The sequence below is a fragment of the Gordionus sp. m RMFG-2023 genome, chromosome 5 (assembly GCF_954871325.1).
Source record: "Gordionus sp. m RMFG-2023 chromosome 5, tfGorSpeb1-WG-v2, whole genome shotgun sequence".
Taxonomy (NCBI): Eukaryota; Metazoa; Nematomorpha; class Gordioida; order Chordodea; family Parachordodidae; genus Gordionus; species Gordionus sp. m RMFG-2023.
Window position 1 is genome coordinate 24,099,029 of NC_088779.1, and position 72,089 is coordinate 24,171,117.

The 72,089-nt window shown below is 26.0% G+C and overlaps 3 protein-coding genes and 2 non-coding genes across 6 annotated transcripts; 2 read left to right on the forward strand and 3 right to left on the reverse strand.

The window, feature by feature from the left end:
• Window positions 1-18,683: 18,683 nt before the first annotated feature.
• Window positions 18,684-19,498, reverse strand: LOC135929835 (large ribosomal subunit protein eL21-like). Its single transcript, XM_065466563.1, has 5 exons — window positions 19,451-19,498; window positions 19,278-19,408; window positions 19,124-19,236; window positions 18,929-19,079; window positions 18,684-18,885 (listed from the first exon to the last, which is right to left on the reverse strand). Exons 2-5 carry the CDS (start codon window positions 19,404-19,406, stop codon window positions 18,796-18,798), a joined length of 483 nt encoding a protein of 160 aa, XP_065322635.1. The 5' UTR covers window positions 19,407-19,408; window positions 19,451-19,498; the 3' UTR covers window positions 18,684-18,795.
• A 3,013-nt stretch (window positions 19,499-22,511) lies between these two features.
• On the forward strand, window positions 22,512-25,436 carry LOC135929665 (splicing factor 3B subunit 6-like). The gene is made up of 4 exons (XM_065466351.1): window positions 22,512-22,562; window positions 22,603-22,721; window positions 24,956-25,094; window positions 25,147-25,436. The coding sequence occupies exons 1-4, from the start codon at window positions 22,539-22,541 to the stop codon at window positions 25,231-25,233; spliced, it is 369 nt and encodes a 122-aa protein (XP_065322423.1). The 5' UTR covers window positions 22,512-22,538; the 3' UTR covers window positions 25,234-25,436.
• Window positions 25,437-40,764: 15,328 nt separating this feature from the next.
• LOC135930592 (U1 spliceosomal RNA) lies at window positions 40,765-40,930 on the reverse strand. Its single transcript, XR_010572815.1, has one exon. It is a non-coding gene; the product is annotated as a U1 spliceosomal RNA (small nuclear RNA).
• Window positions 40,931-45,537: 4,607 nt separating this feature from the next.
• LOC135930603 (U1 spliceosomal RNA) lies at window positions 45,538-45,702 on the reverse strand. The gene has a single exon (XR_010572825.1). It is a non-coding gene; the product is annotated as a U1 spliceosomal RNA (small nuclear RNA).
• Window positions 45,703-65,508: 19,806 nt separating this feature from the next.
• Window positions 65,509-68,789, forward strand: LOC135930478 (serine/arginine-rich splicing factor 6-like). 2 transcript variants are annotated; one of them, XM_065467279.1, is made up of 7 exons: window positions 65,509-65,644; window positions 65,702-65,713; window positions 65,757-65,797; window positions 66,131-66,241; window positions 66,279-66,451; window positions 66,623-66,837; window positions 68,141-68,789. In XM_065467279.1, the coding sequence occupies exons 1-7, from the start codon at window positions 65,530-65,532 to the stop codon at window positions 68,527-68,529; spliced, it is 1,056 nt and encodes a 351-aa protein (XP_065323351.1). In that variant the 5' UTR covers window positions 65,509-65,529; the 3' UTR covers window positions 68,530-68,789. The 2 variants fall into 2 exon arrangements, with proteins under 2 accessions (XP_065323351.1, XP_065323352.1); XM_065467280.1 differs by having other exon boundaries at window positions 66,131-66,235.
• The last annotated feature ends 3,300 nt before the right edge of the window (window positions 68,790-72,089 follow it).

Sequence of the window (72,089 nt, forward strand, 5' to 3'; positions counted from 1 at the left end):
ATTATAATCTTTATTAATAAAATACAGTCAAAATCATTCAAAAAAGAAACCTATGAAATATGCTTCAAATTCAAAATTAAAATATAATTGAAAAATTTCAAACAAATAGCTGCTAAGGTGATGACTAGGCTAAAACATATGAACAAGAATGAGGACATGATATGAGATGTGTCATATAAAAAAGACCAAAACAGCATAAAAAATACAAGAAATATAAAAATGGAGCTCTTTAGATAACCAAAAAAATGAAAATAGTACGTCTATTCTAGAATTGGATCAAATAGTAAATTATCAGTTTTGTTTGAGTACGAATAAAGAATTATCCGAGAATCGAATTGTTAGAAAAATCTTAAATATTTTTAATAAAATTTAATAGTCTTTATTTAATCTGGCAGGTGATATTATTAACTTTTTAAAGTGGAATACAAATTTTATAAGAATTAATCATTCTTCGGGTTTGTCTTTTTTTTGGTCCAGGAAAGGAGATAATGAATAGATGGAAAGAATACTTACAGAAGATATTCATTAACACATATTACATCTAGATGATAATTTTTCGTGCCAAAACGTCATCCATCTCTTCACCAATCCAGACATCAGTGACTGGTTTCAAGGCACTAAAAAAGCAAGAATAGAATTACCGATATTAAATAAAGAAGAGTCCCAATTAAAAAAATAAAATGGAAAAGTCAGAAAAGGAAAGATTTAATCAAAAAAGGAAAATCGTTATTATATTCATCTTTAATTGAGAAATGTCATTATATTGCATTTTCTTTAATTTTTGGTTTTTAATTTTGCTTATAATTTTTTTAATTTTTAAATTCTGTCTTTGTCAACGTTTCTCAATTTCTTAATTTTTTGTATACTAAACGATAAGTTATATTTGATCAAAACACCTGTAGGTCAATATGACCGGACGGAACTGGCCGAAAGTTTTTTTCTATAAGATAAACTTGAAAAAAATTAGAAAATCTGTCTCAAAACAAATTTAATACCCACAATTGTAATAAGATAAATTATGAAAAAATAAGTGAACGCAGTAAATATTTAGGATACAATTGAGAAATAATGGCTGAGAGATAGAAATCATATAGTATTATTTGAGCGCGGGGGGGGGGGGGGGGGGGGGTAATTCTAAATTGCTAAAACAAAAACCATGGCAATATTTTTTTTTAAACTTTATTTAGAATATTTAAGAAATCTCCTCTTAATATCCTTTCCCTATTTGATTTATAGTTTTGTAATAACTTATTTTTGAAATACAAACTTAGTATTTTTCGTTTTAGACAGGGCTCATAAAATAATTTTGTAAATTTTTTCTTACCTCGGCACAATAAAATTTTTTATAAAGGTAAAATACAAAAATTTGGAAAATATTTTACACAAGTTATCCACATGCGCGCGAAATTTTTTCCATCCCACATTTGGAATGATACTTCAGTGAAATGATCATAAATTTACCTATGAAAACTTTGGCTCAATAGAACTTATAATCTACCCATAAAGCTGATTATTTATAATGCAAAATTGAGTTTAAAAAATATTTTTAGTAATGTTCCTATAAATAGTTGTAACTGCGGCGCATTGTTTATAGGAAATTTTGTGAATTAAGTTGCTGAAAATATCATTAATATCAATATCAGTAAATTCAATTTAAGGTTAAGGGAAATTATATCAATTACGCAAGTCATAATCAAACCGTGATAAATGTCGAAATAAACATATTTAATTTATTATATTATTCCTATCAAAATAGTCGGAGTAAAAATAATTATATATAGGTAAAGGATACCAAAATAAATCAATCTTTTAGAATAACTGAAAAGATCAATAACTATAATCTATGTATCACCAAGAAAAACATTAAAATCATGACAAAGAAATTTTAAGTCTTCTTTGTTAACTATCATAAAATGATTGACATTATATTGATGTTTGACATCTATAACATATAATATTGTTATAAGATATTATATAACTATATATATTATCTACGAATGTACTTTCATACATTAGTTAATTTATATTATATAAATTTAAATAATTATATATAATGTAAAAATACCAAATTACAACATAAAACCAACTTTTATATTAGAAACTGTTAACTTCTTTTTTTTAAAAAAATAATATTTCAATTTTAAGGTTTATTTTATAAATCATACGCTGCAAATGACAGATAAAAATATATGGAAAAAACAAATTTATTTTTTAGTTCGGTATATATTTATTAAAAATTCTTATAAAATAAAGATCATCTGGTGTGAACTTGTTAAAGATTTTCAAAATTACTCTTAATGCGGTATAGGCGTAGCCAAGATTTTGCTAAAGGGGGGGGGGGGGGGAATTAAAAATTTCCTGGGCCGTATATTTATATTAGTTTATATAAAATATAATAAATTACGTATATATATTAATACAAAAATTTGGTAAAAATTTAATCCCAATAAGTATAAGAAATATCTTTATAAAAAGCAATTAGACATATAGTTGATATTTCTCTATTATATAGAATTGGTTACAAAATGTTAGGTAAAATGTCACTTTTACAGACATATTTGACAGTTATAGAATATATTATATTTAATATTTTAATAAATTTTACTAATAAATGCTTTTGATAATAAATATAAATAACAATTTGCATTCAATTCTTTAACTCAATCTATTTATTTAAAAATATTATAAAAAATTGAACATCTTATTATTCATCCCACAATGGATGTACCTTATTAGATATTAATGCTACTGAAATATAGAATTATTTTTTCATTTACATACTTAAAAAGATATTTTCTGATGTCCTTATCAATATACTATAGTTTTCTGTAAATATATATTTCCCTATTGGTAAAGATTATTTGTTTGTCATACGATAGTAGATAAAATTAGATATACTGTAAATCTACGATTAATATTCCACAGTTTGTATTGTGCGTTAATTTTCACTAAATTTATAATTTTATTCTATTTTATTAAGAAAAATAAGTTATAGTTGCTCACTTTATAAAAATTATATTTGAGATATTATATTTAGTAATTTATGGATCTATTAATATTATAACTAGTGTTGTTAAAGTTACTTTTGAAACATAACTAGTTACATTGGTAAAAATAGAACTAGTTATTACTAGTAACATTTTTATTAATGTAACTAGTTATTAGTTACAGTTACATTATAAGTTACTTTTTGGTTCTTATAAATTTTAAAATGGTCTATTAATTCTAAAAATGGGTTTCAGGTTATGTATTAAGAATAAATGATTTTTTCTCAAATATTTGCAAATATGATATTTATATATACAGTTGCTGCAAATTATTTTAAACTTATTGCAAATATATATATTTTAATGTTAATTCAAATGGAACTGTATAATATTGGAGTTTTTTTTGTCAAGAAAATGTGATAATAAGAATAATAAGGGGAAGGTATTAGATAATTTTTTTTTAAATTATATATGCATGCATCCTATTGTATAATTTGGAAAACACTTTAGATCATAGAATTTATCTATTTTTTTGGAAGGCAAAAAAATCCTGAACAAGAGGACCATGACAAAAATACCCTAGATAATTCCCCAATTTTCAAAAAAATTAAATCAACCTATAGAATGAAGGTTATTTGATTAATCCTTTGTTGAAGGGAATAATATTTGATATGTGAATTATAATATTTTGCTTTTCTTTCATAGTCTTTGTCTTTTTAATAAGGTAATGATAACTAATTTAGCATTTTATACAAAAATTATGAAATTCCAAAATAATCTAAATCCCTTATACTAAGTTTTATGCTATAATTTAGTAAAATTTAAAAAAAATACATTTATAACTTATGAAATTCCAGAGTATAAATATTGCCAGCAACTTGAGAATATGGAAAATATTGTGCTAAATTTGTAAGGAAATATAATATTAAATATAGGTTTATTACTTGAATTTAGTTACAAAATTATAAAACACAGCAATGTAACAATTTAAGAAAAGAAAATCTATTTCGACATATCCTTTGCGAACACAATCAGACATTTAAACAAAATTTTAAATTTAATTTAGCACAAAGCTAGTCCCTTGCAACAAAGGTTTACCCCTCGCTTGGGATTATACATGTGTAGATCGTTTTGCCAGATCTTTTACTGTTGACTCCATCACTAAACTGAAAATACAAAAAATAAATATAGCCACCTTAATAATCTTTTGTTTGTTCGGGTGTCTCAGACACCTGTGAATCATTTGGACCCCAAGCCCTAAAATTATTCAAAATAATAAGGTTACGTTTAATCACATGTGATGCTTCTACCTAAGATAAAGAATATTAATAAATTTGTCGATCCAACTGTATATCTATACATGGATCATTAAGCCCCGCTTACCAAACCTAAATATATTATTTTATTTCTTTTATTTCTCTTCTTTTAATTATATATTTTAAGTTATAGTATATTAATCATAATTTTAATATTCTTTTAAAATGATCAATTCACATAATTAAAAATAAAATTAATTATTTTAATATATTATTTAGATTTATACATACATATTTTTAGAAGCAATTAGTTACTTTTGGCAGTTACATTTAAAAAAATATAACTAGTTACAGTTACTAGTTACAACTTTTAAATTATAATTAGTTACAGTTATTTTTTAGCAATAATGTAACTAGTTACATACTTTAACAACACTAATTATAACATATTTCACTTTTGTCCTAAGACTTATCTTTGGCTTATATTTCATTTCCTAAAAAACATTTTTGGTTTCACTTTTTTTATATATAATTTGCTTTTTCCAAAAAAGTATGAATTATAAATCAATAGTTTAAGGTATATGCCCGCATATTTAGGGGGCAGGGAATGGGGAGATGACTAAGGAGGATATTTTTATTAGAGTAAAATGATATTCACAAGAAGTGATAAATTTCTGAAGGGGGAAGGAAATTTCTCTTGTCACTCCTCCCCCCTCCTCACCGGCTACGTCTATGCAATTCGGCATACACCCATGTGAAAAGTGAACTCAGAAGCGATCGCAGACTATCAACCCTTTGAGTGTGTTTCTCATGGGTGTCTATGTAGCTTTGCTCTTGTGAGGCAATTAGCCCGACCAAAAAACGTACATGGTTTTTATCTTAATTATTATCTGTAAATTTTCTATTATATGATAAGTAATGGATAAATTTTACTTTAATATTACTTTATTTAATAATTTTATAAAAAATAATAATGGTAATTTTTATAAATTTCTTCTCCCTTTATACATACAGAAAATTAGAATATATAAAATATAACTAAAACAGACTCTCGTCGAATATAAACATTTTTTATCAATATTCAAAACAATCTTTTTTTCCTTTAAAAATTTTTTTCTTTTACTTTATTCAAATTTACTACACCTCCCTTCTTGGCTCTCTTCTCCTAAGGCAACATTCTCGATAAATTTCCTACTCCTCTATTAGTTTCTTCTGGCATGGTTAAAGCTTCGTTATTGATAGTCAAGATCTGATTACTGCAATATCGCATCAAGTGATCACCTTAGCCAACACTGTCGGGTTATTGGTCTATTGTAAGGATGATTTCTATTTCTTATTTCGGCTCTTGCACTTGGATGTTCCCTTACGTCATTGATCATCTCCCCATACAATCTGTTAGCTTCTTCTCTCGCCAGTCTTAGCCAATTCCTTGATATTATTGATCCGTCTATCATCCTAATCTCTATTCTTAGGATATAATTTCATACTCTAATATATGTTGACATCTACAAATAAAATTACTATGCATCAAATATTATTCTTTCTATTCTTCTTTTCCGAAATTTATCTTTTATGACTAAAATCTGTTTCTTCCAACAATTTTTATTCCATCTTCTTTTTAACCATCAATTTTGTTTACTTCTCAAAATTTTCTTTTCTACATACAATTTTGTTTTCTCCACAAAATTTTCCTTTCTATTTACATTATAATCTCGGCCGTATTTGTTTTATATGTCTAGGCAATACACCTACTTGTCCTCAATTACTTAATCTCTATTTGTTCTCTACTTATCTCTTTTACCTTGAAGAAATCTAATTCCGATCTTATTTTTCTTCCTAAAAATATTTCTGCTGGTGACTTTCCTTTTGCCGTATCTGAATTGTTGTATGCTAACAACGATAACCACCATTTTCCTTCTTCATATTTTCCTTTAACCAACTATTTACTATCACTACCATTCTTTCAGCTTGTCCATTACTCCTTGGATAATATGGTGGTGAAAATATATGTTTAATTTTCCACCTCTCACACATCAAATGCTTTACCTTTAAACGCGGCCTCCATCTGATACTAACGTTTTCATTAATCCATACTTCCCTAAAAAATCTTCTATCTTCGCTAAAGCTACTTTTGTTGATAAACCCGTAACATGCTGACACTCTATCCACTTTAACCCTGCGTCTAAATAATAAAATATTTTTTCTTCTCGTATTCTAAAAAATCTACGTGTACTCTTTCACACAGAATGTCTGTTACTGGCCATTTATCTTCTTTGTTTCTTTTTGGTACATTAGCCCACATGTTACATGTATCACAACTTCTAGCCACTTCTTCTATTTCACTATTCGTCTTGAGCCCCCTAATATATTCTCGTGCTTTATTTTTCATTCTCTCTATATATTGATGTCCTGCTACTGCTGCTAAAATATCTTTTCTTAATATCAACGGAATCATTAAACGATATCCCCTCATAAGACAATTGTCTTCAATGTTTAATTCATTCTTAACCTTTTTGAATGCATTGTCCTCACCTTTCCATTCTATGTCTCCTTTCAAACATCCTTTAACTCTCATTAATTCTTCTTGGTCTGGGGGGGGATAATAAATTTTTTTAAGAAATAATATTTTTAATTAAAAATACTAAGCATAAATTTACTAGGATTAATAACTTTTCTAATACACAATTTTAAACTAATGTGAATTAAAAAAATTATATATATAAACCGGCATTTAAATGTGAATCATAAAATATAAAGTGAATATAACCCACGATATGAATCACTTAAATGACCCAAAATTGAAATTTGAATTTTTTGAGCTTTTAAAATATATAAAGTATAAAAAATTTAAATGTTGTAAATATAAATTAATACACAAAAAGTTTCTTAGGAATAATTGTATTTTGTATGTTTTGAGCTAATTTTTCAATTATCAATCCTTGCTTGGCGTTAAATGTCTATGAATATTCAAAAGATCCAAATCATTCAATCTACTTTCAGATGTTGTATTTCATAGGTATGTTTTTCACAGACTTGCAGGCCCGGCCCCCGAATTTTAATTTTTTTAAATATACCCGGGCCGGGCTCGTAATTTTTTTTTAAAAAACACCCGGGCTGGGCCTGAAAATTTTTTAAGAAAAAATATCCGAGCCGAGTTGTATATTTTAAAACCAAATATTTGAAATCGCCATTATTAGCTATAAATATCAAAAATAAATATAATTTATTTTAAAAAATTCGGGCTGAACTAGCCGGGCCGGGCCTGAAAATTTTTTTAAAAAAAACCCGGGCCGGAAAAAATTTTTAAAAAAAATCTGGGCCTGGTCCTGCAAATGGTACCTCTGCAAGGCTCTGTTATTCTTCTTAAAAAAGTGAATGTTCTCTCATTAGTTTACTAAAGAGCTGCTAATATATATATAACCATTTTAATAATTGGGAGTATAATCTAAAATGTGTTTGAAATAAAAAGCATCCATAGCATTTTTTGGGACTGTATCAACCATAGTTAATATTGTTAATCTTTTAAACATAGTTATTCAGCTAATAAGGCATCATAAGATATTTTAACATCTTCATGATAAAAATATAACAAATATTTATATTTTTTTTCTATCACCATATGAAAAAGGTTGGGAGAGGGGACATTTGTTTTATAATACTCTTCTACTGATCCTATATTAATGTTTTGATGATGAGCTTGCTTGCTGCAAGTCGAGGGGGACAAATATTTAACACGTATAGCTCTGCTTTTGACTCAACAATAACATATAAAATATGAAATTCTTCAACAACACTAGCTCTATTTCCTTGAGTTCTAATAAAATGCTCTCCGCTATTCTCATCTTCTTAATCAAGTCAATGTTATGTTTTTAAAAGTATTACATAAAATAGTTGTATAATTAAATAATACATTCTAATGAGAAAAAAAATTTGGAATAAGTATTGAATCCAATAATTTTCTTGCTTCTGAGGAAATATTTCTTTCAAGCCATTGTGATATTTCAGTAATGGCATTAATAATCAGCTCTTCTAACTCCAAAATAGCTGTTACTGTGGCGGAGACTCGATCTCGTTGGACAAGCTTGCAATTTTTTTCTCCCTGTTGAACAAGGAGTTTCAGAGATAATTATTATTTTATTAGAAATTTAGATAAATATTACGCCACTAAAATTTGAAAATAATAGGTAAATTACGCCAAGGAAAACTTGAAATCGAAATTGATTGATAAAATAACTTAGTAGATGAATGTGATAAATAAAATATATTTATATATGTATATATGAGATAAGAATAAATATTAACAAATATAAATTAATATTAACAATAATATTTTTGAAAAATATAATCCGGCATCTGCATTTTTTAGCTTTGGGGGGGGGGGGATTTGTCCCCCTGCCCCCCCCCGCTGCGTACGCGCCTGTCTCCTTTACTATTTCAAAAGTTATAGGTTTTTCTCATGTATCTATTTTCAAAGCTCTTATAACATTACTATTTAATTCTTCTTCTTCTATATTTTTTAAACTATTGATTGCTGTATCTTTGTCTACAATGTCTTTATTAAACAATCTCGATAATATATCTGGAAAGCAATTTTGTTTACCAGCTCTGAATTTTATCTCAAAATCGAAATTACCAACTAAAATTAAACATTTTTGCAGACTTGGTGAAATCATAAGCTCTTTATTTTCCTTCTTGAATAAATCTACCAACGGCTTATGAACTGCATATAATACAAACCTTCTTCCAATCAGATATTCTTTGCACTTCTCTAGCCCGAATTTCACAGCCAGTGCCTCCTTCTCTATCGTGGAGTAATTTTTCTCAGTGCTATTAAACCGTCACGATAAAAATAAAATCGGTTTCTCAACATTATCGGCCATCTGTAATAAAACTCCTCCTATACCTTCATTAGATGCATCAGCCGCTAATATAATATCTAAATTCTCATTAAAACAATTTAAAATCGGTTTCTCTACCATCTTTATTTTCAACTTTTCAAAACTTTCCTCCTGTGCTTTTCCCCATTCAATTTTATTTTTCTGCAAAATTTTGAACAAAACGATGATAATAATTCGTTGCTCCTAAAAACGCTTGTACTTCTATTTTATTATTTGGTGCTCTCATGTTCATTATCTTATCTATATTCTTTGCAATTGGAGTAATTTCATTTCCCTTTATAATATGTCCTAAATACTTTATTTCTATTACTCCAAAAACACTCATCTTATTCATATTAGCTTTTAAACCATTTTCTAATATAATATCTAACACTTTAACTAATCAGTATTGTGTTCTTCTTCTGTTCTACTAGATATCAAAATATCGTCTAAATAATACATTATTCCCTTTATTCCTTGAAATAACGCTGACATAGTTCTCTGAAATATTAAAGCCGATACTTTCAAACCAAATGGTAAATGACAAAAAGGAAATAATCCTCTATGCGTTGTAATCTTAATATCTTACTTGTCTTCTCATTTACCATAATTTGCAAGTAAGCATTAGATAAATCTATTTTCATAAAAATTGTTGCTCCTTTTAAATTAGCCAATAATTGTTATATTATACGTAACGGATATTTTTCCTCTATCAACCACGGGTTAACCGATACTCTATAGTCTATACATAGTCTTAACTGTTATCCTATTTTCTTATGGAAACTAAAGGTGTTGCCCATACACTATGTACTATTGGTTTTATTATTCCTTCTTTAAGCCATTTGTCTAATTCTTTATCTATCTCTTCTATAAAAGAAAATGGTAATCTTCTTATGCCGCAAAATTTAGGTCGATAATTTTCTTCTAATCGTATATCTACTTCAAAATCTTTAAGAGCACTTAATTCTTCTTTAAAGACTTCCTTACCTATTCAATATTTTCTTTATTTCTTTGTTGAAATTATCCTCAACACCAAGTTCTACCAAATTCTTAATTCCTTGTTGTTTGATTTCGACGGAATCTACCTCTATTGTCCTTATATCTCCTGTTTCCTTATTTTCTTCTATGTTGCTTCTATATCTACTTAAAAATTCTGTTGTTCGATTTCTCAGTTTATCGAGAACTACTTCACGTTTAACTCCTAAACAAGGTAACTCAGTCTTCTCCTCATCCTCACTTCTTATTATCTCTTTAGTTCTTTTGTTATTCTCACGAACATCTTCAAACAAAGACCACCAATTATAATCAGGACCAATATTCTTAATTTCATTCCAACTTAAGAGTGCTATTTCCAGGGCCGTAGCCACGGGGGGCCCGCCCCCCCCCCAAAAAAAATTTTTGGCCCCCAAACCTGGCCCCCAGAAAAAATCTTTGGCCTCAAAAAGTGGCCCCCAAAAATTTTTCTGCCCCCCCCCCCCAAATTTGAAATTTTTTTTTAGAATTGATTATTTTTATATTTTTAATATAAATTTTGAATATTTATTCAAAAATATTCGAAAAACATGTCTATTTAGAATTAATTATTTTTATATTTTTAAAATAAATTTTGAATATTTATTCTACAAACATGTCTAGTTTGTAAATTTTTTTCTATCCTGTTTTATTTTTATTTTTTTACCCAATATTAAATTATCATTCATTCATTTTTTTTGTTGTGTATAACATTCTCTATAGGTATCACATTTATATTATAATATATAACCAGTTATTTTATTTTACAACGTTTATTTTAAAATTATGAAGAAACAATCAGTTGTTAACTCTTATTTTAAGTTAAAGTTAAACAAATGTCAAGCAACATCACCTCTACAAACATCTAGTAATACTACATCAGAAATTTCAGAAACTGATTCTTCTCATGGTTAGTATAAATTTATATTATTATTTCATGACTTATATGATATTGATATAGGGTATTACCTATATATTATTATTTCATATATATTTATTTTATATAAGATAAGAGACAGACATTTATTATTAATATTATCATTTTTGTATAATAATTTTAATTATTAAAATAAATATAATCACTCATATTTTAAGATATGAATGAAGCTAATAATCTAGAAAATGATCCTCACTACACTCAGGAGGAGGAAGATGGTAAATAGTTTAAAATTTAACCCAAATTTTTCTATTATATTTTTGACAATATCAATAGTAGTAGGAGATTATGGTGTTTCATTATTACATTTTGATTTTAAAACAAATAAAGACGAAGAAGAGACTCAATCATCTTCATCTAGCAGCTCAGTCTCTCATTGTCAAGAGGCAACTAGTAATTGATTTATAAATATAAAAATATTATATTTTTTTGTTAATCTTTAAAGATATAACGTTTATGACCTTTTTCTAGTTTTTAATACTGAATATCTATAATTTTACTGATCAACTTTACTGATAATCTTCATCAGGGTTGGACACTACAGTATAGCAAATACTTGTATCTTAAATACAAGATAAATTTTGTGTTTGTTCATTTTCAGCAGGCCCTTCCTTCGCCCATCCTGATGACCATTATTATTTATGACCCTTTCCCTTATTACAATTTATTAATTATAATATTTTTAGTGTTAAAAAAGTCCTCTAATGGTTCAATTCAAATCCCAGGTGATTTTGGCCAGAATAAACCAAATCAAATTAAACAATTACGTGAAAAAAGATATCCATGGAAGGTAAAGATCATTTCAAAAATCATGGTATAGAGGCCGAGACTGGTTGGAGTATAATGTAGAAGCTGACGCTGCCTTTCGTTTTCCATGTAGGTAATACTTGTGTAATCCAAGTGATAAATTTGGACAAACGGGATTCAGAAATTGGAAAAATGCGTTGCCAAGAAGGGACTGCTAAAACACGAGAGCTCAAAAGCTCATTTAAATTCAATTACAATATTGTATGATAAAAATCAAAATATAAACAAAGGTACAGAAATAACTAAAATGTTGGGAGGTGATCAAATTAATCGTAATCAATATTATATTAAATCAATATTTGATTTGATGCTATTTCTTAGCATACAAGAGCTACCTTTCCGTGGGACTGGTTCAACAAATATTACGGATGCTGCAAAAGATGAGAACATAATTTATTCTTCTGGGCTATTTATAGCAATATTTTCCTACACCATCCAAAAAGACCCTGAATTAAATAAAATTATGAAATTTATACCCCAAAATGCCCAGTATACATCACCACAGATTCAAAACGAAGTAATATTCATTATGGCAAATATGGTGCTTGAACATATTTCAGACAAATATAATAAAAGCGAGATGCCCTTTTTTTGTCTTAAGGCTGATGAGACAAAAGATGCTTCAGGTTGTGAAAACCTGAGCATAATAATTCGTTATATTTTTTCTGGAGAAATCCAAGAAAATATAATAGGAATCATTAATTTAGAGTGTCTTTCTGCTGAAAGCATTACAGATTGCATTTTAAAGCAACTTAATGATCTAAATATTAATTCAGCTAATATAATAAGCCAGGCATATGATGGTGCAAACGTTATGTCTGGCCAAAATGGAGGAGTGCAAACACTTCTTCAAAAAAAAATTAATAAAAATGTTCCTTTTATACATTGCTACAACCACAAGTTGCATCTTGTGGTTCAAAATTGGTATAATAATCTTGTTATTATTTTTAATTTTTTTAATTTATCAAATGCATTGTATAATTTTTTCAGGCGTTTTAACGTATCCTGTAAATATACAGGCCACACCCTTAAGAGACTTTTAGACCAGAGGTGGCCTGGTCATTTGGAAACATCTCGCATTATTTATGAGAATTTTGAGGCTATTGGTGAAGTATTATTTTACTTTTCTAATAGAACTCTTAATTCAGAGGTTTCAATTCATGATTCAGTCGAAGCCTCTGGTCTTTTATCTCAATGTATTAATATAAATTACATTATATTAGCCATCATAATTTATGAGATATTAATTACAATAGATCCACTAAATAAGTATCTACAATCAGTAGGTACTAATCTAGTGGATGCTAAAAATTGTATTGATTCTACTATCAATATATTAAAAAATAAAAGAAGTGATAATTCTTTTGCTTTGATTATGATTAAGGCTGAAAAACTTCTATCAAAATTTAATCTTTCTCCCCAAAAATCATCACGGGTACGTAAAACGCCTATAAATTTCCAAGATTTTTTAGTTGATAGCAAACTAGAATTCGATTGTGAAAAAGACTCCAATTGGAGTTCTTTAAAAAGGATATATTATAAAATTATAGATAACTTTGTGGATCGTTTTTTAGACCGATTTACAGAAGATGATTTTAATCTTTTTTCATCTTTTAATACATTGTCCCCCCTTGACCCTGATTATTTTTAATCAGATAAAATGGCCCCATTAAAATCCCTGTTAAACTTAAATATGGAAACACTGCATCATGAAATGAAGATAGCAAAAGGATTGCTAGCTTTTGCTATCTTCGGAAGCTAAAGAAAATCATAATTTTGAAAATATCTTGCATTTTCTGTATAAAACAAAATATAATCATGCATTTAAAGAATTATATAAATGCTACTCAGCAGCGATAATCATTGGGATATCAACGGCTTCTTGTGAGGCTTCGTTCTCTACATTAAAGTATTAATGGCGTATGAAAAAAGAATAACGCAGAATTTATCTTTTAGTTCATTTATATTAAAATTTAAAAATAAAAATCGCCGTATTCTATTATAGTAATATTTTGTTTTGTATATGCATTATAGTATTATTTTGTTTTGTATATTCATATTATAGTATTATTTTGTTACTAAATTTTTAATAAAAATAGGAAAAAATTTATATGAATGCGTAATTATTTGTTTGATTTTAAAAAAATAGTGGCCCCCCCAAGTAAGCACTTGGCCCCCCTAAGTGAAAATTCCTGGCTACGGCCCTGGCTCTATCTTTAACGTAGTAATCCATATCGTTATCTCTTTATTTATTTCTACCAATTTAATTGTATAAAAGCCTAAAATCTTAACTGTATTACCATCTAATTGTTTCGCTATTATTCTTCTAGCTGTGAATCTTTTTTTTGGAAACCATTTATTAAAATCTTTTATACTCATCAAACAAATCTCAGCTCCTGTATATAATAAAAAACATGCTTCACTTTCACATATTCTTATTTTATTCCTCGGACATTTATTTCTCTTTATCATCTTTTCTAATTCTATTCTATATATATCTTCTGTTTCAATTTCTCTTTCATTAAAATTAATTATACTGGTTTCATTTATACTTAAATTATAATTAAAAAAAATCAGACGAACTATTAAATATTATCCTTAATTATATCCCTCTTGTGAATAACCTTCTAAACCATACTTGGAACATTTCAAATTTCTGTTAAAAAATCCTCTACAATTCGTATCTATGTGTCCGTTACGCCCACATTTTGTACATTTAAGGTGCCTAGTTAACTCACATTGTCGTGATGTGTCCTTGCTGACCACAAGAAAAACAAATAATTGGTTTATAATTATTTACTTGTTTAATCCTATCCTCATTTCTTATCATATCTTTCTTTTCCACTTCTTTATTCTCAATCCTTATATACGATGTATATCTATGATTAAGCCTAATACAAAACTAACAATTATCAATGAAATTAAAATCCTCACGTTATCCATTAACAAATTCCACAAATTAATCTGCATAATTGTATATTACACCGTTTTATATAGAATCCATAGAGCTAGGAGCTTATTATCGCGTAAGGATGATAAAGATTTTTATTGCTCTTATCTATTTAACACTAATGGCTAGTGTTACCTGTTAATGTGAACAGATATTAAATATATAAACCATAATTTTTTGAGTTTGGATAAAATATAACAAAGCTCTTTTGAACTAATTCAGAGAAGGAAAAGTTTAAAGAATTTGAAGGTAGTGTGAAAATGATACCGCTAAATCTATCCACAAATGGGAATTTGGCGACTTCTATTAATAATTTAAGTATATTATAATCTAAATTTCAAAAAAAAACAAAATAAAACTATACAAGTACCTTCCTATTGAGATCTTTCTTTTAAAATGTTCAGAAATGATGGATATCTAAATTTGCTTTACAATTCTTTCCACAAATATATAAATAGAATGAGGATAAAAATAATTTTGAATTTGTTAGCTGGATGTTACAAATGGTGCTTAATTATTTATTATTAGCATAGATTAAAACAATATCAATTCCTGGAAGAATTACAGAAAGCAATAAATTTCTTGGTTATGGAGTTTGGACAGCACTTATATGTAACATTCTGTCATATGTGTGGATTCCTACCAACCTTAATACATATTAAAAAGTGGTTTTCATTTCAATATTTCAGCAGAAAATCAAATAAATATTATTTTTTTTAAATGCTAAACATGGATATCCCCAGTTAGATGAAATCAAACAGATACTTAAAGCTGCTCAGCAGTAATAACAAGTTTAATTTCAAAGTGGTAAGGTAAGACCACATATAAGATAGGTTTCATTGCAAAAGAATTTACATATAAAATGTGGTGAGCATTAGAGATCTGCAAAGCTTGGTCCAAGCCCAATTGGACTTCTGCAAGCCCTATTTATAAAAATAATTTCAGTTCTGCCTAGGTCAAGCTTAATATTTTCAAATATTATTCAATTAGGTTAAATAAATTGATATACAATATTTTTCACAATATAAAAAATTTCTTCAGGATCAGGTGGGACTGATTTATTTTTTAATATTGGGCCAGGAATTAAAAATTAGACCTGACGTGGAACAACAATGAGCATTGGACTTAAGTATTAGGTTTGCTTGCACAGCTGCTGGGCTGATGTGTCAAAACAACCCATGGTAGGATCATTAAAAATATAAAACACTCATGGTCCTGAAAATATGAATGTTATATTATCTTCCTTTCTTGTATGACTGAATATGAACGATCTTCATAGGCATCAGGTAAGGTCCACATTAAAATATTTTTTATGCCTAGGTCCAGTCCATATCTATTAAAAAAAATCCCAAGTGCAGACCAAACTTTAAATAAATTTAATATATTTTATTTAATAAAAATAAACAATATAAGTGTATTTAGACAATCATTTTGTTTATAATACTGAAATTTATTATTAAAAGAAAAAAATGAAACTATTTCTTTAAGTTAGCAACTGTTTTAGGCTGTGTCCAAAGTATCAAAAAAATTTAATCGCACAATTTGCGCAAATCTAGCGAGAAAAAAAATATAAGCCATTTTTAATGGAAAATTAAAATTTTGGCCTAAATCATTTTTTGGCATAGAAATTTGAAAAAATCATTTAGGTCAACATTTTAATTTTCCATTAAAAATGGCTTATATTTTTTTTCGCTAGATTTGCGCAAATTGCACTATTAAATTTTTTTGATACTTTGGACACAGCCTTAAATAAGCTAAATTTAAATTTTAGGCCCAAGCTCAGCCTATTAAAAAAAGCCAGGTCAAATAAAAAATAAGAAATTAACATGGGCCAGCCCTAGAAAGTCTGCTGAATATCACAATTAGTGCTGAAAATCGACTATCTAATAGTTAGTTGAAAAATTTGACTAAAAACTTTAAATTAGTAGACTAACAGTAAAATTATTAATTTTTATTAGTTTTAAAAAATCTATCTAATTTTCTATTAATAAAAATAACAATTTTTAAAAATATTAGATTTGATATGCGCCAGGCACTAAAAAATTCAAAAAAATGAAATATAATAGAAATAAAAATATAAGCAAATCCTCAAAATTAGTTTACTAATTTAATAGCTAAAGTTATTAGTTAATTTCTATTAACAACACTAATCACTAAAATAGAATAAATATAAAAAAGGATTTATTAAAGAAAATAGGGAAGAGGAAAATATTTGATTCATTTTTATATCATATTTAATAATAAATAGAGAATAAATATCATTAAATTGTTGAACACTTATATTTAACAGGGACCCAGAGTGAACCGTAACAAACCGTTAAACCATTATATATATCTGAACCATAATTGTAACCAAACCAATATAATTATTTTTTGACCTTTAACCAGTTCAGTTTTTATATTTTAGAAATGGTAAAAATTCAGAATTAGATAAACTTACTCTTATAGTACTGGCAGTTTCCGAAACACAAGTTTCTGTAGAAAGGGCTTTTTGGGGCTAATCCATTTATATTAGAAAATATATTACTTATATGTTAAAATAATATATTTAAAAATGAGTAATTTTGAATCTTATATATTTTTTTATATATAATTTATAGATGCTTATAATAAAAATAAATTAGAAGATGGTGTTGCTTCAATAAGAATTTCTAACCATATGAACCTTTATTTTATAATTAGCTGAACCAAACCAAGCCTTTATAAATTTCTTTTTCATTATAATTTTTTACATACTGAACCATAACCAAACTGAACTGTTATAAATAACAGTTCGGATCCCTGATATTTAATGTGCAACATTATAATAGAGAATAAAATATTTTGAATTCAAATTTGCTACAAAATATAACTGTTAATTTAGTGATTTAACAAGTCATGATTTATTATAATACAATAGCAAAAGTGGTGTTATGCCTAAACATACCTATATTTTCTGTTTTAGAAGGTTTTCTGTGTTTTCTTGCATTTCAGTTCTCTGCTCTCAAAAGAATAAAGCCGTATTTATGAAAAAAATGGACAACCCATATTTGAATTTTTTTATTTTTATGCCCAAGATGAAATTTTTTGGCTTGCATTTAAAATGCTTGGAATTATTTTTGGCCTAGATTTTAATTATTTCTAACATTTTAAAGTAGTGTTGTTAAACAACTCAATTTAAGCTAATTTTTTAAAATCAATGAACTAATTATTTTATCTAGAAAAATATTATGCAATTCTAAAAATTTTAATTTGAGATGTCAGAAAGATTTGTATTTGGTTATCCATTATATCTCAAGGCTTGAGCAATATATTCCTTGTCAAAATATTGAGTTACAAATTAAACAACCCAAGCCAGCAATTCTCTTATTTTGAAGTAAATTTAAAAATATGATAAGTAAATAAAAATATAATGATTAATTTAAGAATTTTTTGTATCATTTTTTTATGAAAAAATATTTTTAGGTTTGATCTAATCAGGGAACTCATAAATTTATCATAAGTTGTCTAGTTATAGTTGAGAATGACATCACAACATGAAAATCATTCAATATGTTCATTAATTTGGTCTTCCATCATTGCTATCAAAATTTTAAAAAATTTCAGTTTCATTTGTGTATTTCCTCCTAATTAAAACCTAATTATTTAAAAGATGTTATTATATATGCAAAAATGTCTCATGGAATTTAATTAACAAACTTATTTTTATGAATGTCAATTATTATAGAATTAAAAGAATCAAATTCAATATATATAGTACTAAGATTTTTATATTGGTAGAAGTTACTAAGACATTCCTATTTATTACTTTAATGTTATAAAAAAAATATTTTCTTTACTAAGGTGAAATATTATGAAACAAATCATATTTTATCATTAGATATTTTAATAGACAATGCACTATAGTGTAACTTATTTTTAGATGTATAATTAATATAAGATCAAATCAGACCATAGCTAATTTATTAATCCATACATAATATTTAACATGTTATGCCAGAAATTCATAAGGTATTGGTTCTAAAACTTCTAAAGGTGTATTTTTAGTTTTTACCAAATGACCTACTCGTGGTTGCACTGGCTATAATTTATAAAAAATAAAAATTAATACAATATATAAATACTTGTCTTTTTAAACAAATTTTGATATTTTTCTCTTTGGCTTCCTTTTTTAATTTTTCATTACGATGTAATCGTTCCAGAAAATCTTTTCTGCAATCTGAATGTTTAACATGTTCAACTCTAATATTAATCTTTTTGGGCAAAATTCGACCTCTGAAATGCAATGTGATTATATAAATAAATGATTAAAAATATACTTTACTCTTTTATTAACAATTACACCTAAAGCATGTTGAGTAACATTAAACACTTTTCCAGTTCTACCATGGTATGATTTGTGAGGCATTCCTTTGTGAAAAGCTCCATTGCACTATATTATCATATTGAATATTACAATTATTTTTAATTTACTTTAATATCGACATATTGACCAATTTTATAAACATGCAAAAAGGTTGATAAAGGTTCTACCCCTTTTTTACCAAATCTTTTAGCGAATAAATACCTTGTTCCTCGTCTATAACCTTTAGAATTTGTCATATCTATTTATTAATATTTATATATAATAGAAACACACATGTTACCGAAATTTCACTAGGATATCTAAGATTTTGAAAAAAAAGAGACAAAATTTTATATTTCCAAAATATTTATTAAATTTTGATTTCTTAAAAAATTATTTTTATTTATTTTTATGAAGGAAATTTTTATTATTACTATTATATCAATTAAAGTTTGAAAAACTATAATGAATTTTATTTGTAATTCTTTTGGTATATATATACATTTATATAATTATCCAATTTAACTTCTAATATAACCTCGATAATATAATATTACATGTCGGAAAGATATAATATAATATACAAATAACGTCCTTTTAAAATAAATAAAGTGACATTTTAAAATATATCTTAACCTTTACAATAATAAATATTCAGATGTAACATATTCTTTCACACCAAGTTAAGATCGTCTACCAATCTTTTTATTTACCAAGTTCAAGTTCATCTATTAATTTTTTTTTTGTTGGCTTTAGTTCCTAAAACAAGATAAAAAAGTAGAAACCGTACTAAAACAAAACCAGAAAAGTAGAAACCGTGAACAATATAAAGAAGAAAAAAAAACAACTAAATTGGCCAAGATCCAAAAATAAAAGATATACTTACTGAAAATTCACGATCTAAATAACCTGGCAATTTTTATTATCAAAAATAGTTTTATAAATCTTTTATTAAAAAAAAATCTAATTATTTTCATACAAAAAAATAATTATTACTTTTATAATATTCTATATCAGAAAAAATATATCATCACATGTAATTTTTATATCCAATCAACCTTATTTAAATCGGTTGATTGGCATTTCGCGTAATAAACATATATATCCGTATATACAAATACGACAGTTCCCTTGTTGGATTAACCCGTTTGCCTTGGTTCAATGTTATTCTTGATTTGATTTCCTCTGGTTCTTCCCTTATTCGTAGTTGGTCGGGATGTTTTAATACGGTTTTGTACGTTTATTTTTTTCTTCTTTTTCTTCTTCCCTTATCCAGGATTGTGATGGCGATTCTAGTTTTTCAACTAATTGTTCCCACCATCACTGTTTTATTTTCGCTTGTTATTTTATCATCATTTATCTGTAGATCTATAGCGATTTTTGCGATTCGTTGTTAGAATTATTCTCAATCGTAGTTCACTTGAAAAGTTTTACGTACCACTACTATTGAAGTACTCCAGGTTACTCTTGTTGTTGATGGATCTATTTTCTTTATTATATTCACGTTACGATTATCATTATATTTATGTCTATTGTTAATCATATTGATTTTTACATTTGTTGGTAACGATAAGTCAAATTCTATAATCCACGGAAATCCATATAGGCTGTGTCAAATTTATAATCCACGGAAATCCAAATAGGGTGTATCAATCATTTTGATAGTGCCCTTTATCATTATCATAAATTCTATAATCCATGAAAATCTAAATAGGTTGCATCTATCCTTTTGATAGTGCCCTTTATCATTATAAATTCTATAATCCATATAATCTAAATAGGCTGCATCTACCTTTTGATAGTGCCCTTTATCATTATCATAAATTCTATAATTTTGTTTAAGTTTTAACGGTTGGTCTTCGTCTTTAGTATTTGGGTAGTAAACATAGTTCCCCGGCGATTAATTGATCGCGAATTCTTAGTTCTTTATTATGGATTAAGTAGGGCCGCGACTTAATCTAATGAAATAAATTCCTCCTCTAACTTGTCAATAGAAAATTTTGAGGATTTTTTATGTGTCTATAGTCGTCAATAGCCCATTTATCTCATTCATCTTTTATCCATAATTGCTAAATCAATTTATTTATTTTTTTAAACAAAAAAAATTATAATTCTATATAACATTTAACATGACCGAAGACCGAAAACCACGCGACCTTTTACTTTGTCGCCAAATATTAAATCGATTAAAGTTGAAAAAACGATAATGAATTTTATTTGTAATTCTATTGGTATATATACATTTACATAATTATCCAAATTAACTTCTAATAATATGCAATTTGATTAACCTCGATAATATAATATTACATGTCGGAAAGTTATAATATAATATACAAATAACGTCCTTTTAAAATATATAAAGTGACCTTTTAAAATATATAAAGTGACCTTTTAAAATATATAAAGTGACCTTTTAAAATATATCTTAACCTTTACAATAATATATATTCAGATGTAACAATTACTTATAAAATAAAACAAAAATTTTATAGTGAAATCATTCCATATATATGATAGGTCTATATTAAATAAGGGTTAACTATTATATATTATTAATGTAAAATTATTATTATTTAATAAGTCCCTAATAAAATCGGAATCAAGGTAAATTAAATATATTCCAATTTAAAATAATTTACTGAAATTGACGCAGTACACATTGTAGAATTTATTTTTGGATAAATAATTTTTAAATAAAAATTTCTCCTGAAACAAGAGATTCTGATTTATCATGGAGTTCATTTCAAATAATATATATATAGATATAAAGGAACGGTTCCATACTTTTAGATTATAAATTTTGGATATATCTCATTTTAAATTGTATTATTTAATATTTTAAAGTAGGTCCTTTATGTCCTTTTTGGCATCTTAACTAGAAGATAATTATTTATAGTTCTTAAAATATGTGATACATGATTTGTTGAAGGTTAAATAAAGCCTCGCCTGATATTCCTCATTATCATTTAACTGAAAATAAATTTAGTTTGGTTAAAAATTAACAATGATCTTAGTGTTGTAAAAAAGCCTAATCTGCGATATTTAAAAACGGTCCGATTAAGATTGTAACTAAAATCATATTGTGTAAGACTCAAGATTTGGTAAGAAGAAACCTAAACCTTTCTGTAATCTATGAGCAAAATCACATGGCCAACACATTATTACTTTTGTCATAATCTTAATCGGGCCTTTTTTTAAAATCAACCCAAATCGGTTTTTTAAATAACACTAAGCCCTCTATACGTTTTTGGACATGCCGCACGTAACTTTACACACAAAAGTCTCCCTAAGTGTTTCTTAAACATCTATAGGCTCAGTGACATAATATGTCATTGTATAGGCTGCAATAAAATCATTTCGACTATTTAAAATCACCTATTCTAAAAATGGCTTTCCAAAAAAAATTTAATGTACAATTCTTATTTTAATTGTTATTTATTAATATTGTAGATACGACTCCCACCTGAGGTCAACAGAATTTTATATGTTCGTAATTTACCATATAAAATTACTGCAGAAGAAATGTATGATATATTTGGGAAGTATGGCGCAATTCGACAAATTAGACTGTAAGTTACATCATAAAGATTGTGTTTAAATTATTCATTTTTACCCTATTTTATTATTTTAGTGTACATGAATGATTTTGATATATCAACCAACTTAAGCACATTAAAACTTCATAGCTTTATTTTGCATATATTTAGTTTCCTTAAGCTGGGCTATTAATATGAAGGAATTTAGAAATTTATATAATAATTATTCAAAATAATGATTATGAAAATAATATATTATTTAAATTGGAGTTCTTCAAAATGTGGCCCAATTTGACTTGATAAAACTTTTATACAAGTTGCCTATCCTATTTACACAGACAAGCCTATTTAAAATTTTAAATTACACAAAATTTCCTGCCATTACATTTTAATCGATATCTAATTTTTCTCAAAGTTTATTAAGACACTTATAACTATTTCAATGATAACTGTTTTATAAATAAATTTGCATGATTTTTTGTGAATTTACTATATTCATAAATTTACTCTTTAGTTTAACAGCTCTTAAATTCAATGGTTGTAATTTATTTTCAACTAGTAATAAAATTACTAGCTAGAAATTGAAAAGAAAAAATCAAAAATTTAGTGCCAAAGCTGGCCTATTAAAATGTTATGAATAATCAAATTTTCAAGCTTATTTTAGATTTGAGCCTGGCCTAATTTTTTTTTTATAAACAACATAAATTAAACACATTGTGAAGATCTGTGCACTAAAAATTGATATTTGTTCTTTATCACCTAAATTATCATTTTATTTTGATAAAACATTTTGTATGTTATTTTTTTCGATTGGCATGATTTAAAATAAAGCAGGTCTAGAGCTTTGGGCAAAATCTAGGGCTCTAGTGGGAAGTAAAAAGGTCACAATGTGAGAGTGGTATTGAAACTATATTATAAGAAATATTTTTTTTAAATTTATTTAAAAAGTTTGTGTTTAAATGATTGAAATTATTTTAAAATCGAATTTACAAACAACCTAATTACCAATCTTCTAAAAGATCTAACATCAAATGATAAATCCCATCATCCAGCTTTGTGAATGCTATTAGACAGCTTCAAATTAATTTTATTTATGATTACTTATTTAAGGAAGACAATTGGTCTTCGAAGATGGCCAACTTATGGGCATTGATATGAAATAAATTATACAACTTTGTCACTTCTTATGCTTAACACACGTTATTACTTTTGTATATAAAATCAGTTTTAATAGGTTTTTGCCAAAGTGTAGTTTAATTTTACTCCTCATCTTTTTGTTTATATATGACATATTTCTATTTGTAAGCTGTACTAAATATATTTACCCGATTGGCACTGATTTTGGACTTTTAAATATTGGATCGGTAAATATTTTTTTTAAAATTTACCCAATAACTATTATAATTTTATTTTTGAACTAATTTCCTTTTCTCATAATAAATCTTCATAACTCTTATAAAAAAATGTGAAGGAAATAACTTATTAGTAAATAAAAATCATGTAAATTAAAATATTATTAATTAATAGAGATATCTAATTTCAATTATTAATTGATATTTAATTAGTATTTACTTTTTATTCAAATAAAGATACATATTTATACTATATATAATATATATGTGTTTTTATTTGTTATGTAGATTTGAAATATTTGAATAAAGATATAATTAAACAGAAAGAAAAGAAGATAATTGGTTTATTAAACAGAAAATTTAATAAGAATATTTATATATATTAGTATATAAATTTATATTTATTTATATTAAGGTTAAAATAGATAAGTGAAATCATCATTAAAAAAAATATTTAACTATATGTATAATCATTTTTAAAGGCTATACTTAATAAAATAAGACATATTTAATATATATATTATATAAATGCAAACCTTTCTTTATATTAAAAAATAAGTATATTTTTAGAATTTTATAAATGTGACATTTCTTGATTTTTAAGAGCTGAGATAAGTGAATATTCTTAAAACGTTTTTAAAAGAAATTTTTACACAGATTTTTATTATTTATATTTTATTATATAAAACAAAATCAATGTAAATATCGGTATCATTGTTTAAAATAAATATTGGGTCAGTGAATAAATTGTGGGTCGATCCAGCCCTTGTATAACATAAAGATAAATTTAAAACAATAGAATATCTTAATATTTAAAATAAAACTATAATTATGTTATATATATGTGCGTGTTCTTATAAAATTACAGCTTATTTTTCATTTAGCTTTTAATTGAAATACTTTTTAAAAAATTAGCGGCAATACTCCGGATACGAAAGGTACAGCTTTTGTGGTTTACGAAGATATTTTTGATGCCAAAAATGCGTGTGATCACTTATCAGGATTCAATGTTTGTAACCGGTATTTAGTCGTTCTTTATTATCAGACAACCAAGGTATTTTATATAATTTTATTTGCTTTATTACATTTCCCATGTTATTTTTTAGGCTTTCAAGAAATTAGATCCAGAGCTAAAAGAAGAGAAATTGCAAAAAATGAGAGATCAATTTGGATCAGAAACACCTGGGTTATGAATAGAGAAGAGGAGATTATTTAGATTTCATATGTTTATATACATTATATTTGATTATAAGAATTAGGAATAAATTATTGGGAATTAAAATTTTTTTGTATCATAATCCTTAAATACATTGATTGTTTAAAATAATGTATTTTTTTGTCATTTACACCTTCTATAATTAATTCAGGCTTAAGGTTCCGCATTAATCTTATTAGCTAAATTATAAATATTAAATTGACATTTAATTTTTATCAAATCCAATTAAACTGTGAATCTAGGTTTTGAATATTAGATTTATTTTTGGTTAAAATATAATAATCTTATATAAATCTTTTGTGTAATCAGAGTCAGAGTTGTTAACGCTCCTTTTTAAAAGGAGCTAGCTCCCGCTCCAATAATGGAGCGCCACTCCGTAACCGCCCCTTTGATTTTCAATTTTTTAGAAGGTACACTAAACAAAATCATATTTTTATCGAAAGGTTTTATTTATATTAAATGATCTATCAAAATATTTATAATCTTTTAGGGTCCTTCCATGTCAAATCAATCATTTTTTGGCGACCCCTTTATTTTCGAAAAATTGTAGGTTGGTTATATATGTTCACATTAGATCACAAACAAAATCTTAGCGCATTAGCAACTATTTTTTAGCTAAATTATAAATATTAAATTGAAACCATATTAATTTTTATCAAATCCAATTAAACTGTAAATCTAAGTGTTTAATATTAGAATTATTTTTGGTTAAAATGTAATAATCATATATAAATCCTTTGTGTAGTCAGAGTTGTTAATGCTCCTTTTAAAAGTAGCTAGCTCCCGCTCCCGCCTCTACCTTCTCAAAAGGAACTAGCTCCCGTACTCACTACTTCATTTTTAAAAGGAGCTAACTCCCGCTCCTAGTGTTGTTAAACGGCTCATTTTGAGCCTATTTTTAAAAACGGCTAACTCAATATTTTAGCCAGAAAAATTTTGCCTAAGCCTCGAGATTTCGCTAATAGATGTCCAAACCTTTGTTCCTTCTACAAACAAAATCTTCAGGCTTGCGTAATATTGTTCTAGATGAAATATTGAGTTAGCCGTTTTTAAAAATCGGCTCAAAACGAGCCGTTTAACTACACTACCCGCTCCAATTAATGGAGCGCCACTCCATCGGTATTCATCCTCTATTCCCCCTTTAAGATATTATACAAATCCATTGAAAAATTTACTTCTTTTAAAAGTATATAATAATCAATTTTGTTTTATTTTATTATAAGAAATTAAGCATCAAATATAACAAGATGAATAAATAACAAATTGGCATATAATAAAATCCTGGTTGAAGTAAAATATGGAAATTATAACTGTAAAACAAAATTTTCTTTATAAAATTAAATAACAGCCATAAATAATTAAAACAGATAATGATGTACTGTATATAACTATAAATAATGTAAAGAACACAAAAATTAACGATTTTACGATTTTTTGCTATTTGGGTTCCTTTAATCAGGAAAAATATATTAAGAAATAGGGCTATGGAAGGAAATAATAGGAAAAATATTTTGATCAATGCAATATAGCGATCTATAGAAGTCACAATTATTGAAAACGGGAAACAACTCTTGATTGAAATATTCAGATAATCTGCTATTTTGGTATATTTATTTATAAGTTGCGATATGATAGGTTTAAATATAAAATTTGTGACAGTGGAATCGACACCACAATTATAAGAATCATCATTTAGAACTTGAGATAGATCATCGATGGATTGATTTCTAGAATTAGAATATCTTAAATTGAGAGTGAGAAGAAAAAAAAAGTATAAGATTGATATCTCTACTCCCTAAATAATAATTTCTTTTATTTTTGATGTCAATAATATTTTAAGACTAAGCTAAACCCCCCTCCCCCCTTAGAATATTCAAATCAATTTTATGCAGCTAATATGATATAATTTATTGATACCCATTTATATAACTTTTTTAAATCACAGTTTGCGATTCATAATTTCCTTTTAATTAGATCCGAATAGGTTGTTATGTGACTAAAAAGAGCTATATAAATATAATTTAAAATGAAAATAATACTGGTTCTTTTTACATGAAAATTTTAATATTCTCATCCAATTTTAATTCTACAACAATCCAGTCACTAAAGGCAGCTTTTATTAAAAGTATCAAAGCGATGATATACGTAATACTCCGCAAAATATGAGTAAATCTTTTATGCTTTTTTAAAAAAATATTAATAATAAAAATAAAGTAAAAGAAAAGAGATTATAATATGTAAATTAATAATCATAACACTTAAGGAAATATTTATTCAATTTTCTAAGGAATTAGTCTATCCTTATTAAATATATAAATCCAAAATTTGATATCTTAATGGATTTAATATCATCGATTGATTTAGTTTAAGGTTCCAGCCTCGATTATCGATTTTGCAGCGATTTATTTTTCCTATTTTTATTAAAAATTTGTAAATGCAAATAATTATGATTATATACAAAATAATATAATATAATTAGTATTTATGCATTTAGACAAAAGACCAGGGGCTTCGAGAATAGAGATCTTTGAGTTCAGAGTTTTATTATAAAAGTAAAATATTTCACTAAGAACCTCAAAATACTCATTAATGATATGAGATGTTTCCAAATGACCAATCAAGACTATATTCTAAAAATCCTATTATTGTTAATATATTTAGAAAATACGTTAAAACGGCTGAAGAAATTGTATAATGCGCTTGCTAAATTTTAAAAAATATAAAATTTCAGGAGATTGTTATATCAATTATTAAAAACAAGTTGCAACTTTTGATTGAAACAATTTATATAAGGCACCTTTTTTATTAATTATTGATGCAAAGTTCCTCCATTTCGACCAGACATGACATTTGCACCATCATAAATCTGGCTTATTACATCATAGGATTTAATCTTTAAATCTTTAAGTTGTCTTAAAAAGCCATTTGTAATTTTCGGCAGAAAGACTATAAAATCAATTATTCCATTTGAATTCTCTAAGATTTTTGCACAAAAAAATATTCTAATAAATAATTATGATCAAATTTACACAAGTTTCTACATCTTTTTATCATCCTAAACAAAAAACGATCCAACACAATTTCTGCCATATTTAATATGACTTCATTTTGAATTTGAGGTGTTGTGTATTGGGTAGTATTTTTTGTATTGCTCATAAATTTTTTTTATCTATTTAGAAGGTGTATGAAAACATTGCTATAGAAAGTCCTGGAGAATAAATTATATTTTTATCTGCAGCATATTGTAGTGGAACCAGACCACTAAATGAGAGCTCTTGTATGCTAAGAAATTATATCAAATCAATTATAGATTTCAAATAGTATCGAATACGCTCAACTTGGTGTTTTATCATCGATATTTTTTATATTAAGATTTTTATGTAGATTAATTGTTTTACATTTAATGGTTAATGAGCGAATAAATATTATATAATTAATATTTTTCTATAATTTTGTTGTTTTTTCATTTTGATTTAATAGTTAATGGCGAATGAAAATTTAGTAACTAATATTTTTTTTAAATTTGAGGGCCGGAAATATTTTTGGAGGTCATATCAGGGGATCAAGTAAAATTCAAAAGCCAGGTTTAGGGGCAAATTTTTTTCAATGGGGGCAGACCCTGGGGCCTTCCCTTAGCCCTCCTTGTTGCTACGGTTCTGCCAAAGCCACATTAAAACACATCTTTAAAATCTATTTTTGTAGATCTCAAGATTATATTCCTAACTCAATTTAATTTTTTTTTAAATGCCTTAATTTTATTAATTTCAATAATTTACTAATTTGATATCCAATATATTAATGTTTTCATGATTTATGCTTAATCCGTGGTTTATATTAGATTTCTTTTTCTTTCCATTAATCCATCGATAATAACTGCCTGTTAAATTTTTGGAAAATGTGTTTGTCACTCCTTTTGTCCCTTTAACATTACATTTATTTTTCCTGAGTCGGGAAAGAATAGTTATACGATGTGGTTTAATAATACATCGATTTTGCATGTCAAAGTTTTGGAAAAGACGTATTTTATCTTTAACATTAGTAGTAGTATTATCCTTGATTGCTAAATTTTATAATTCAGAGATAAAATTTAAAAAAAATTAATTAAGGGTATTGTATTGAGTTAGCCTGATTTATAGTAAACGAGATAATAGAGCAACATCTCGCGGCGAATTTTGAAATTAAAAAATGCAGCTTTGATTAGAGGTCTGCAAAGTAATATTTTTGCGACCCGAGCGACCTGAGCCCGAATTTAAAAAATATTTTTGTCTGGGCCTGGAGCCTTTATAATTTTTTTATATAAATATTAATCTGATTTTTTAAAAGTGTAGGGGAGACCTGGGTAAAGCGATTGACGGGGTAACAATGTTAACGCGAATAACTTTTTAACCATTGAGTATAAAGACCTTAAATTTGGTGTGAAGATGTATTTTTATATCTAATTTCTTACCTATGTTCATCTTTTAAAAAACTTACCTGGTTTTATATATTTTGTCAAAAAACTGTTTTTTAACCAAAAAATATAAAAATCAATCTCTAGTATATTTTGCTTTTAGTAAAATTTACATATCCTCAGGATTCAAAACTTGGCACACATGTTCCTTAATGTATTAACTATAAAATAAAATTTATCTGACATCTTTAGCTATATTAGAAGTCACGCAATAACGATATATATAATATATGTCACCTAGGGGTAAAGCTGTTATGGGTAAAACGGTTAAAATATAAAATTATTCACATTAAATTTTTCATTCATTTATTATAATCAAATTAATATTGATATTTAATATTAAAGTTACCAATTGAGCATTATTAAAATTATGAAATTAATTCAATTTATTTAATTAATTATATAGCATTTTAACTCTATGGAACTGGTATTGTTAATTATTAAAATGAAATTGTTTTATTTTATAAATAAACAAGATAAGAGGATTTGCATATCAGCTTGCTAAAGAATATGGCAAATCTTTCCCAGAAAGCTGGACAACTAATGGTATGGCTGGAGAGGACTGGTTTATGGGGTTTAGAAAACGACATTCCCAACTTTCGATTCGTACCCCTGAAGCTACTAGTCTAGCAAGAGCATATGGCTTCAATCCCACAAATGTCAATAAATTTTTTGAAAATTTAATTAAGCTATATAATTCTTATAACTTTGAACCACATAATATATGGAATGCAGATGAAAGTGGTTTCACCACCGTTCAAACTCCTGCAAAAATTATAGCACAGAAGGGTGCCAAACAAGTCGGCTCTATAACGTCAGGAGAAAGAGGAACTTTAGTTACAATATGTTTAGCCATCAATGCTATAGGCCATAGCATTCCACCATTTTTTATTTTTCCAAGAAAACGATACAAAGATCACGGGCCTATTGGATCTAAGGGTGTGGGAAACGCATCGGGTTGGATGCAAGAGGAGGAATTTTTATCTTTTTTGGAACACTTTAAAAAATATTCTAGTGCATCCAATGAGAAAAATGTCTTATTAATCTTAGATAACCATAGCTCTCATTGTTCAATTTCCGTTATAAACTATTGTCGCTCCAATGGGATTGTTATTCTAACACTTCCACCACATTGCTCACATAAACTCCAACCATTAGACAAAGCAATTTATGGGCCATTGAAAAAGTTTTATAATGGAGCTATTGACACATGGATGAGAAATCATGTGGGCAACAATTTCAGATTTATGATATTCCAGGAGTGTTAAAAAATGAAATACCAAGGGCAGTGACACCAAATAATATATTAAATGGGTTGTTAGCATGTGGCATATTTCCTTTAAACCCAAATATATTTACAGAACAAGATTATATCTGCTGTAATAATTCAAATGCTTGCTCAATATTGAATTTGAAAATAATGATGAAAATATTACAGTGACTCAAAATCTTACAGTGACTCAAAATAATGATAGTGATTTATCTATATTATTGAACGAAAATGTTCCAGATGATATTGATGAACCTTATCATGATATGTTACCATCATGCTCAAAAAATTATAATAAAGTATTCAATCCTTCATCTATAATACCTATTCCAAAATTATTCAATATTTCATCGGATAAAATATCTAAAAAAAGAATTCAGAAATATTAACATCTACACCTTATAAAAAAAAATTATTAATTCAGAGAAAAAAAAAGATATCAAAAAATAATTGTTTATGTGTTATTTGTAATAAAAACTATAAAAATAGTCGCGAGGGCGATGAATGGCTAAAATGTACAATGTGCCTTGAATGGGCACATTCTAAATGTGCTAATTATGATAATTATTTTACATGTCCTTATTGTATCGATTAGTTTTTAAATAAAAATCATAAATATATCTTAAATTTGTAATATTTGTTAAATAAAACAATAAATATGTGTCAAATAATATTTTAACCACTTTACCCTAGTGCTTATCCATTTTACCCTGTACCCAGGGTAAAATGGCGAAAATGAGTAGTTTTACATAACTAATCATAGCTCCTAAAATATTATAGGTAGAGGGCTACACTTTTTTTTATCTTGTAGAAGAGAGATGGGGCTACACATTGATCTATAATTTGTTGGGTTTGACTCTTGTTTAAAATTTTTATGGTAAATATGCAAAATGCCTATCGTTTTACCCCGGTCTCCCCTATATACATATTAAAAATTTACATATAAATCTATGTTAAAATTGAAAAATATTTTGAAAAAGAAGAAAAGAACAAATACATTAAGTTAAAAAAATTAAAAAGGAAAATGCCAAGTGAATGATTTAAGAATTTAGCATGAAATAATTGGATCGAATTATTGAGATGCAATGTTTTGTTTAAGTTTAAAAAAGCAGAGGTTTTTTTTTGGATTCCGAAACCGTTTTTAAAACATTCAAAGGAGTTGCCTAAATGAGAAGGATAGCTACGATGGGGACAAAGTAGTTATCACCCATTAGGAACGAATATTTTTGGCATTTTAATGATGCAGCCCTGAGAAATGGGTAATGTATATTATTAAAATGGGCAAGGGGGCATATCTAGGAAACAATTAAAAATTATGTGTCTTAATTCACATATTGCTACCTTAACTAAAAGTATATTTAACCCCGATAATCTAATCAATGTTGATATAAAGTTGCATTGTATTTAATTTGTATATATATAACTTTGATTCATTAAATATAAAAATAAAGTTAAAATACAATCGAATTTAAAAATTATTGTGATCATATAAAAATAATTTGCATTATGGATAACGAAAAAAGAAGATATTATATAGAGAAAAAAATTCTATAAAATATAATAATTAACATATTAAAAAGACATCAATATCAGTTATTCTAATTGACATTTTTATGAAATAAAAAATATTAGTATTATTTAGGATATTTTAATTTTTAACATTTATTTTTAGGGCCGGACTTCGGGTCGGACACACCTTGCAACCCGACCCCGACGAAAATTTTTTCCATGTCCTAACCCGTCGGGTCAGGCTTTAGACAGCCCGTGCAGACCTCTAGCTGGGATATCGTTACGGAATGATCATCGCAAAGAATAACCATATCGCGCTATGCGATTTAACAGTTGTCGATTATAATAACTTTTCCTTATGTTATGTTAATTTTATTTATAAATTCAATCATGGTAATAATCCATGATAAAAATTTGAAATTTTTTAATATTTAAATCAATATTGATCGGATTAAAAGATATTATAAACTTGATCAGCTGTCAATCGCATCGCATTAAATCGCGTCCACTATTAATTCAACTTTATTTGAAGAATGATATTTTTATTAGAGATGCACATTATCTCTTTACATCATCACCCGAGTTAATTTTAAATATGTAGTTTAATAATCAAACATCAAAGTAAACCTCTAATATTTTCCTTGCCGATATATAATAGTAAATCACCGTATAAATACCATTTTGCCATGATTACCAGATTTATAACATTTAAAATATAACTTATAAATAATGCATACCAACCTATGAATGAATGAATTATAAAATTACAATTTTTTTTCATCAGTTTACTTTGTTTTAAAAAAGAATTTATAACTTACTTACCATAATATAATTTTGTATTTAGATTAAATATTCGAAGATTGGATCGAAAAAAATACATAAATAAAGGGCCCATTATCCATGCGTATAATCCTAACAAGGTGCACGCAATCACTATTCCATAATGTATGATGAAGTTGAAGTACAACATTTTCCAAATGAATGCGATATAAACTCTGTCGCTTAACTTTTAATAATCATCATATTTTTTAAGTGATGTTGAAAAAAAAATTCAGCATAAATTATGTTATTCTTACCTAAAGATGTAGATAGTGATGTTAAAAGGCTAGATTTGAGACGATTTTTGAAAACCGCCAACTCAATATTTTAATTTTATGCAAGCCTGAAGATTTTGCTAACATATGACGCAAAGGTTTGGACAATGGATTAGCCAATTCTCGAGGCTTAAGAGATATTTTCCTGGCTAAAATATTAAGTAACCGTTTTTAAAAATTAGTTCAAATTGAGCCGTTTAACAACACTGGACGTAGATGGTAAATTAATCTCCATACATTTATTAACTTTATTAGAAATATGATATTTAAAAAAAATTTAATTATAACTATAAAACAATTTTTTATTTTTTTATTTATAAGAAATATATTTAATGATTATTATTTTCTTTCATTATACATTTTAATTATTTAGAATCCGGGTTTCAAACACAACATTATATCAGCTGTTCGGGTTTTGTTCTAGATCGGTCCGGAGTACGTTACCCAGATTCTGTATAGATTTATTTAATATTTATTAATAGGGTTTTTAATTTTAAATTTTATTGCCTATAGTCATATAATTTACGTATTATAAAACAATCTCATAATAAAAATATTCTTTTTTTCATAAAAAATTTATAAAATTTGCTCCAATTATTTTTTTTTCTAAAATATTGGGATAATTTTATCGGCAAAATGTGCTATTATCAAATTTTTTATATTAAAAATGGTTGGGAATATTATATAGTTTTGATTTCGACAAAATATATACCAATCCTAGACTGCATCAGGTCCTATAAAACTTGTTTACAAACATCTCCACTTTTCCTCGCATAACGAGGAATGCAGGTACCGGGACCTCAAATAATGGGGAAGGGTCCCATAATATTTTTAGTTTTTCCACGGGACGGTGGGCTTAAGATTTTAGGGGATGTTGCAAGTTTAGGTAAAATATATAATTCTATCTATTTATTTCATAGACAATCTTCAGCCCACATCGGGTTTTTATTATTTCACTATTTTCTTTATCCAAAAACATCTTTTTTTTTGTTTGTTGTCTCATTATATCATTTTTTTAAATATAATTTTAAAGTTTTTTGTTTTTTTTTTAATAAAAAATAGGCCGGTGTATTTTTGTCTGGGGATATTTTTTGTCCGGTATATTTCTGTCCTTTTTTTTTTATTTTGGATAAATATGTATAACTTTAAAATGCTGAAAGTATGGGGGGGGGGGGGGATTTATTATAACAAAAAAATATTTTTCTACATTTTAGAGAAAAAAAGAGAATATACTCACGCTTCTATATTCCAAGCAAGTGGTTGAAAAGATGACATAAGCGCTATGCGCATATTGCAGTCTCAATAATAGATTCTAAAATAACAGTTTAATCATAAATTTTGAATAATAGTAAATATTTTATTTTTTTTACAAATTCCTTTATATCCTTAAATAGGTTAAAATATGTTGTTTTAGCCACGTAGGAATCCAATAATTTCTTGGTTTCATTTAAGGATCGTTTAGAATTTTGTAGACCGTATAGAATAAACTTGCCATTGATTATCGTGTTGTAAAAATAATTTATAAGATTGTTACTTCCAAATTTTCCTATTCTGAAAGATTTAGGCCCTAACAGTTTTTTAGCTTTATTTATTTTTTATTTGATAAATCAAAGGATATGAATTATTAGCAGACCATTTTTTAAATTTCAAATTATTACCTAGAATCAGGGATTTATAAGTCAAACATGGGTTGATATTTTTAGATATATAACTATTAGAAGATATTGAATTGTATATGTACTCCATCTCAGATGATGAATTATTTAAGATCTCTTGACTCTGTCGTAACTCCTTACCAGGGCGAAGTTGAATTATTAATGTAACCATTCTAGTAGATAAAAATGTAAATAGCATAGAAATCAACGCCGATAAAATCAAAAACAAGCATTTATATTTTCTCATTATAAAAAATTTAATATTATAATATTATTCAACGCTTGGAAATACATAATGACATTTATTCAATTAGGATTATAAGATTAAACTATAATTTTAATATTCACCTGAAACAAAAGATAAATATGGTTAAGATATTTAGAATGCACTTTTTCATTGAACATTGCATATATTTTAGTAATATAATCATGATACCGAGTGGAATGAGCCTCAATAATTACAAACATGTGTGCTTGTTATGGTTCGGATAGGGATTTAAATATCCTTATTTTAAAACGAATGTGAAATAGCCTGGTAAATTAATAAAAGCGTGATTTTCATACAATAATCTATTTATTATATTAAGTTATGTATAAAAAAAACGAAGCTTATTTCTCTATATATATTTTTTTTAAATCAGTATATTATATATATGTTAATGGATATATAATGGTCCTCATGATCGAGGGAGAAGTTGATTTCAGAAATAAAATCTAAGAATGTTAATTTTTTAAAGAAATTCATGAAGTTTAAAAATAGCTGTATTTGATAAATAATTTCTTTGCAAATTAAAAAAAAAATTGGGATTTTAGCCCGGTTTGAAATGCTTATCTATTTTTAACGGCCCTGTTTAAATTCTTTAAATGAGCCAATTTTTATTAAAATTATTGTAAAATAAAAATTATTAGTGTAGGGATTTCACGAGTTAGACAAAAATTTGAGATATTTTTTTAAGTGGTAATAAAAATAATAATTTTTTAACACACTGAGCATATTAAGAATTTGGTAAGGCGATAGTTTATTAGGTATTGTTTTATATTTTGCATTTTAAGTTATTTTAAATTTAAAAATCAGATTTTTCCAGAAATGCATTCCAATAGGTGTATAATATCCACACTAAATTTCAGACAACTTTATAATGAAATTGAAGAAATTTGAATTTACATATATAGGAAAAATATGAAAAAATTAATATAAATTAAGGTTTCTTCAAAGGTTTGACATAAAATTGTCTGAAATTTATAGGGTGGGTATTCTGCACATATTGGAATGCATTTCCGACAAAATCAGATCTTTGAATTTAATAAAACGCGCTCAATAAGTGATTTAAAATGCAAAACCTATTGCGCGAGCCGAGAAAACCTATTAAACAATCGCCTTACCAAAAATTTATAACGGTTAGTTTCAGTTTAGAAATTCACATCAGTTCCTTCCCGTTTTTATAAGTTTTAGATTTTTTTTAAAATTGATCATAATATATTTTTAAATTTATCCTTTAAAAATCGTATAAAGTATTTAAAAATAGGGAAAAAAAGTTTAAATTTATTTAATTTATTATAAAAAAAACAAATAATATGAAGAATACGGGAATAAGAAATAACAAATTAAGCAAACATAAAACTTGGATTAGAACCTTTTAAATAAGGTTAAACAAATTTGTTTTAATAATATAAATTTAAATCTTATTCACTAACTTCTTTTTTCTATCACACAATCTATTTATATAAAAAATCAAACAAAGTTAATTGAATATATTAAACAATCAATTTAAATAATATAGGATATTCAAATGATATAACGTTAATATATTTTAAAAATAAATAAATATTCAAATTTAAAATATAAGACTAATCAACATTCCCCCTCTTCTACAAAGAACAAAGCTTCTTCTCAGCAGTCATCGAGAGCTTGTTGTCCTAGAAGTTTTTCCCGTTTTGATTGTACTCGGTTTCTTCTTGGTTAGCGCATAAGTCTCAAATGTTCTCGTAGGCTTGATTCTATCACGTAGGTTTGATAAAATCGTTTATTAGAGTTGCGTGAGTCCATACATTTTCGTAGGTTAGAAAAGTTACTGTACGTTATCATTATTATAAGGATCAAGTTTGAATATATGGAATAAAATTTTGGAATAAAAGAATTTGGAATAAAATTTTTGGAATAGGGAATGATGTAGAATAACATAAGAATGATAAATCAAAAAAAATTATATAAAATTTCGCGTTTTTTTTTTAAATTTTGCGTTTTATATTTTATTAGTAGCGTTTTAATATTTAATTAGTAGCGTTTTAATATTTAATTTATTTTTATTTATTTTCAATCTCCGAGGTTAAAATATGCAAATATTATGCACATTTCCCTCTCTTAAAAAAAAATTTAAATTTCACACAATATTTTTCTAAAATAATGATGTTTAATTTTTACATAACCTTTTGTCTTCAAAAGCTTTATTTAAAAAACATTTATATCATATTAAGTATTACTTATAAGGGTTATTTAAATCCATCGTGTGATTTAAACCTTTTAATTCATGTTTTAATTCCATTTTAATATATTTAAAATTAAAGTTTTATCTTCTTGTTTAGGATTTTTAATGGTTTTATTTTTAATTATATCTAAAAATTCATCTTTATGTTTAATTAATTTATAACAATTGGTCATCATACAAGAAATCAAAAAAAAATATAAAAATTTCACTAAGAAATTAAGTAAATAAATTTTTATAAGGCTTTTATGTGTTCAAATATGTCCATTATTGATTTACATTTAAGTTATTTTAATAAGTAAATTTACAACATGCCTTTATCTCGGCAAAAAATTTTAATTTCAAATAACTTTTCTTCTTACGTGGATTAGAATAATAAGTGATCATCATTGGTCTCACAATATAGAATTCATAACCTAACGTCCAACTTCCATATTGGTTCTTTCTAGGTTGTCACATTAGGTTAGGTGCTGGTTATCATATTCCATTCCAATATCCAGAGCCAGGAAACCATGAAGAAAGAAGCTTTTTGCATGAAAGTGTTAAGGTTTGATTCTAGTCATCTCCATATATTAAGCAATCAACACAATAGGTAGTCATCACAATAGGTAGTCATATAAATAGAGTCATCTCAATGGATTAAGCAATCGTCACAAGGTAGTCATCACAATAGGTAGTCATATAAATAGAGTCATCTCAATGGATTAAGCAATCGTCACAATAGGTAGTCACCACAATAGGTTGTCATATAAATAGAGTCATCTCAATGGATTAAGCAATCGTCACAATAGGTAGTCATATAAATAGAGTCATCTCAATGGATTAAGCAATCGTCACAATAGGTAGTCACCACAATAGGTAGTCATCACAATAGGTAGTCATCACAATAGGTAGTCATCACAATAGGTAGTCATCACAATAGGTAGTCATCACAATATGTAGTCATCACAATAGGTAGTCATCACAATAGGTAGTCATCACAATAGGTAGTCATCACAATAGGTAGTCATCACAATAGGTAGTCATCACAATTTCGAATTTAATTTAATTTTTACTTTTTTATTTTAATTTTAGGCAAATTTTATATATTTTCTTCTTTTTTTTTTACAAAAACGTAACGGGGCGCCATAAAAGAAACAAGTAATTTTTAACAAGTTATATTTATTTTAAATAAAAATTTTACTATCGAAAAGAAAAGTCAAAAAATTTTATATGTCCTTTTATCATCTCCAATATCGAACGACGAATTTGATAAGTAATTCCTTTACTTTTTATTTTTACAAAAGAAATCGACAAAAAAAAACGAATAAATTCTTTGATTATTTTATTTTCAAGGTAAGGATATAATTTTAATTTTTAAACTTTTATTATATTTTTTAAAAAAAAACGAAGAAACGTACCACCGTAACCGGGGCACCATTTTAAATAAGATTAAACAAATTTGTTTTAATATAAATTTAAATTTTATTAACTAACTTCTTTTTTCTATCACAATCTATTTATACAAAAAATATCAAACAAAGTTAATTGAATATATTAAACAATCAATTTAAATAATATAAGATATTCAAATGATATAACGTTAATATATTTTAAAAATAAATAAATATTCAAATTTAAAATATAAGACTAATCAACAGAACCAATTAATATTTTATTTCAAATTTAAACAAATATATTTTTAAAAACAGGTATGATTCAAAAGTTATCTGGTAAAATAAGAGATCAATGTTCATAATCGTTATTTTTGTTAATTACAATTTTTTATGATTAAAGGGCGCAGGACAATTTTTAGCATAAAAACTGACCAGTGGCCATTAATAGTCATTATATGATATTTGGTAATGTAAAAAGGGTTATATTAATATTCAATACTTAGTATATTGTTTAATTTTTTAACCGAATCCATCAGGTTAAGCCAAATATTTAATCAATAAATAAAACATATTTTAAATTGTAATATATTAACTTTAAATAAATTGTAGTTATTTTGGTTTAATGATGCAATTTATTATAATTGATTGATTATCGCAAATGTACTTTAGATGAATATATAAACATAGTATTGTAAAAGAAAAGTATCTTTTTATATTTTTCTCAATTTTATTTCATTTCAATAAACACCACATTGGCGACGAGATTAATTTAAAAGAGATGTATTAAATAAAGGTTAAAATTATACTATGCCTAACTAAGACTTGAAGAAGATATTTCTGAAGGAAAACGAAGAAGTATAAACATTTAGTCAATTCTATATTCCAGAATTCGTCAAAGAAAATGTGAATATTTAGGACTATGTATATAATTTAGAACATTCCTACGATATCTTGGGAACGAATACACATTAATTTGACATGTCTCATATCTGTAAAATATTGGTTAACTTGCGAGACGCCTTTACCAAATGAGTTGAAATTGCTATTTTAACACATATTAATTCGGTGTGTAATAAATAATCTGAGTAATCATTTCATGGATTTGGGTCTAGTTACATTGTTTCAGATAACGGTACTCAGTTTACTGGATCTGAATTTAAAAAGTTTCTTTTAAAAAACAAAATAAAACATATTAAATCGGCCCCTCATATTCTCAAATCGAATGGTTTGGCTGAGCGTTATATACATACGATAAAGACGCTTTTCTATGCGAGAAGATGTGGGACTCCGGGCCAGTTAAATTTAGCGAGTGTTTTAATTACTCACCGAAATACTACAAATGCAGCTACCGGTAAATCCCCTGCCGAAATTATGTTTGGAAGTACGCTCAGGACGTATTAGATCAGTGAAAACTATCTACTAGAAAAGGTTTGGGTAGAAACGAAAGGACTGCGAGATGGCAAGTAAAGTGCGGTATTGTATGATGTTGATTCGGAAGATATTATAAAAACAAGAAATCAATTTGTAATGGGGTGAACTGCAATATATTAACTTTAAAAAAATTGTAATTTGTTATTTTGTTAAGGTTACAATTTATAAAGACATTTTTATACTTTTCTACTACTTGGATAGCCTCTAAAAGAGATTAATCTAAATTTAGATTTTATTATGATAGGGACCGCGCGTACGCGGTCCACTTAAACCCATAAATTTTGCGCTTGGCGTACTCACATTTGGAGCAGCCATAGCTATCAGCAAAGCCAGTAGTGCAATGGCAAAGCCTCTAACTAGAGAAACCGCCTTCATGATCACGGTTTTCTCTGCGCCAAGTAAGTGCTTTATACATATTTTACCTTTAATTATATGGACAAAAAATAGTGGATATATTCTAGTGGATAGTGTATAAAAATATATTATTATAAACTTTGTTCCAATTATTTTGGATTTATTTAAAAATAATATTTAATCTATTATTACCTTGATTAATTTGATAGCATGCTAATAAATTATTAATTACAATTTATAAAATTTTATTATAAACATTAATACTATTATAAATATAAATAAGTCCATAAGGTGGCGTATTATAAAAATAAATAGTTCAAATAAATAATTTTTTTTGATGATTAAGTGATTTGTTATAAATAAAAAAATAATAATATTTTTAAAATAATAATGCAATTTAAAATTAAAAAAAATCATTTTGGATTGGTTATTTTTTTGTAAAAATTATTAAATTGATTATTTAGAGAAAATAAGTGATTTAAATTATAAAAAAAATAATTAAAAATAAAAAAGAAGTAGTATCACCATAGAGTCATGAAGAGTCAATGCTTAGACAATTGGAACGTCAGAGTCGAATTCTTTGCTTTGCCAAGTTTTTGATAAATTTTTGTCTCCATCTTACTTCAATAATCTTAATATTCTAAGAAATTTTTTTATCTTCCGTCATTATTTATTCTTGGAAAAGATAAATTACCTCTACTGATAAAAATCGATAAATTACCTTAATCTGATTTGCCATTTTTATTTATTATCTGCTTTAGCTGAGTTACGACGTAAGGCCTGATATGAGCTAGCGAGGTTGATATATATTTTAAAAAAACAATTTAATACTCCAAAATTTTTAGAAAAACCATCATATTTTAATTTAATATTCAATCAAAATGGGCAAGTTAAAAATATTTTTAAAAAGATTGATATCAAAGAAACATTAATCCGATTGGTTTCAAAATATAATCCTGGTTTACTTTTAATTATTTTTCTGACAAAAATTTATTTATTTAATTTATCTTTATTTTGCAAATTGTGTCAAGGTGAAATTGAAGATTTGAGCAATAAAATATATATATTAAATGCTCCATCTAACTGCCTTACAGCTATAAATAAATGATATTTTCTTTAAGCTAGGCCTGAATTATTAAGCCCTAACCTGGCTTGAATTTTTGAGATCATACCATCTTGTTCAGGGCCGAGCTAGGCCTACAATTCTCTGATTAATAATATTCAACTTATTTTCTCATTCAAAAAATCAATATGGCCAAATGCGATAATTATTATCATTTATTTCGTTTCATTGCTTTAATTTGTATATTTGTAACAACATGATTATAATAATGACGTATTGAATTATTTTTTTTATCTATTTATTTTGCCCTGAGTACATAAAAAACATATACAAATTTTTATAAAGTAAAAAGATATATAAACAAAACAAAATACAAGTAAACCCCCTTACCTACAGAAAAAATAATAATTTAATAATCGATAAAATATCAGTATTTTTGAATTAAGAATTCATTATATACATATTTTTTTTTAATATGGAGGAATGTCAAAGTGTTATTTTATTTGGTCATCAGTATAAATAATAATTTTTTAAAAAATGTGTATTTAAAATCTGAGACCTGCAAATCTCACTCTGAACCAGAAAAATTATTTTTTTTAAAAAAATCATCTGGACTGAGTTAAAAATAAAACAAACACCCCGAGAAAGGCCTAATAAAAATTTTTGCAAAAAATATTTATTTACTTCTACTATTTTTCAAGTTTCCTTTGAAAAATTTTTACTAAATTACATTCGAAGAATACGAAATTTTAAAAATTCCGACCAATTCAGAATAAAAAATTCTTGGCTTATCGGGCCAAGCCAAAAATAATTTTCGTAAAAAAAAGCCAAGCTTGAAAATGGAAAACTATGAAAATCAGGGCCGAGGTTAATTTGACCTCTGTAGGTCTCTGACTCGGAATATGTAAAAAATTATTAATTATACGTCTAAAAAATAACCTACAAATTTTTCGCGATTTTATAGGATTTAAATAATTATTTTAAAATAGCTAATCAAATACTCTTAAAATATTGATATTGCACGGGCCGGACAATATATAGATAAAAAAAAGCAGGCCTTTCAAATCTCAGATTTAGCACAAAATTTTAATAGGCCACCAGGGCGCTAAAATAATATTATTTTGAATTTTAATAATATGATTATTTCTACCTATTTTAAAAACTGTCTAACTAAAATACTAAAAAAATAAATAATATAGTAAATTTACAAAAAATTAAACAAGTTATTTATAATATCGTTAACGGAACGAGTCGTATGAAGTTTGTTTTTTTTTGAAAACTTTTGACAAACTATGAACGCTTTCCTTTTTTTTGACAAATAGGCGGGGTGGATAAATAATTAAGGGAGGGACGGGTAACTTGTGCAAAAGTTCCTAAAGGGCTTAGCGGGGCATGGTTTTCAGATTTCCAATTTGTATTATAAAAATCTATTTCTCGTCAAAATATTTGTCATTTTTTCAAAAATATTTTGAGGTAAACGGTCGGGTTCTATCAAACTTAAACCAGACCAATTGATAGTCATATCTTTTTTCGAGGACCGCTGTCCGGACTGGTTTTTTACTTATTTTTCACTTTTATTTATATTTAGGATTGCTTTACTATTCAATTTTTTATAAAATTTTTTAGTAAATTTTTGTGTTTATTTTATATAACTTTTCTAAGAGGAGTTTTAGTATTTTTGATTTTTTTTTATAGTTCATTTTTATTTTGCAAAATTCTATGAAAACAAAAAGTTTGTCAAAAAAAAGAGTCTACTTTTAAATTAAATTTATTTTATTTGATATTGTTAAAATATAAAATACTTTTTTAATTTATAAAATGATTTAACAATAATTAAATCAGGAGAAAATAAAAGGAAATTTTTTTAAATAAGAAAATAAAATGATTGGGGTATTTATTTTAGGGTCTAAACCGGTCTATTATTTGAGGCTGTGGTCTGTTCCATGTGTATCGGTTGGAACTGGATCAGAGACCGGATTACAATCTTCATTATCTACCTGTAAGATTATTTATTGAATCTCATTTAATTGATATAAAAATTAATAAATATTGCAAACCCTGATAGGAATATAATTTAATTAATTCAAATCGATTATATTAATGAATTGATGGTTAAAGTTACTCCTCATTCATAGTTAGCGCGAATTCGCGGAAAATTATACAAAATATGTTCTATCGCTGCAAATTCGCTCTAACTGTAAATGAGGAGACCCTTATATCACAGTCAGCACGAATTTGCGGTGGAGTATATGTATTTTTGTGTATTTTCGCCTACTTTGCAGCGAATTCACGTGAACTGTGAATGCAGGGTTAGTCAGATTCTTTTAAAATTTGATTCAATGATTGGTAAAATACACTAAATTTATTATTTATAATGAAAATAAAAAACTGATAATTTTATTGAACATTGATATTTTATAATTTATTATATTAGTAAAAATTTTAAAAATACTGATAATTTTATGATCATATTATGTTGTAATTTAGAATAATTTTATTCTCACTTAATTCTTTTTTTAAAATCTATGTCCATTTATTATTTCTATATTTAATTTAAATTTTAACAATTAAAAAAACTATATAAAATATAAAATTATGTTAAGATAAGGGGGGGGGCAAATTTCCTAAAAAATAACAATCATTAGATTTAATGCATGTTTTTCTTAAGAAAAGGACTTATTTGACCTCATGTGTGAATTCGCATTTATGGCCCAGCTTATTGAAAAAATGTTAGGAGCACAATGTCCACTGGCATAATAATAAGGTTAATATTTTTTATACAGGGTTTAACAACAAATCTTCAAATATATATTATATTTTAATATTGTTATTTTAATACTATGTCGTTCGTAAGGTCGTTCGAAGACAATGAACCTATTTAACTTGGCATATGTCGTATTGAGATATGGAATCCGTCGAGATGCGGAACTCTCGCATTTACATCGTCTAACTGAAGGACCGGAAATGTATTTCAGCTAGCATAGAGTACTTAGTGTTTCAGACGATTTTGCCAATTTTTGCTATGAACTTTTGAACTAGTTTAATTCATTTATATCAATTTTTGTACGTATAATTTTCACATAAATTTTAAAAAAATATATACAAAATTTCATGGCGGAAATTAAACTGAAATTTATAAAGTAGGTACTTTCCACATCCTGGAATATGTCTCCAGTAAAAACAGTTTTTAAACATTTTAAAAAAACCTTCAGTAAATTATTTAAAATCTAGATATTCCGTGGATTTTATATCCCAATATAACACATATAAAAAGTATAGCAGCCTTCGCGAAGACTTATAAAAACATACTTCATATCATTTTTACCTTTTCATCTTATCAAAAAATAAATAATTACTCCGCCAGCTTTGAATAAATATACTTATTTATTATAATAAAACATTCTAAACATTTTACGAATAAAAACTTTAAATCAATATAATATAAAATATCTTAAGATTTTTAATCTATTTTTTTTTAAAAAAATGAATATTTCGCGCTTTATCACCCTTGTAAAAAAAATCAAATATCAGGATATTTCAGCATTAGCAATGAATTTCTCCTCATAATAACAATTCTAAATTAATTTATTAAAGTTAAGGGACTTGCGCGTACGCAAATCCCAACTACCAGAAATTATGCGCTCGAGTTACCCGCATTTGGGGTAATCGTAGCCTTCAACTACACCAATAGTGCAATGGCAAAGCCTCCGACTAAGGGAACCGCCTTCATGATCACGGTTGCCCTCGCGCCAGGTAAGTGAAGATGCTAAATTTGTGATCATTATATATAATAATATATTTCAGGTATTATACAACTTTTTAATGCGAAATATCTAATTAATTTAAAAGATTTTACATTTCAAAATACTTAGTACTAAAATAATTTCAATATAAATTTTTAAAATTTTTTAAATTTGTAGAAATTATAAGTTTTATTACAGCATTTCATTTAATATTTATGTTTAATATTTTAAAAATCTATATAATAATTCCCGCTAGGTAGCGTATTAGTATAATATTAATTTTTATTTTTATTTATATTTTATTTATTTATTTTAATATTACAATATATTCTTTTATTTATATTTTATTTATTTATTTTAATATTACAATATATTTTTTTATTTTTCTTTTATTTTATTTTACTGCAGGCATTTTCGCTGACCATAAAAATGATATGCGTTGTTAATTTTCTTTTCGATATAATAATTGTATTTAATGTGAAAAATTAATTTAAAAAAATTTTTTTCTTATTCTCACGGACCAGGTGTCAATATAATAGTTTTTCTTTGCACAAAAAAAATAACTAATTTTTTAAATAAAATTTAGCTGGTTTATATTATTTGATATTTATCTTTAGTCTATATTATTATATCTCATTTTTATTTTAACTCAATCAACTTTGAAATCATCTTTTATCACAATCAAGATTGGCAGTAACGTGAATACATGTATTTAAAATACTAATTATACTTTTTTTTTATATTTGTATTTAAGTATTTATTTGAATATTTTTAGAAAATATTTTAATATTTGTATTTTAAATACTTAAAAATAAAATATATTTTTTATTAAGATTTCACGATTTTTAGATGAATACACATTTTTTTATTATAATTTGTATTATAAAATATAAATCCGTATTTAATTATTTTGTGACCCAAATTAGAAAAAGTTAACAATTTACATTTTTAAATCTTATTTTATCTTTAAAATGAGTATTACCAAAAAATAAAATTTTAATTGAAGATGAGAAAGATATAGTAATTGAAGAATAGTATAAGATATTTTTGCGGGAATTCTGTGAAAACGTCAACTTCCTATAAATGTAATTTGCCAATTTTGAACAAAAAACTTCCCAAAATATAATCAAAAATAAATAATATAATGAAATTTAAATATATTATTTGTAGTGTTGTTAAAGTAACTAGTTACTAACATTTTTTGCTAAAAAATAACTGTTACTAGATATATTTTAAAAATTGTAACTAGTTATATTTTTGGGAATGTAACTGCCAAAAGTAACTCGTTACTTTTAAAAATATATATGTATAAATCTAAATAATATATTCTAATAATTAATTTTATTTTTAATATGTTTTTTTTAAAAAATAATATAACTATTTATTAAAATTATTTGAACTACATCTATATTCTATGTAAAAATATATAATTAAAAGAAGAGAAATAAAATAATGTATTTAGGTTTGGTCGGTGCGACAAATTTTGATTGATATTCTTTGTCGTAGGTAGAAACCTTTTTTGGATCACCTGTGATTAAACATAATCTTTGCACATTGTATTGAATAATTTTAGGGCTTGGGGTCCAAATGATCCACAAGTGTCTGAGGGTACCAGAACAAACAAAATATTATTAAGGTGGCTATATTTATTTGTTTTTGTATTTTCAGCTTTCGTGATAGAGTTAAAATAAAAAGATCTGGCAAAACGATCTAAACATATATAATTCCAAGCGAGGGGTATAACTTGGTTCCAAGGGAGTAGCTTTGTGCTAAATTAATTTTAAATTAAATTTAAAATTTTGTTTAAATGTCTGATTGTGTTTGCAAAGAATATGTCCAAATAAATGCTCGGTTTTATAATTTTGTATCCAAATTCAAGTAATAAACCTATTTTTTAATATTATATTTTCCTTACAAATTAAGCACAATATTTTCGATATTTTTTGCCCTCAAGTTGCTGGCAATATTTATACTCTGGAATTTCATAAGTTATAAATGTATTTTTTTTTAAATTTTACTAAATTTGAGCATAAAACTTAGTATAAGGAAAGACAAAAATTATTTTGGAATTAAATAATTTTTGTATAAAATGCTAAATTAGTCATCATTAATACTAATAAGAAAAGACCAAGACTATGAAAGAAAAACAAAATATTATAATGCAGCAGATATCAAATATCATTTCCTTCAACAAAAGATTAATCAAATAACCTTAATTCTATAGACTAATTTAATTTTTTGAAAATTGGGTAATTATCCTGGGTATTTTTGTCATAGTCCTCTTGTTCAGGTTTTTTGCCTTCTAAAAAAATAGGTAAATTCTATGATCTAAAGTAATGCATATATAATTAAATAAAAAATAAATTATCTAATACCCTTTCCTTATTATTCTTATTATAAATTTCTTGACAAAAAAAACTCCAATATTAAGCATTTCTATTTGAATTAACATTAAAAAATATATATTTGCAATAAGTTTAAAATAAATATTTGCAACAACTGTATATATAAATATCATATTTGCAAATATTTGAGTGAAAAAATTATTAATTCATAATACATAACCTGAAATCCATGTTTAGAATTAATAGACCATTTTAAAATTTATAAGAACCAGAAAGTAACTTATAATGTAACTGTAACTAATAACTAGTTACATTTATAAAAGTGTAACTTTTAACTGTAACTAGTTATATTTTTACCAATGTAACTAGTAACTGTAACTAGTTATGTTTCAAAAGTAACTTTAACAACACTAAATATTTGCAGTTATATCATTTATGTGATTATGCTACTGCTGCAACTATAATATATTATTTTATAATGTTTATGTAAAAAATATATATAACAAAAAAAAAATTATTTAATTTTTTAAAAATTGATGGTGTGGTTCTTAAAAAGTCAAGCTGCAAAAAATATTCTTCAAAGGATTTATCTGTGCAAAAGGTTTTCGTAAAAGTATCTGTATTAAAAATTTCCCCAAAATATTTTATAATGTTTAGGAAATTTTCAAAAAAAATGTAAATATAAATACAAATATTCTTTAAAGTATTTGAATATGAATACAAATTTTTTTTTTTAAAAAAAAAAAATTCATTATAAATATCAGTATTAAATACCCAGAAATTTTTTTTAAAAAAGTATTTAGATACTTGTTAGAAATCGATAACAATTTATTTTACTTACCCTGCATTCATAGTTAGCGCGAACGCAAATTCGCTGCGAACTATCAGCTGATCAATCTAAACTTTATTACAAATTTAACATATGGTAATTTAACCAATTAAATTTTGTTAATAATAATATATGGTTGGCAGTATTTTTATTTAGGAATTATATCACGGATACGGATTTATTATTATAACATATCATTTAATATAATAGAGCAAACATGTGAATCAATTCCAAATAATTCATTTGTCCTTTTATTTTATTATTTGATTTTAAAAGATATTTTGAAGAACCTCCTGTCGAATATGGTTAAATGACATGTCAGTGTTGGAGGCTCTTCTCGGAGATAACTAAAAATATCTTATACAGATAATTATCTAAACTCGATAAAACTAGAATCTATATCTTATTTTAAAAAAAATCTTATTTCTTCCGTCTTGTTTATAGTATGAACATTGTTCATTTTAATATGATAGGATAAAGCAAAATCTTGATTCTTTTCTTTAGGCCCACAAAATTAATGTTTGAAGAAATAATAAATTTTCGATATTCACATTTGGTACCGATGATCTATGGAAAGGTTTTTACCTTAGGCAAAGACTTTCCATCGTCATTTATAAAGCTAATTATATCAATTTCACCTGGAGCCTCCTTCCGAGAAAGCTAATTTAATTTTTTTTTAAAAATTCATTTTACATATATTTTTTTTGTATATTATTATAAATGTTACAATTCCTTATATGAATTGTAATTAAATTGTCGAAGGCTCGTAGGAGAGACTTTAATGAATTTAATGGAACGAAACCAAATCTCGAAATTTATACCACAAAAATAAGTTTCTTGAATTATAAAACCATACACTGACCTTTAATTTTTTCATTTATATTCATTTTTTTAATATGCAAAAAAAATTATAAGTATAATAAAAATTCATAAAAAATAATAAAAATTACAAGTATTCATAAAAAATAATTAAAATTACAAGTCTATTCAAGTTCATAAAAAAATAAATTCCTAGACTGCTTATTCAAATTAATACTTAACAATCGTCGATCACATATTAACAAACTAACAAATTAAATAAAAATATAATTTATATTCAAATTAATACTTAACAATCGTCGATCACATATTCACAAAGCGAATATAACACTAACATTTATATATTTTTTTAAATATTATTATAAAGAACTTGTTTTGATTCGAATTTATAATAATATAATATAAACTAAATACTTGTGTTTGTATTTATTTCACATATTAATAAATATAAGACACTTTTTAAATTTTAGTATTTAAAAAAAAATGTACTCTCTAAATTATTCAAATGAATACTAAATATAAATATACAAAATTATTTGGTATTTTAAATATATTAGGATACTGCCAAACCCTCATTACAATAAGAAAGTTTTATAACTTAATGTTAATTTTTATGTTTTTTGAGAATTCTTTTTTTTAAATTAAAATTTTTTATTTGATAAACTAAATCTCCTGCCCCATTAATTCCAATTCGGAGTCGGTTTTCAAAATTCATGCCAATTCTAATATTTGAACCGGAAACTTTTTGTTTATGAGATAGTGGGCGGCGCTATATTCTTATTTTAATTTAGTTTTAATTCTATCTATAATATAACTTAACATTTTTCCCCATTAGTATATTTTTTTAACTGGTGATCAATTTGCATCTAATAAGATTTATTTTTTTTCACATTAAACTAACTGTACACCTTAAAAGGCTTAAAATATTTTTGTAAAGTGGGCGGCGCTATATTCTTATTTTAATTTAGTTTTAATTCTATCTATAATATAACTTAACATTTTTCCCCATTAGTATATTTTTTTAACTGGTGATCAATTTGCATCTAATAAGATTTATTTTTTTTCACATTAAACTAACTGTACACCTTAAAAGGCTTAAAATATTTTTGTAAAAGTTAAAAATCAATTAAAAAAGGAATTATACAACTTTCTTCCAGTCTAATTGATCGTCTCTTATCCTTGTTCATGATTTATTAGCTAGATATCTTATCTTGGTTTGATCGACTAAGCTCAGCCGCCTTGATCGGTACGGTTTGGTTTTTTCTGTTTTAGCGGCTTTGTTTTTATTGTTCTAGATGGATCACCTCTGTATCTTAATTTTACAGCTCTGCATGTCTGATGCTGACTTCATAGGCTAGGTCGGCTTAGATACCTAAATCGGTTGGGTACCGCTTGGTTTCATTTGTCGTCATTAGCTTAGATAATTTTATTCCGAATTGGCTATTTTTGGCCTGCTTGATCTTGAATGGTACGTCTTATATTTTAATCACTTCGGTACTATTTAGGTTATTTTGTCTTGATTAGCTTGGTAGAGTTAGGCTTCTTCTATTCTTATCTTTATTGATAGGCTTTATTCGGCTTGTTCTTGATTTATCGGCTCGATACATTTTATCCTTGATCGGCTAGGTTTGAACTACATTAACTGATTTAATTGGTTATATAGGTTTTAGTTTCTTCTGTCATCATCGTCTCTGTTCTTCTTGCCCTGGGTTGAACGGCTCTTTTCGGCATGTCCTAGATTAATCGGCTCGGTATGGCCTATTCTACTTGATAGGCTCGATACGATTTATCTCCTTCTGTCTTGATTCCTTAGTACAGTTTCGTTTCTTTTGCTGTTATCAGCTCTGATATTCTTGTCCATTGATCGGTTCAGTTCGGCTTGTTCTTCACTTATCAGATTTATATGGTTTATCCAAATTGTTTGGTTTCTTTTACTCAACATAGACTCTATATATCTTGCCTGAATTGATTGTCTGTTCGGCTTGTTCTTGATCTATCTGCTCTATACGGCTTATATAGAATAATTTATTCGGTTCAGGTTAGCTGACTTGATCAGTTTTTTTTCTTCTGTCTCCATTAGTTTTATTACCTCTATAAAACTTAATCTTGATTTCTTTCTTATCCTTGTTTGGTTCGCTGGATTATGTTAAATTGATCGCTGTACGGATTAGCTTCTTCTATCTTCAGCGGCTTTCTTTATATCCTGAATTGATTGATGCTGTTTGATTTGACATAGATTAATCAGCTCGCTAGAGCCTATCATGGCTTGATCGGCTAAGTTCGATTTGTCCTCTTGTGTCATTATTGACTTGGTACTATTTGGACTCTTCTCTCGTCATCGGCTTGTCCTAGATTGATCGGCTCTGATCAGCTGCTCGATATGATTTGATCAAAGGTTGAGATTTCTTTGTCTTCAGCGGCTCTGTTTTTCATGTTCTAAATTGATCGGCTCTGTTCTGCTTGTTCTAAATTTTTCGGCTTAATACGCCTTATCATGATTTAATTGATATTAGTATCTTTTGTCTTCATTATATTTAATCTTCTTTTCCATGGATTAATCGATTCTATTTGATTGTTCTTTATTTATGAGATCAACCCGGTTTTGCCTTGATCGGTTTGATTTATGATAGCTGACCTCATCGGTTAGGTAGCTTCTTCTGCCGATCGGCTTTGTTCATATCCTAGATTTATCGGCTCAATACGGTTATTTTGTTGATCAGCTTGGCACACTTTGTATTCTTTTATCATCATCGGTTCTATTTCCCTTTGAATTGATGGGCTTTGTTCGAAATCCTAATATATCGACTCGAACGGCTCATCCTGATTTGATTACGATTAGCTTCTTCTGCCTTGATTGGATTGACTCCTTCTGTCGACATCGATTCTTATCTTCTTGTCTTGAATATCTCTGTTTTACTTGATTTATAGGCTCTAACAATTAATCCTGGTTCGTTCGACCTGATTAGGGCTTTCTGTATTGAAATTTAATACTGCTTGGCTTCTTTGGTCTTCATTTTCTTTATTTTTCATTTCCTGAATTCATCGGCTATGTTCGGCATTTTCTTGATTTGTTGGCTTGGTGGTTTGATTTGACTTATCATGTCGTTGTCAGTCTCATTTAGGTTGCTTTCCTTGTCTTCATTTGCTTAGTATTCTTTGGCTTTCTCTGACTTGATACCTCTGTTCGGGTTAGCTTATTTTGGTTTGATCTGCTCAATTCATCTTTAATCGATCTGTTTGTTAGAGGTATCTTAGATTGATCGGCTCTAGCTAATTCTTTGCTTAATTGAGTTGACTTCGAATGACATTATATTATTAATTTTAGCATCCTCCTCTCATTCTTATCTTGCCATCATCATCGTTTTTACTCTTCACACATTCTAATCCTGATTTGATCTTTTTATTTAAATATTGATCATATTAACTTTAATATCAGAATATAGTAAAATACAGAGTTATAGAGAAAATCTTCAGTGAAGATATTTGAGCAAGATCTTCGAAGATCGTAAAATTTGAAGATCTTCCCTTTTTTTAAAATTTTGGGCAACAAAATCTTAAAAGTCTAGATTTTTAAAGATTTTTTATTTAAAAATATTTTTGATCAACAATCTTTAAAGATCTTCATATTATAAAATGTTATAATAAAATATTATTTTTATAAAATTTTTTGTGAAGTAAATAGGTTAGTATACATGTTAAATTAAAATAAAAATCTAAGAAGATGTACCATAAAAAGAGATAATTGTCATAAACTTTCTTTTTAACTATTTGGCACAAATGAGAAAAAATTTATATTATTAATTTAATGATAAATTAAAATTTCACTGAAGATGTTATGTAACACAGAAAAGCGACAATTATCCTAATAGTTATTTTTTTTAAAACTTTTTTGACACAAATGGGTAAAAATAAAATAATAAGAATTTCAATGAAGATATAATGTAACATAGAAGTGAAAATTGTCATCATCCTTTTTTTTAAACTTTTTTGAAATTGACGCAAATAAATTAAAATTATATTATTAACATGTAAATTTAAAATTTCAGTGATGATGTTAGAAAACTGACAACTTTCATAATCGTTATTATTTAATTTTTTAAATTTTTTTAGATTCATTGGGTTATAATATATATTATTAACATGTAAATTTAATATTTCAATGAAGATGTACCATAGGAAGGTGACAATTATCAATCGTAATTATTTGACTTTTGAAATTTTCTTTGACAAAAATATATATTGTTAACATGTTGAACCAATATTTCAATAAAGTTGTATCATGGAAAAGTAACAATTGTCATAATCGTTATTATTTAACTTTTTTTAAATTTTTTGACGCGAAAGGGTAAGAGTTTATATTGTAAACATGTTAAAATAAAATATGCCATAAAAAGTGACAATTATCATAATGGTTATTTGTTAACTTTTTAAATTTTTTTTGGCAAAAATATATATTGTAAACATTTTGAACTAAAATTTCTATAAAGTTGTACCATGGAAAGTGACAATTGTCATAATCGTTATTATTTAACTTTTTTGAAGCAAAGGGGTAAAAGTTTATATTGTAAACATGTTAAAATAAAAATTCAATAAAGATGTACCATAAAAAAGTGACAATTATCATAATGGTTATTTATTAACTTTTAAAAATTTTTTTGATGCAAATGTGTTAAAATTTATATTATTAATATTTCAATTTAAAATTTCAATGAATATGTACCATAGGAAAGTGACAATTATCAAGTAATTATTTTACTTTTGAAATTTTTTTTGATAAAATATACATGTTAAATTAAAATTTCAATAAAGATATACCATAGAAAAGTCACAATTGTCATAATCCTTATTTTAAACTTTTTTGGAATATTTTAGATATAACAGAGAAAACGGACAATTGTGATATATATATTTTAACTTTTATAAAATTTAAACAAGGATATAACATAGAAATTTTGAAAATTTGATTATTTTAAAATTATTGAATTGTTAGCGAGGGTTGTCAGAACGGAGCTACCCCATCTAATTTTAAAAAATTAGCATCCCCAATCTAATTTTTTTTAAGAAAATAATATTGGCATAGCATGTTTCTAAAATTTTTGATGGCCTTACTATTAGATTACAAAATGATGCTTTCTAGCTTTTATTTATTATTAATTTTAAAAGTCTGCTTTTACTATTTACAACAACATAAAATGGCAAGCCTTTCCGGGCAATAAGACAAAAGTTAAATTTAAGTCACAAATCCACTTATTAAATATTTTTATGGGTTGTTAAATTGCTTGATTGGGTCGAATTATCGTAATTTTTTATAGGATTTTTGGTCGAAAAAATAAGAAACCCAATTTAATTAATTAGGTCGATCTGATTGACCAAATCCATAGAACAGAACACCGACCAAAGCCAACTTTATACAATATTTTACTATGTATTTTTTGCTTCTTAATTCGTCATTCATATTTAGGATTAGAGGAAGAATAGTTCAATATTAACATTGAAAAAATTATCTTTTATTAATAAATTAGAATATTTACTTTTCAAAATGTTCTTTTTTTAATCTGAAAATATTATATATTTATACTCGATTTGCAAAATTCAGTAATTATGAACCTTTATTGTAGTTACTCGTAACAAGAACATCATTGCTTTTACTTTTATTATCCCTGATCTTCAACCTCTAACTATCATCATGATCGGAATTAAGGATATCTCAGAATTAAAAAATCAATATTTTATTGATGTGGAATCAGAAGTATTACTATAGCAGGGGCGTCGCTAACCTTTACAATCTCAGGGGGCTCAACAAAGAATTTTTATGAGGGGCCCCCCAATTCGCGGCAAAATAAACTAGCATATAAATCATTAAAATAATACAAGATATTTATAAAAAAAATATTTTTTAATACAAAATCTATTTATTACAGTATAAAATATTTTCGATTGTTGATATAAAAAAATTTTGCGTCTAAAGAATTATAAATGATAAAAAAAGGTTAATTAATTCATATATATGTCTCAATTGATAATGGTTTTTGAAAACTACATAATATAATATAATCTTAGCAAAAGGTCATGAAACTAATATAACTCTCTATTACCATTTTAGACAATGTTTTATAGAATGGACTAATAAGAAATAATTTATAGACCTTACCAAATCAACAATTCTTGAAGAAGAGAATATAAACGACCAATCCAAATCATAAAACTATATGGTGGTTAGAGCTTCCTCTTAGATGACATGATGGCTAGATAAGTAATCGAAAAAATTATTGTATGATATTAAATTTCTAAAAGATTATCTTCCATTTTTAATGATATATAAACGACTACACAGTTGACCATTATTGCTTATCTAAAATATGCGATCATATGCTCTCAGGCTGTAGTAATAATCTTAAATTACATAACCACACAAATAATAGATGCTGGTTAATTTGCAGTTCTAGCCATGACACTCACGATGGTAACCCATATCAGAATTTATTCTGTTAGATAAATTGATAAAACAAAAACACTAAAAACCTTTAGAAGAAATTATGCAAATATATTGAAGCCTTGAGTTATTTAAATGGCAAAAATGCCATATTCAAAATGAAACATTTTGTAACTACAAAATAAGAACCAGAGTGATATCATGAAAGCAATTAAGATTTTATATATTAATGTCGCACTATCTCTAGTTGGTATATTATATCTTAAAATAATAGTATTTTGCAATAATATTAAAAATATATTCGTATTATTAACTCAAATCTTTATTCCGAAGAAGAAATAAATAGCTTCCTAAAAACAAGTAAAAAAGAGAAAAGATATCTTGTGAAATGAATAGTAATACGCTAAATTTTAATTACGTAAATAAATAGATAGCGTTAAATATTTGTAAGCAAATTGTTACTTATATTTATTATCAAAAGCATTTATTAGTAAAATTTTGAAAATATTAACTGTAATATATTATATAACAGTCAGATAGTCTGTAAAAGTGACATTTTACCTAATATTTTATAGAAAATTATATAATAGAGGATTATAAACTATACTAGTTGATAACCCGTCAAAAATGACGGGGATGAGAATTTTATTCGTTTTTACGATAATTCTTTTTACCCCTCCCCCTCCTCCTTTAGGCCAATTCCAACCCATTAAGACTAAGAGTGATGGATTGTCTTTTTTATTCAATGATTGATGAATAATATATTTTACTTTTATTTGATGATGGATGAATCAGAAATTTTCCTATTTTATGAGATGTGATTTCGAAATTTATATTTTAAATTACAAAAATGAATAAAAATGGAAAAATATCTCATATTAGCATCACACTGACCCGTTAAGAATGACGGGGAATTATATTTTTGAGATTTGATTTAGAAATTTATATTTAAAATTACAAAAATGAAACAATATCTCTTATTAGCACCCTAAATACTAACATTATTTACCAGAGCTCTTGTTAGTCAGAATTGCTGTTCACTCCCTACCGCGTGAAGGTAAGAGATTGATTTTAGGGGAGCAAAGAAATGAAAAAAAGAAGGAAGTAATAGTAAAAAAGAGACAAAGATATGAATTATAAGAAAATATAATAAATATTTATACTTCAAGAGTTGATGATTATCGGGTTACAACACATATGCATTTGTAGCCATATAAAAAATATAATATAATAAATTTTATAATATAGAAAATTTTACCTAAAAAAGGAGATTTAAAATATATTCAAAATTGAGAGGGGTGTAAGAATTTTAAGCATTAGTCGGGTATATCACCGTATCTTGACTTTTATTTGTTAATGTTTTGCCATGGCTCGTAGTTTGCCGTAAATAACCTGAAAAAAAACGTGTAAATTGAAATTATAAAATAGAATTTACTGTTGTTGGTGAGGAAGATGGTTTAGCGATGGTGAAGAAGTTCTCTTTTCTCTGCTCAATGTGGTTTCGTTTTTGAAGATGATGTTGTAATTTCCTTGCTCGTAGTTTGCCGTAAATAACCTGAAATAAAACGTGTAAATTGAAATTATAAAATAGAATTTACTGTTGTTGGTGAGGAAGATGGTTTAGCGATGGTGAAGAAGTTCTCTTTTCTTTGCTCAATGTGGCTTCGTTTTTGAAGATGATGTTGTAATTTCCTTGCTCGTAGTTTGCCGTAAATAACCTGAAAAAAAAACGTGTAAATTGAAATTATAAAATAGAATTTACTGTTGTTGGTGAGGAAGATGGTTTAGCGATGGTGAAGAAGTTCTCTTTTCTTTGCTCAATGTGGTTTCATTTTTGAAGATGATGTTGTAATTTCCTTGCACGTAGTTTGTCGTAAATAACCTGAAAAAAAAACGTGTAAATTGAAATTATAAAATAGAATGCTTTACCGGGAATTATATTGTTTGACCTTGTTTCCAAGTAGTCCATTAATCCAGAATATTCATCTACTCGTAATTTTGGCTGATTATGTCTAATAAAATTTAAATTATTCGCCTCGACCTGTAAATAGGAATCAACAATATATTGTTGTGATAATTTCCCAGCAAAAAGGATTGGGTTGAATTCATTTTCACGAATTGCTAATCTAAATATTTTAAACTGTAGTAGTGAGATATTTGCCCTTGTACGCCCTGTATCTTCACCCTTTAAATCTGGTTACCAACCAGGGTCACCAAAAGTAAATAATAGAGGATATACCATTGGATCAAGATTAGGGCTTAATATATTTATATTTATCAGATCACTACCATCAACTCGAGAATAGACCTTGATATCCCGTTTAAATGGGGGTTCACCATCATCATTTATAAAAATCATAGCTACTTCATCTATATTAGGAATTTTATATCTTAGCTTGTCACTTGAGCGATCTGCACGAAAAATCATATTGATTTTTTGAACTGGACGATTTTCTTGAATAGCCCTATTTTTTTCTTCTTTCTCAATTTCTCCCAAGGTTTTAAAACTAATAGAAAATGGGTTATTCTGTCTTATTAAAATATCTAATCTTTTCAAGAGATCCTCATTGCAACCAGAATTTTCTTTCATGTGTAACCTGCCATTTCAAGGCCATATAGTTGTGCAAATTTATATACATTACAAATCATACCTCATAAAATAGGAAAATTCTGATCCATTTTGATTTTAGCTAAATTATTTTGTAAAAAATAAAACAACCTAAAAAAAGTGGATCCACATTTATTAATTAAGGCCCTGATTACTGATTATACTTAGATATTGTACCAAACCAAGTAAAAAATTTTAATTTATATACATTACAAATCATACCTCATAAAATATGAAAATTCTAATAAATTCAAAATTGTAAAAAATTTTTTTACCTTGTTTTGTTTTCTTTCCATTATTTTGTAACCTATAAAAAATTTTTTTATATATGTGTATTAAATTATATATTATATATATTAATAAGAAATATCTATAAGATGTAATAGTAGATTAAATTATGGTTTTTTTTGTAATGATATGGTTATAGAGTGATGTGGTATGGTTTTTATGGAAGTGATTTGTGAATGAATGATTTAGTTTTCACGTTGATTACCATTGATCAAATTTGCTATAATCATTTTGATTGGACAAATAATATTTAAAAGAAAACTATTGGCTAAATTTGGAAATTTTTTGAGGATTATATATATAGATGTCTACATACTTTTTATAAATAAATCTCTTATACTTATTTAGATTTGGACCTTGAAAATAATTTTAGGAAGAGACATGATAATTAAATTTAAAAATCAATAATATAGTTGATTAGTGATTTTGAACTCGGCTAAAATATTTATTTAATTTTCAATTAATAAATGATTATATTTATTTAATTAGGGTTATATTATTATTTAAATAATAAGGGTCAATTAAGCTTCAACTGTTAATACTAAATTAATATTTTTTTAACATAGAATTTGATTGCAAGCTGACATAGTATAATTTATATGTAATAATCTAATCTAATAATTAAAATAGTATTCATTTAATAAAAATTAAGATAGTCTTATTAATTTTTTAATAAAATTATATATTACTCAAAATTATATAAGAAATTATTCAGAGGGCAATTAAAAACATTTATTTTTAGCACAAGGGGATATTAATGAGCTAAAAAAAATTATTGCTTCAGGGGGCTATTCAAACTTTTCAGGGGCCTCAAGCCCCTGCGCCCCCCTCTAGCGACGCCACTATACTATAGTTATATTTTTATTGTTATAAATTTAAATATTTCAGATTCTAAGGAAGAATAAAAATAAGCACGGTAATGGAAATCCTAATAAATATTAATTTAAATAATATATTTATAGAATCCAAGTCTATAATATGTTAGACCATAGGTTTATATTCGGTAAAATTCCAAAGTTTCTTAATAATTATTAAAACATTCCTACTATTAATGTTAAAACGGGTAAGTGAGATATAAACCTCAAAATGGGAGCGATTAAGAGAAGTGTTACCATAATTTATATTATCCTCATTTCTATAATGAGCTTTTTGATAGATTAATAATCATCGTAAGAGAGATAATTGCTTCAATAATCATGACTAAAATGAATAGAATAAAAATAATGGATAAAGTAGTTCCTATAAAATTATTAAATACAGTTAAAATACCTATAATTGATAGTATTTTTATAAATAAAAGTGTTTTAATTACCAAAGGGAAATTTAAGATTCTAATTATAATAAGTCCGGAAATTACCAGGATTATGTATAGGGTAAATCATTGTATATAATAATATAAAAAGTCTCTATAGATATAAATTAGCAATTTATAAGATAATTATTCATGGGTCTTCTTTTAGGAAGGATTACATCTTAAGTAACAATTAAGTATTCTAAGTTTAAAACTTAAAATTAAGGGCATAAGGATAGCTTTTAAAGAGTCAACATCTTGAATCTTGAAATATTAGGAATTAACCTAAAACATTACATGTACATCCATGGTATTATTGATATATCCCCTTTCTTAAATATATATAGTTATTTATATCAATTAATATTGTTACAAAGTCATTCTATAGTAATTCTTATAGTTAACAATAAAAGTACTAACAAGGAAAAATTGATTTCATTAGAAAGTTTTATAATAGGAAGCAAGACAATAATGACAATTTCTAAAAAGATAATAAACAGAATTGTAATATTTATAAATTTTAAAGAGTAAGGTATTCGGGGTATACCAAAGGCGTCAATACCGCATTCAAATGAGGATATAGGGAGTTAATTATTACTTTATAAGAGTAACAATATAAATTAAATAACAGGTATGAGATTGATAAGAGAAATTAAAAAGTAGAATGAAGCATATGTTTACTATTTTAATTTTTTTCTAATTGGAAATTAGATATACTTTGGCTTATAGTAAAATTAGCAGAAAAAACTTTTAATTGAGGGTTAATCCACTCATCAGTATAGACTTAGGTCAAATCAAATTACAAATAAAATGTCAGTTTCAGGCTACCAACTCAAAATGAAGTATATCTAGGATGGAAAATAATCCAAATATAAATCTTGGGGTTACAGACAATAATAATATGGACCCGACAATAATATGAAATCCGTTAAATCCTTATGCTACAAAAAAGAGTTTCCCGACAAGAGTCATTAATTGAGAAGAAGGACTGGAAATATTCTTCATTTTGGAGATATATATATAAGTTACATGCCTATAATTACGGCGATGGCAGTAAGGTAAATAACTAGTGTTGTTAAACGGCTCTATTTGAGCCGATTTTTAAAAATGGATAATTTAATATTTTAGCCAGAAAAATATTGTATAAGCCTCGAGATTTCATTATTAGATATTTAAATTTTTGTGGCACCTATAGGCAAATTCTTACGGCTTGTATAATATTTTTCTGTATAAAATATTAAGTTATCCGTTTTTGAACAGCTCAAAATGAGCTGTTTAACAACACTATAAAAAACAGAGGTTATGCTCAAGTAATAGAAATTCCTCTCATCGATAAAATAATAGTATCTAAAAGAGAGTGGCGTAGGTATGGGGGAGGCGGGTAAAAAAATGGGATAGATACAACCCCTAAAGGTGGTCAATTATTACCAATTTTAGAGTTGAGGGAGAGTCTAAAGTGAAATAAGCTTAAAAGAATGGCATAAAAAATAATATTTCCGAAAAATAAATAAAATAAAAAAGAATGCTCATCTCGGAGATTGTAAATAGTATTTCTCCAGACATAGATTCGCGTTTTAAGTCCTTACCTCATATATAAAAAGCTTTTATTACAGTAATGGTTGCAGACAAAAGATAAGATGGCTAAATGTCTTTCACATAACACCTAATAAAGCTGCTATAGCCCCTAAAACTGATAGGGATCCTAACAGAGGCCAAAATGATGGGTTTATAATGTTTAGAGGATTTTTATCATGACACAATATCCGTAGTTAGAAGATTCTCTAATATATAAAGAGATAAGAGACATATAAACATAAGCTTGAATATAGGATACTATTAATTCTAATAGGTTTAATAAAACTCTACGAATAAGTATTATAAAAGGTTTTATATAAAATATTTTTATAAATAAATGTATAAAAATATACCCTCTTATAATATTAGCTGACAATATGTTAAAGGTCGAATTAGTAAGGAGATAACTTCGATTAAGTATAAAAATGGGAATAGAAGTGCAGGGGATCCTAAAGGGAATAAAGATTATAGAGATAGGTTCCTTAGAAAAAAAACTGATTGAAATTGTAAACAATGATAGTATAAAAATATTTAAGAAATGTGTATGGGAAAAGACTAAGAATATTATATCACCATACTTTTCCTTTAAATAAAATTTGCCCATCTAACTGACAGGGTTTGGCAAATTTTCAGAAAATTGTATTCGGATACAGATACAGATACTATATAAAATTTTGTATTTAAGATACAAGATACTAGATACTTTAGAAAAATTTCAATAAGATATAAGATACAAGATACTTGTATTTTTTAAAAAAAAAGTATCTAAGATACAAGATACTTTTTTAAAAAACTTTAAATAGTCAAAATCAAAATGTATAAAGCTTTATTTTCTTATCTATAATATAAATTTATAAAAAAATTTTTAAAATAAATTGTAGAAAATAACAAATTTACTATAAAAGATAATGCGATATTCCATTTAATAATTATATAATTAGTAAATAATAATAAATCAGCATTATTTTTTAAAATTATTAATTTTTCGTTCAATCTTTGACGATTTGGTCTATTAACTATATTAGCAAAGCTAAATAACCTTTCAACGGGGGCTGAGGAGGGTAATATTGTGCTATATTTAATAAATATTTCTTTTATATATTTATAACTATTTAACATATTTATACTCCGCCTGTCATCTTTCATATAATTTAGGACCTCCAATATCATTTATTGAATTATTAGAATTGGATGTGGTACTTTTAAGGCAAAAGTAATCATCATCTTCATCAATTGAAGATTTTGTTGAAGTATTAATTTCAATATTATTTTTAAAAACAATTAAAACTTCATGTAATAACAAATCCTGAAGGTATTTTTTTTCTTTTTCACCATTAATCCAACGATTTTTAAAATAGGGATGAGAAATAGTTGCCAAAAATGCACTTTTAAAATTGTTATCAAAATCATATATATTTTTAAATCTATTTAAATAATTTTCTATGGCAACAGCTAATGGTTTGCAAAATTGTAGATTGGTTTGAATTAAATTTGTATTTTTTTTTAACGACATTTAAAATTGGAGCTGATTCTCCATAATGGCAGTTGATTTCACTCTGTATTTTGCCAATCGCTATAGCCAACGGGGCCATTATATTGCAATATTCTTATAAATATTGAATTTCAATATCTCTTAATTTAGGAAATTCTAATTTTTGACATAATTTAGGAAGTTCGCCTTTAAATTTTAATAAACTATGAAGACTATCATAAAAACTATTCCATCTAGTGCAACAAGGTGTAACTAATTGTTTTCCTAAAACTGCTTTGATAATTTCTGCAGTTTTAGGCCTATTATTTGCATTCCATAGCTTAGTACATTTAGCTATTGCAGGATGATGAATTTTAGATATGTTAGGAGAATCCTTAATAGCTCTCTCGACATCTGTTGTGGCAATTAGACTTATCGTATGGCACAAACAACGAATGTGTTGAGGCAATGTTTTTGAGGCTTCTTTAAACCCTTAAATAAACAAATAAATAATTTTATTTGAATAAAATTTTTTACTAAATTTACAATATCATAATAAATTTTAAAGAAGTATTAAATAATACTTTCACTGATTTTGAATTCTATACATTCATCATCATTGATGTCAAAGTCATTCTCTACAGCTTCCATAGAATATCCAAACTCCTTGAAAGCTTTCTTAAGTTAGAGCCGTTATCTGTAACAGTTGCTATAACTTTTTCGTCAATACCAAAGTCACGATGAATTTATTTATTATGATCATCTTGAAGTACTTCAAAAAATTTGCCATTAAGTATGCTTAGTTTAAATTTATTGTTATAATTTTCGGTTGAAGAATCATCTGAAGACGAAGATAAACATATTATTCTATTTTCTTCTTCCATAATTTTAAAATAGACAGATATAAAACGATTCAAATATGGTAGTTCTAATTGTTAGCACTATATGACGACCAACGTCATATATCAAAAATTATCTTAAAATATCTAAATTTTAATTAAATTTTTCATTTAAATCTTAAAACAATATCATTTTAAATTTTAATACTATTTAAATTAATCAATATATATTTTTTTAAAGTATCTGTATCTTTTTAAATACAAAGTTGGTTAAGATACAAATACTTTTAAATAATATGTATCTTAGATACTGGTTACAAGATACTTTCCAAAATGTTAAAAAAGATACAAATATCCACGATACTGCCCAACCCTGCTCATTGATATAAGATTTTTTATACTAAAATTAATAGAGTCAAAGACCTGTAAGAAAACTAGCTATTTATGAAACTTATATATATATATATATCGAAAATGGTTAATTGCAATATATTGGTTACCTTGTTTTAATTCCTTATTCTCTCGCTTAAATTTATAAGGGTCATTTTGAAAGCCATTTTATCTTATTTGTCTTTTTAATTTTTTTTGTTAGTAGTTGAAGCGAACCCAAACCTAAAATAGGTATAGTATTTAAATGAAATATAGTTGAATAAAAATATTATCCGGTCAATTTTTCAAAATCACTCCAATTAGAAAAATAATATTATGTAAGTATCAAGATTTGGAAAATAGATATCTAAGCATTTCTGTCACCTATGTGCAAAATCTTTATCTTACTTAGTGTTATTTTGTTTATAATCTTAATCTCGTTTTATAAAATCGACTCGTTAGGTTTTTAACAACACTAATCCTTACTTCTTCTTATTTTTTATAAAAACTACTATTTTTTCAGTTATTAATTTATTTTTCCAACCTTATAATAAAAAGTATTCTGTAACTAATTTATTAATACAAGATAACTAATTGGAATTCGATGTTAATATTGAATTGAACTACTCGTCCTTTTATAACTTATATTTACGATCGTTGCAGGTAGTTCTCAGGATTCAAATAAACTTTAGCTTAATTTCGAATAACTAAATCACTTAAAAATAAAATATTAAAAATTCTATATACTCTATGTTTTATAAATAAAAAGGTACAGAACCCGCTCAAATACCTAAATAATATAATTTATAATCTTTTTTAACTTTAGACATTGCATGTACTTTAAGTATGATGGTATTTAACTAAATATATCTTTATTATTACAGTGAATTTAAAATATTCTTTTTTTAATTTATTTTTTAATGTCTAAAATATTTAGGTGATTTGTTAATACTGGTATTTCTGCCATATTTATTTAAAATGGGTGATCGAGCACAACTTTTTGTTGGTAGATTAAACAAGGATACTCGCGTTAAAGATTTAGAAGCTATATTTACTCCTTATGGACGTATGATTAGATGCGATATTAAATATGGTATAAATTTAATTCAAATTCAAAATATATAGCTTTATTTCATGTTAATTGATCAAGGTGTGGGTACAGGTAAATAATTATATTTAAATAGCTTGTCACATTAACTATTTAGCATATGCATTTGTCGATTATGATGACAAAAGAGATGCTGATGTAAGATTTTTTAAAAATATTGTTTTATGTTATTTCATCAAATTCTCTAATTATTTTAATTTATGGTAAAAATAACGCAGCAGAATTGCCAAGTGACATGCTAAGACATGCCTTGTGCCCTTATAATTCCTGCCTGACTCTTTGATAATCCGCTAAGACGCATTAAATATTTTTTTGCAATCCTCCTTTGTTCCGACCTATTTCCTTTTTTTCCTCATGTATATCCATATTATTTTATATAGATCTTAATATACACTTTACCCCTTTAATTAGGCTTTTTAACATAAAAATTAGTTGACTAATTTTTTATACTTAAATTTATTTTAATTCAAGGATGCTGTAAGATATGAAAATGGTCGTACTATATTAGGGAACAGAATAGTTGTGGAGTTTGCTAAAGGAAAATCATACAGGCCAAATATGCAACAGCGACAATCAGTAAAAGTATGTTAACAAATTTATTGCCTAATGTAAATATTAGGGTGTTGATGAATGTTATAAATGCCATAGATCAGGTCATTGGGCCAGGGATTGTCCAGATTACAAAGATGATCGATATAACCGAGGAGGTGGTGGAGGAGGAAGAGATAGACGCCGAAGATCATATTCAAGATCAGTTTCTAGACATAGAAGTGATAGAGACAGAGATAGAAGGTAAATTATTATAATTTTTTTTTATTATGAAACAATTTTAAAAATTTGCCTATAAAAATTAATTATATTTTAATATCAAGAAAATGTTATATGATAATTTCATTTTTAACTATTTTATAAAAAATTCTAAATTTATTACCAAACCTATTCATATTTTTAAAATTATTTTAGAGGTGGAGGTGGTGATAAATACAGCAAGCGTGATAGCCGCAGTCACAGTCGTGACAAGAAACGCAGTAGTCGACGTGATAGAAGAAGCAGAAGCAGTCGCTCAGATGATTATCATTCAAACAATAAGCGCAAAAACCATGGCTCAACAAAGAGAAGCACTTCACGTGACCGTCATTCATCAAAACACTCATCCCATAGTAAAAGTGTCACCAAAGGTTAAAAAAATATTTATATTAAAATATGTTGTAAAGTTGATAAAATATCAGGGACCTTCTGCAGAGGTATCATTTACATGGCAAATTGTGGACTCTTTTAATGTATGCTTATAAAAATTAAAAAATGGGTCTGACTGAGACTTCAGGTCTCTGTAAAATATAATTTATCATTGTCAAGAACTACATACCCTTATAATTTTTTTAAACCCTAACTAGGACTTTTTTTAGGAAGGAACAAATTATTTAAATTCATGGAAAATAAATTTAATTTTTTTATAAAATCTTTATCTTTGTGAATTTTATACTTCCATTTTATATAATGGGTGGTTAATTAGAATAAATTTAATTTTTTATAATATCTTGATTTTTGTGACTTTTATACTTCCATTATATATTATTGAGTGATCAAATAAAACATTTAAATTAGACTCATTTTTTACTTGTAAATTATGTTAGTGTATTTATATTAGTGATCTGCACCTGGCATAATTTTTCAGGCCTGTCATGAAATTTTATAAAATGTATTCTTTCCTGAAAAGTCTGACCTAAAATAAAATATTTATCTACCTGGTCTGAATTTATTTAAATTAGAAAATTTTATTTTTATTTATTGTAAAAATATATTACCAGTTTTTTCTTGTAATAATTTTAAAATATCACAATTTATTTGACAAAATATAATATATTTATAAATTTAAGCTTGGCCCAAATTTTTTTAAATATATTAGCCTGAATTAGAGACCTTCATGGGCCAAGCTGGGTATGGGCCTAATATATTATCTAGTTTATCTGAGCAAGCCTGGGTTTTAAAAACTTTTTTTTAATGGGCTTGGGCCTAAAATTTTTAAATTTAGATTATTTAAAACAGTTGCTAATTTAATGAAATATTGCCTTTTTTCATCTAATAATAATAAATTTAAGTATTGTAAACAAAATGAATGCCTAAATATATTTAAATATTGTTAATTTTCATTAAATAAAAAAAAATTAAATTTTTGCTTAACATTAAATATGGGCTGGCTGAGCCTGATCCAGCCCAAGCTGAAATTATTTTTAGAAGATAGACCTCCCAGGTAGGAGTTGGTCTGTGATTTGCAGATCTCTAATTTATGTTGTTTCAAACCTGGATCCTGGACTCAGACCATTTTTAAAATTCTATTCCTAAACTATGACTTGGGCCCTTTTTTGTTGAAGAGTTCACATCCCTGATATTTATTAAAAATACAAACACTTTTCTTATAATATAAATATTATAAAATTTTTAATAATCTTATATGGAATATTTCTTTAAAATGAAACAAAGGTTCTTCACCTACTAAGATAGCCAGCAGAAGCAGAAGTAGATCTATCCCAACTAGATCGCCAAGAAGTAGAAGTAAAGACATGGATACTGATCATAAAAACAATGATTACAAAGCAAGTAATGGAAGAGATGATGACGATGAGGACAAGGAAAGTAGAAGGGAGAAAGAAGGATCAACGCCCATAACTGCTAGATCTAAAAGCAAATCAAAATCCAGGTCTAAGTCTAGAAGTCAAAGATCTGAGAGTCCCTCTAGATCCACATCCCGTAAATCTTCTAGGGGTAGATCAGGTTCTAGAAGTCAAGAAAGAGAAACTGCACCTCTTGAGAATGAAAATGGTGATGATAGTAGTAGGAATGAGGAAGAAGATGAGTCTATGAGGGATTAAAATTTTTTAGCCTTATAAAATCGAAATGATAAACTTAATGTTTTTATATTTCATGATGTTACTATACACTGTCTTGTGAAAATATTGATAATGATTTATAACATTATCTTAACCTTGATATGAATATTGTAAATATTTTTTGATATAACCATACCTTATATTTTGACATTTTTTTAAATTCAAATCATAAATAGTTGCAATTGTAAATACAGAATATTATACATAATGTTAAAGATTAAGCTTTAATACAATATACCATCATATTTGCCAATAAAAAACGGACAATAAAAACAATATTTAAAAAGTTATTATTAATTCTTATCTTTAAAACTTTAATTTTTTTATAAACACCCAAAATTTGGCCAGAAATATATAGCTAAATAATTTTAGTGTCTAACCTGTATTTTGGATTAAAGTTGATTTTGAAACGGTCCAATTATGATTTTAAAATAATTATAGTAAAGGTATTTTTTTTCATATAGTGGAGGTGTCTTTCAAAGGTGTGACTGATGTCTCAACACCTGTAGGAATTTTCCTATTCTTTAATAATAGAATAATTAAATTCTTTTTTCTAATTTATATTGAAAGATAATTAATTTATTCAATTAAAGTTAATGCTGTTGCATAGCATATTTGTAAAAATAGTTACTTTTTTTAAGTATTGGAACCTTCATGAAAAACGGTTTGCATCTTTAGTGTCTTGGTTGTTGTAAAAATAGTTTATTTTTTTTAAGTATTGGAACCTTCATGAAAAACGGTTTGCATCTTTAGTGTCTTGGTTGTTTGTCAGATTCAAATTTAGTTTGCTACTAAACAAAGAAAAGATCATAAATTTTTTTGATCAAATTTGAAATGGGAACTACTTTTGAAAATTAAGTGTTACTGTGTTCTTAAATTAAAGATTATATTTTACAAAAAATATATAAAAGATAATAGGGGAGAAAAAAATGATATTCTTCAAGAAACACTAGTTTGATTTTTTTTGCAGAGTACATTTACTTAAAAATAGGATACTTGCTCTTTAATTTAAGTAGTCAATTTTTTTAAATCCCAATAAAAAAAGTGAAGATTAGAATTATAAAGTATATGATTACCATAAATAGGATCATGTAAATTAAAAAAACTTATCCTGTCCAAATACACAGAATAGGAATATATAATGATTTGAGATTATAATATAATTTAAAGTATTGTATTTTGCAAACAAATAAGTTTTTCTAAATTTTATTAAATATATCAGATACCTGCAGAGGTACCATTTGCATGACCAGGTTATGATTTTTAGAAAATATATTTTATTTAATTTTTAGTTAATAATGGCAACTTAAAATATATGACCTACTTGGCTTGGGTAAAAAAAATCTTTGGGCCTAGGTGTAAATATATCCCAGGACTACAGGTATTCTGAAAGAAATATATATTTGGACAAAAAAATTATAGTGGAGGGATATAAAATGTAATTAATTTTTATCAGCAATCATTCAAGGGTTCATTAAAACTATTTTAATTGCACAAATTTAAAATAATTCTTATTTTATGTTTTACAAAGAAAATATATATCATTGAATATAATAGACCCTATATGTTTGTTTCTCTAATATTTCAAAGTATATTCTAATATAATGTATATTATATAAAAACAATTCCTAACTTATTGTGTTTAAAAAAAAATCAAATAAGTACTTGTGCAACATTATACCAAATATCTATAGCCATATAAAACTTTTAATAATTAAATAAGTCAAATAAAAGGGGCATGACTAAAATACGCGTCCCTGGTCAAACGGGTTTAATTTATATAATATTAATAAAAAATCTTATTTAGCTTTATAAGATGAGTTAAAAAATGTTTTATATGATTTAAAAAAAATGATAACTTAGTAAATTTTTTAAAAAATTATTTTTTTACATCACAAAAAACTACGCGTCCCCGGTCAAGATACATATTTTTTAAAAAAATAAAAGCAGATTCATATTTAGCTCATTAAATGAATATAGAAAATGTTTTTTATGATTTAAAAAAAATGATAACTTAGTAAAATTTTTAAAATATTAATTTTTTACATAAAAACATTACGCGTCCCCGGTCAACATTTTAAAAAAAAAATAAAAGCAGATTCATATTTAGCTCATTAAATGGATACAAAAAAAAGTGGTAACTTAGTAAAATTTTGAAAAAACACTTTTTGACTAAAATACGCGTCCCCGGTCAAGATAGATTATTTTTAATGAATCTAGAATCGTGTATTGTTTTTCAAGGAGATTCCAAAAATGGTATTTATAATTTTTTTTTTTAAATTTATTTTTCGAAAATTTTTTTTGACTAAACTACCGATCAAGATACATTTTTTTTTAAAAAATAAAAGCAGATTCATATTTAGCTCATTAAATGGATACAGAAAATGTTTTTTTTATTTAAAAAAAAAGTGGTAACTTAGTAAAATTTTGAAAAAACACTTCTTTATTTTTCATTTTTTGACTAAAATACGCGTCTCTACGCGTCCCCGGTCAAGATAGATTATTTTTATAAAAATGAATATAGAATCGTGTATAGTTTTTTAAGGAGATTCCGAAAATGGTATTGACCGGGGACGCGTATTTTAGTCAAAAAAAAGTGTTTTTTCAAAATTTTACTAAATTACCACTTTTTTTTAAATAAAAAAAAACATTTTCTGTATCCATCCATTTAATGAGCTAAATATGAATCTGCTTTTATTTTTTTAAAAAAATGTATCTTGACTGGGGACGCGTAATGTTTTTATGTAAAAAATTAAACCTTTGTTCCTTCTACAAACAAAATTTTCAGGCTTGAGTTAAATTATTCTGGATGAAATAGTGAGTTAGCCGTTTTTAAAAATCGGCTCAAAACGAGCCGTTTAACAACACTATCTGCAGTCTATATAAAACTTTTGACCTACTTCCAAATTATAAAAAAAAAATCAGAGACCTGCAGGCCTGGCCCAATACCATGTCTAAAATTTTTTTGGGCCATATATTTTAAAACTGAATATTTAAAATTGCAAAATTTAAAATAGAATGTAATATATTTTAAAAAAATCCAGGTCAGAAAATATAAAACTTGGATCAAGCCATAAAAAAATTTGGACTTAGCTGACCAAAAATAAATGGTACCTTTGCAGGTCTCTGATAAATAAATAAATAGAATTAGGAAGCACATCTTGTTTATATATATATTACGCTTTTTATCAAATGATTGAATTGAAAAAATGTCTTGGGTAGTATTGTTAAAAAGCCTGATTTAGATCTATTTTTAAAAATAGGCCAATTAAATATTAGCCAATAATATTATGCAAGCCTGGAGATTTGGCTTAGAGTTGGCAAAAAGATTTGGACTTCTATTTGCCAATTTTCAAGACTCATATAATTCTATATTGACTAAAATCTTAATCAGGCCATTTTTAAAATCAACCCAAATCAGGATTTTTAACAATATTAATTTAAAGAATAAAATTATTATAGACCCTTGGTAATTTTATGAACCACCTTATCTAATCCAATACATTACTATTTCTTTTATATATTTCTAAATATAAAATATC

What these genes read in the sequence shown, in the direction of transcription:
- LOC135929665 (XM_065466351.1), top strand. Translation starts at nt 22,539, where the DNA reads ATGGCTTTCCAAAAAAAATTTAAT. An exon ending in CTTTCCAAAAAAAATTTAAT is followed by an intron (nt 22,563 to 22,602) that starts GTACAATTCTTA and finishes TTAATATTGTAG; the next exon opens with ATACGACTCCCACCTGAGGT. An exon ending in TTTATTATCAGACAACCAAG is followed by an intron (nt 25,095 to 25,146) that starts GTATTTTATATA and finishes GTTATTTTTTAG; the next exon opens with GCTTTCAAGAAATTAGATCC.
- LOC135929835 (XM_065466563.1), bottom strand. Translation starts at nt 19,406, where the DNA reads ATGACAAATTCTAAAGGTTATAGACGAGGAACAAGGTATTTATTCGCT. An exon ending in GTCAATATGTCGATATTAAA is followed by an intron (nt 19,237 to 19,277) that starts GTAAATTAAAAA and finishes ATGATAATATAG; the next exon opens with TGCAATGGAGCTTTTCACAA. An exon ending in AAATTTGTTTAAAAAGACAA is followed by an intron (nt 18,886 to 18,928) that starts GTATTTATATAT and finishes TATAAATTATAG; the next exon opens with CCAGTGCAACCACGAGTAGG.
- LOC135930478 (XM_065467279.1), top strand. Translation starts at nt 65,530, where the DNA reads ATGGGTGATCGAGCACAACTTTTTGTTGGTAGATTAAACAAGGATACT. An exon ending in AACAGCGACAATCAGTAAAA is followed by an intron (nt 66,242 to 66,278) that starts GTATGTTAACAA and finishes TGTAAATATTAG; the next exon opens with GGTGTTGATGAATGTTATAA. An exon ending in TAGTAAAAGTGTCACCAAAG is followed by an intron (nt 66,838 to 68,140) that starts GTTAAAAAAATA and finishes AATGAAACAAAG; the next exon opens with GTTCTTCACCTACTAAGATA.